Consider the following 72089-nt stretch of genomic DNA (forward strand, 5'->3'; position numbering starts at 1 on the left):
TCCACCCCGGCACGGACCCCCTCCCCAACCCCCAACCTCCACCCCAGCACGGACCCCCCCCCAACCTCCACCCCGGCACGGACCCCCTCCACAACCCCCAACCTCCACCCCGGCACGGACCCCCTCCCCAACCTCCACCCCGGCACGGACCCCCTCCCCAACCTCCACCCCGGCACGGACCCCCTCCCCAACCTCCACCCCGGCACGGACCCCCTCCCCAACCCCCAACCTCCACCCCAGCACGGACCCCCCCCCAACCTCCACCGCGGCACGGACCCCCTCCACAACCCCCAACCTCCACCCCGGCACGGACCCCCTCCCGGCACTCCCCCTGAGCCCAGCCTACTCTAACCACCCCCCCCCGCCGCACACACACACAAGCCGAGACACACCTCTCCTCAGGCAATCAGTCTGCGGCCACGCCATTTCCTGCCCAGAGCCAACCCCCCAGGCCGTCACTCACCTCCTCGCTGGTCGGCGTGAGCCTGGAGCACCGGGTCACGCCGATGAAAAGGAGGTTTGATTCACGTCGACGTGAACGGTCATCACGTCGACGGGACTTCGGCCCATCCGGAAGGGAGAATATCGGCAGGCCGAAAATCGGCTGCCTTGCGCAGACCCGTGACATTCTCCGCGGCAGCGGCGCCATTAACGCCCCGCCGACTTTTCTCCCTTCGGAAACTTCGGCGGGGGCGGGGGCGGGATTCACGGCGGCCAACGGCCATTCTCCGACCCGGCGGGGGGTCGGAGAATGACGCCCCATGTGTATATATTACGGCCGGATTTGTTTCGGCCGGAATTCTCTGGCCGTTCGCTTGCAGCGGGATTCTCCGGTCGGGCCCTCAGCAATCCGCCTCCTTTGGATTCATTGGGAATTCCCATTGACAGTGACGGGAGCAGAAAATCCCGCCACCAGCGAACAGTGCACTGCCCACCGCCAGTGAGAAACAGACTGCTGAAAGGCCGGAGAATCCCACCCTACATCGTTGTTTAAAGCATTACACAATAGTGGTGCACAGTGGTGTAGTGGCTTAGCACTGCGGCCCCACGGTGCCTAGGTGCCAGGTTTGATCCCGGCTCTGGATCACTGTCCGTGTGGAGTTTGCACATTCTCCGCATGTTTGTGTGGGTTTCGCCCCCACAACCCAAAAATGTGCAGGCTAGGTGGATTGGCCACGCTAAATTGCCCCTTAATTGGAAAAAATGATATGGGTACTCTAAATTTTTTTAAAAAAGAAAAGCAGCACGCAATCATGGGGTGAAATTCTCCACCAACGGCGCGATGTCCGCCGACTGGCGCCAAAAACGGCGCCAATCAGACGGGCATCGCGCCGGCCCAAAGGTGCGGAACGCTCCGCATCTTTGGCGGCCTAGCCCCAACATTGAGGGGCTAGGCCGACGCCGGAGGGATTTTCGCCCCGCCAGTTGGCGGGGCAACAAACGCCATTTCCGCCAGCTGGCAGGGCGGAGTCTCTTCCGCCTCCGAGTGGGGAGAGTCTCTTCCGCCTCCGCCATGGTGGAGGCCGTAGCGGAGGCGGAAGGGAAAGAGTGCCCCCATGGCACAGGCCTGCCCGCGGATCGGTGGGCCCCGATCGCGGGCCAGGCCTCCGTGGGGGCACCCCCCGGTGTCAGATCGCCCCGCCCCCCAGGACCCCGGAGCCCGCCCACGCCGCCTGGTCCCGCAGGTAAATACCAGCTTTGATTTACGCCGGCGGGACAGGCAATTTCTGGGCGGGACTTCGGCCCATTCGGGCCGGAGAATTGAGCGGGGGGTACCGCCAACCGGCGCGGCCCGATTCCCGCCCGCGCCCAATTTCCGGTACTGGAGACTTCGGCGGGGGCAGGGGCGGGATTCACGGCGGCCAACGGCCATTCTCCGACCCGGCGGGGGGTCGGAGAATGACGCCCATGGTGCTTAGTTTTAGCTTCATCATGGCAGAATAGCAGAGTTTACTCTGCGGCAAGGATTGCAGCGAAATTTCAAATATATCTCTCCTTTTTACTACACTTGACTGATACAATCAGCAGATGGATTTTTCTGTGAGTTTCGGGTGATGCTTCTCAGATCACTCTTATCAAATAATTGCCGCCTGCTTTTGAACCCTGGATATACGATTTATCTGGATGGATTAAGATGCGTCTCAGAAACTTCACACCACCAATTGTGAAGATGCACAAGAGAGGTTGGATTACTTTCGGAACAATGTATGCCATCCATCTACATTTTGCCCATTAAAGCTCACAATTAGGTCCGGTTCATCCTCCAAAGTTACAACCAATTAATATCTATTTTAGCACGATAATTACAACTGTCCCCTTGATAATCTGGTGATGAGATGATGATGCTGACCCCAAAACATTCAGCGAGTTTTGGGAATATTGTCAATTTTGCTAAATTATGATATGATGTGGCAAAAATTAAAACGGTAAATTCAGCTTCTCAAGTGGCACCCATCCACACTGTATCTTTTGTTGCAAGATATTGGAGGTGTGGGGTCTTAAGCGTGTGCGTTTTCATGTACAATTACTCACATATGGGCAGCACGGTAGCACAGTGTGTAGCACTGTTGCTCCACAGCTCCAGGGTCCCAGGTTCGAATCCCAGCGTGGGTCACTGTCTGTGTGGAGTCTGCACATATTCCCCGTGTCAGCATGGGTTTCCTCCACGTGTTCCGGTTTCCTCCCACAAGTCCCAAAAGACGTGCTGTTAGGTGAATTGGACATTATTAATTCTCCCCCTCTGTACCGGAACAGGCGCTGGAATGCGGCGACTAGGGGATTTTCACAGTAACTTAATTGCAGTGTTAATGTAAGCCTACTTGTGACAATTAAGATTGTAAGCAGAGAGAGAGATAGATCACAGCATAGTTAGGATTAGATAGAAGCAGCACATGTAGTTTAAATTAGTTATTACATAAATATAGATTACTTTATTACTAGTTATCATTCTGTGGAGTGTGCAAACTCAATATTAATCAATAGTTATTCAACAAACCAGTTTTGCTATAAGTTAGAGATTGGTGGTTTTTTTATAATCACACCATCAGACCATTCTGGATTACATAAGAACTAGGAGCAGGAGTAGGCCACCTGGCCCCTCGAGCCTGCTCCGCCATTCAATGAGATCATGGCTGATCATTTGTGGACTCAGCTCCACTTTCCGGCCCGAACACCATAACCCTTAATCCCTTTATTCTTCAAAAAACTATCTATCTTTATCTTAAAAACATTTAATGAAGGAGCCTCACCTGCTTCAGTGGGCAAGGAATTCCATAGATTCACAACCCTTTGGGTGAAGAAGTTCCTCCTAAACTCAGTCCCAAATCTACTTCCCCTTATATTGAGGCTATGCCCTCTAGTTCTGCTTTCCCCGACCAGTGGAAACAACCTGCCCACATCGATCCTATCCATTCCCTTCATAATTTTATATGTTTCTATAAGAACCCCCTTATCCTTCTAAATTCCAACGAGTACAGTCCCAGTCTACTCAACCTCTCCTCGTAATCCAACCCCTTCAGATCTGGGATTAACCTAGTGAATCTCCTCTGCACACCCTCCAGTGTCAGTAAGTCCTTTCTCAAGTAAGGAGTCCAAAACTGAACACAATACTCCAGGTGTGGCCTCACTAACACCGTGTACAATTGCAGCATAACCTCCCTCGTCTTAAACTCCATCCCTCTAGCAATGAAGGACAAAATTCCATTTGCCTTCTTAATCACCTGTAAACCAACTTTTTGCGACTCGTGCACTAGCACACCCAGGTGTCTCTGCACAGCAGCATGTTTTAATATTTTATCATTTAAATAATAATCCCTTTTGCTGTTATTCCTACCAAAACGGATAAACTCACATTTGTCAACGTTGTATTCCACCTACCAGACCCTAGCCCATTCACTTAACCTATCCAAATCAGAATTCCAGTATCCTCTGCACTTTTTGCTTTCCCACTCATCTTAGTGTCGTCTGCAAACTTGGACACATTGCCCTTGATCCCCGACTCCAAATCATCTATGTAAATTGTGAACAATTGTGGGCACAACACTGATCCCTGAGGGACACCACTAGCTACTGATTGCCAACCAGAGAAATACCCATTAATCCCCACTCTTTGCTTTCTATTAATTAACCAATCCTCGATCCATGCTACTACTTTCCCCTTAATGCCATGCATCTTTATATTATGCAGCAACCTTTTGTGTGGTACCTTGTCAAAGGCTTTCTGGAAATCCAGATATACCACATTCATTGGCTCCCTGTTATCTACTGCACTGGTAATGTCCTCAAAAAATTCCACTAAATTAGTTAGGCACGACCTGCCCTTTGTTGCGTCTGCCCAATGGGACAATTTCCCTCCAGATGCCTTGCTATTTCTTCCTTGATGATAGATTCCAGCATGTTCCCTACTACCGAAGTTAAGCTCACTGCCTATCCCCTTTTTTAAACAGTGGTGTCACGTTTGCTAATTTCCAAAGCACCGGGACCACCCCAGAGTCTAGTGAATTTTGGTAAATTATCACTAGTGCATTTGCAATTTCCCTACCCATCTCTTTTAGCACTCTGGGATGCATTCCATCAGGGCCAGGAGACTTGTCTACCTTTAGCCCCATTAGTTTGCCCATCACTACCTCCTTAGTGATAACAATCCTCTCAAGGTCCTCACCTGTCATAGCCTCATTTCTATCAGTCACTGGCATGTTATTTGTGTCTTCCACTGTGAAGACCGACCCAAAAAAACTGTTCAGTTCCTCAGCCATTTCCTCATCTCCCATTATTAAATCTCCCTTCTCATCCTCTAAAGGACCAATATTTACGTCAGCCACTCTTTTTTGTTTTATATATTTGTAAAAACTATCTGTTTTTTATATTCTGAGCAAGTTTACTCTCATTATCTATCTTACTCTTCTTTATAGCTTTTTTAGTAGCTTTCTGTTGCCCCCGAAAGATTTCCCAGTCCTCTAGTCTCCCACTAATCTTTGCCATTTTGTATGCTTTTCCTTCAATTTGATACTCTCCTTTATTTCCTTAGATATCCATGGTCTATTTTCCCTCTTTCTGCCATCCTTCCTTTTTGTTGGGGGAAACCTTTGCTGAGCACTGTGAAAAATCGCTTGGAAGGTTCTCCACTGTTCCTCAACTGTTTCACCATAAAGTCTTTGCTCCCAGTCTACCTTAGCTAGTTCGTCTCTCATCCCACTGTAATCTCTTTTGTTTAAGCACAAAACACTAGTATTTTATTTTACCTTCTCACCCTCCATCTGTATTTTAAATTCACCATATTGTGATCACTCCTTCCGAGAGGATCCCGAACTATGAGATCATGAATCAATCCTGTCTCATTACACACAACCAGATCTAGGACCGCTTGTTCCCTTGTAGATTCCATTACATACCGTTCTAGGAACCTATCGCGGATACATTCTATAAACTCCTCCTCAAGGCTGCCTTGACCAACCTGGTTAAACCAATCAACATGTAGATTAAAATCCCCCATGATAACTGCTGTACCATTTCTACATGCATCCGTTATTTTTTGTTTATTGCCTGCCCCACCATAATGTTACTATTTGGTGGCCTATAGACTACTCCTATCAGTGACTTTTTCACCTTACTATTCCTGATTTCCACCCAAATGGATTCAACCTTATCCTCCATAGCACCGATGTCATCCCTTACTATTGCCCGGATGTCATCCTTAAATAACAGAGCTACACCACCTCGCTTACCATCCACTCTGTCCTTCCGAATAGTTTGATACCCCCGGATGTTTAACTCCCAGTCGCAGAAAACCTGCAGAAGGGGAGCACCGTCGGTGCGACAGGATGATCCCTTCAGCGTGAATAGCCAGAAGATCTTGCCCTTTATTTCTCACTCGGCAGATGCTTCTAGACTTTCTGAGTTTTTCCAGCATTTTCCTCTTTTTATTTCAGATTTCCAGCATTTGTAGTATTTTGCTTTAATTATATTAAAAAAGCATCTAGGTTCCCTCGTCCTGCTATACAAGTACAAAGAGTCAACATGGTCTACAAAGATGTTCTACACCAGGCATTTTCAAAGTGGAGGTCGCGACCCACGGGTGGGTCACAGGAGGATGTTGGGAGGGTCGTGGAGCCAGTCATCGTGGCATTCCCGATCGCGGGAATTCACACGCAACAGCCGCAGCAGCTGGCTTTTAACAATGCCGGCTGCGAGCGGCTTTAAAAATGGCGGCCGCAACCAGCTAAAACAATGTGGGCGCACTGCGCATGCGTGCCTGCTCATCAGTGCGCATGCGGCCCGGGAGTGTTGGTACCTGAACCCTGGGTCAAAGTGAGATCCCGGCATGGCAGCAGCTGACTGCGTGGTGATCACCGATGACGAACAAGGCTATGACCTCGATCTGTTTTGCATCCCTAAACATTACTCCAATGATCTGGAGAGAGAATATATTCCTCATGGTTTAATCATGGACAGAACTGAACGTTTGGCAAGGGATATAATGAAAGCCATGGGAAATCATCACATCGTCGCCCTCTGTGTACTGAAGGGTGGCTGTAAGTTTTTTGCTGACCTTGTAGACTACGTTAAAGCATTGAATCGAAATGGTGACCAGTCAATCCCAATGACGGTGGACTTCATCCGCTTGACGAGTTACTGCAGTGATTAGTCAACAGGGGAGCTACTCAGAGTTTATGAACTGAGGTACAAAATCCACCCTTTCCTCTGCAAGAAACTGTCCTCTCTGGCTGATTCATTGCTGATCAAACTTGGATGCTAACTATGTCTTACCTTGCAGACATCTTTTCAATTCGAAATGAACTGAACCTTAAATTGCAAGGGAAGGATGATGATTGCTTTCGGCATTGTGAAGAACTCAAAAGTCCAAAAGTCATTGAAAGTTTGGCAATTGCGAGTGCAACGGCAAAATTACTACATGTTCCCCACACTGCTACGACACATCGAAGAAAACAGCATTAGTAAGGAAACTGTAAATGGACTGGCAAGCCTGACTCCAAATGAAGCACCTCGGCTTTGACAGCACATTAAATACCTGGCACCAGTCAATGAACTTGTCAGCATTCTGGAGTAGCATCTCCAAGGAGTATTGGAGCTGAGTACAATGACCTACATGTGCGAGGTTGGATTTTCTGTCCCCACAAAGATGAAGAAGGCACAAAGGAACCGGCTGAATCCTGCATCCGATATTTGCATAGCATTCTCCTCCTGTGAACCTGATTGGAGTGAGATCGTGAGGACCAAGCAGGCTCACCTCTCGCATTAAAGGTAAGAGAAAATGGTGGGTCGCGAATGTCGGTTAGTGTGGGTCACGAAGGTCGACAGACGTGGGTCACGAAGGTTGACCAGCGTGGGTCGCGAAGGTCGACCGGCGTGGGTCGCAAAGGTCAGTCAGCGTGGGTCGCGAAGGTTGGCCGGTTGGTCAAAATGGGTCCTTGGAATAAAAGTTTGGAAAACAGTGTTCTACACAGTGGATTTATCAAGATCAGCAGAAGCAGGACTGCAAGTTTGCAACCAACACAACATGGTCACCAACCATGAGCTGACCCAGCCAGAAGACCACAAGAGTCAAAACACGTACACACCAATTGGTTTGGTACAGGCCCTGCAGAGGTTGTATCCAAACTGATTTGACATCATTAGGAACTGATACACCATCAATAACACACGACGAGTGATGAACGTAACTGAGGCTTTAATACACTAAACAGCAAGCCTCCTGCCTCTGGACCCGAACTGGGTCGGAGGCAGAGACTTGCCACCTTTATACATAAGCCCAAGGGGAGGAGCCACAGGTGGAGCCAGCCTGGACAAGCCCAGGCATGCACAAGCACGCACAATACAATACATATCATGCAATAACGTGGTTTACCGCATTCGCCCTCTGTTTAAAAAAAGAGTCCGGTGGGGGTGAAGTGGTCTTAAAGGTCAAGTCTGTCGGGGGCCTTGACCTTCCGCTGTGATCGCCTCAGTCCCGGCTGTGGTGTGGGCGCCGGTGTTGAGACCTGCATGCCCGAGAGCGTGCTGTCGTCTTCTTCTTCGCCCAGATGTTGAGTCGGCGAAGGGGGGTGCGGTGTATGGGCGGAGGTGGTGGTGCTTGTCGCCGGTGGGCCTGCGGGTGTCAGCTCGTGAGGGAGGTGGGCAGGGGTGGGGGAAGACGGTGTAGGCTGGGGGGTGGTGGTGGTGATGGTTGCCGGGGAACCAGCCGGTGCTAAATCCCGAAGGGAGACCGTGCCCTGCCGCCTGTCCTGGTGTGCCATGTAGGCATATAGGGGGTTTGCATGGAGGAGAAGGACATTCTCGACGATGGGGCCGATTTTATGGCTCCTCGCATGCTTCTGGAGAAGGATGGGCCCCGAGACTGTCAACCAGGACAGAAGCGAAACCCCGAAGGTGGATTTCCTGGGGAAGGTGAACATACGTTCATGAGGAGTCTCATTGGTGGCTGTACACAGAAGCGATCGGATGGAGTGGAGCGCATCGGGGAGGACCTCCTGCAAGTGGGAGACTGGGAGACTTTTCAACCATAGAGCCAGAAGGACGGCCTTCCAGACCATAGCGTTCTCCCTCTCCACCTGTCCGTTTCCCCGGGCGTTATAGCTGGCCGTCCTGCTGAAGGCGATGCCTTTGCTGAGCAGGAACTGACGCAACTCGTTGCTCATAAAGGAGGAGCCCCGATCACTGTGGATATTGGCGGGGAACCCAAACAGGGTGAAAAGATTGTGCAGGGCCTTGATAACGGAGGCAGAGGTCATGTCAGAGCAGGGGATGGCGAAGGGGAATCTTGAGTACTCGTCAACGATGTTGAGGAAGTACATGTTATGGTCAGTGGAGGGGAGGGCCCTTTGAAGTCCATGCTGAGGCGCTCTGAGGGGCTGGAGGCTTTTACCAGATGTGCTCTGTCTGGCCGATAGAAGTGCGGTTTGCACTCTGCGCAGACCTGGCAGTCCCTGGTCACGGACCTGACCTCCTCGATGGAGTAAGTCAGGTTGCGAGCCTTGATGAAGTGGAAAAAACGGGTGACCCCCAGGTGACAGAGGTTATTGTGGAGGCCCCGGAGTCGGTCTACCAGTGCGCTGGCACATGCACCGCGGGCAAGGGCATCTGGGGGCTCATTGAGCTTCCCGTGTCGATACAAGATATCATAGCTGTCGGTGGAGAGCTCGATCCTCCACCTCAGAATCTTGTCATTCTTGATCTTGCCCCACTGTGTGTCATTGAACATGAAGGTCAGTGAGGAGAGTGAATCGCCTTCCGGCCAGGTAATGCCTCCAATGTCTCACAGCTTCTACGATGGCTTGGGCTTCCTTTTCAACGGAGGAGTGTTGAATTTCGGAGGCATGGAGGGTACGAGAGAAGAAAGCCACGGGCCTGCCCGCCTGGTTGAGTGTAGCGGCCAGAGCAAAGTCCGACACATCGCTCTCCACTTGGAATGGGATGGACTCGTCCACAGCGTGCATCGCGGCTTTAGCAATATCTGCCTTGATGCGATTGAAGGCCAGTCGGGCCTCAGCTGTCGGGAAAAATAGTGGATTTGATCAGTGGACGGGCCTTGTCCGCATAGTTGGGGACCCACTGGGCATAGTACGAGAAGAACCCCAGGCATCTCTTCAGGGCCTTGGGCCAGTGGGGGAGGGGGAGTTCCAGGAGGGAGCTCATGCGGTCGGGGTCGGGCCCTAGGACTCAGTGTTCCACTAAGTAGCCGAGGATGGCTAGGCGGGTTGTGTGGAAGACGCATTTCTCTGTATTATAGGTTAGGTTCAGGAGTTTAGCGGTGTGGACGAAGCGCCGGAGGTTCTCGTCATGGTCCTGCTCATCATGGCCGCAGATGGTGACGTTGTCTAGGTACGGGAACATGGCCCGCAGCCCATACTGGTCAACCATTCGGTCCATTTCCCTTTGGAAGACCGAGACCCCGTTGGTGACGCCGAAGGGGACCCTGAGGAAGTGGTAGAGGCGGCCATCTGCCTCGAAGGCAGTGTATTGGCGGTCCTCCGGGCGGATAGGGAGCTGGTGGTACGCGGACTTCAAGTCAAATGTAGAGAAGACTCGATACTGCGCAATCTGATTGACCATGTCAGATATGCGGGGGAGGGGGTATGTATCGAGCTGCGTGTCCCGGTTAATGGTCTGGCTGTAATCGATGACCATCCGGTGCTTCTCCCCAGTCTTGACGACCACCACTTGGGCTCTCCAGGGGCTGTTACTAGCCTCAATGATCCCCTCTCACAGGGGTGAGGTAATGCATTTTGGAAGGGCTAATGCAGGTAGGGAATATACAGTGAATGGTAGAACCCTCAAGAGTATTGAAAGTCAAAGAGATCTAGGAGTACAGGTCCACAGATCACTGAAAGGGGCTACACAGGTGGAGAAGGTAGTCAAGAAGGCATACGGCATGCTTGCCTTCATTGGCCGGGGCATTGAGTATAAGAATTGGCAAGTCATGTTGCAGCTGTATAGAACCTTAGTTAGGCCACACTTGGAGTATAGTGTTCAATTCTGGTCGCCACACTACCAGAAGGATGTGGAGGCTTTAGAGAGGGTGCAGAAGAGATTTACCAGAATGTTGCCTGGTATGGAGGGCATAAGCTATGAGGAGCGATTGAATAAACTCGGTTTGTTCTCACTGGAACGAAGGAGGTTGAGGGGCGACCTGATAGAGGTATACAAAATTATGAGGGGCATAGACAGAGTGGATAGTCAGAGGCTTTTCCCCAGGGTAGAGGGGTCAATTACTAGGGGGCATAGGTTTAAGGTGAGAGGGGCAAAGTTTAGAGTAGATGTACGAGGCAAGTTTTTTACGCAGAGGGTAGTGGGTGCCTGGAACTCACTACCGGAGGTGGTAGTGGAGGCAGGGACGATAGGGACATTTAAGGGGCATCTTGACAAATATATGAATAGGATGGGAATAGAAGGATACGGACCCAGGAAGTGTAGAAGATTGTAGTTTAGTCGGGCAGTATGGTCGGCACGGGCTTGGAGGGCCGAAGGGCCTGTTCCTGTGCTGTACATTTCTTTGTTCTTTGTTCTTTGAGTCGCTGGACCTCCGACCTGATGAAGGCCCTGTCCTGGACACTGTAACGTCTGCATCTGGTAGTGACGGGCTTACAGTCTGGGGTGAGGTTTGCGAAGAGGGAGGATGGGGCAACATTAAGGGTCGCGAGGCTACAGACGGTGAGGGGGGGCAGGGGTCCGTCGAACTTTAAGGTAAGGCTCTGGAGATGGCACTGGAAGTCGAGCCCCAGTAATAGGGCAGCGCAGAGATGGGGAAGGACGTAGAGCCTAAAGTTGGTGTACTCTACGCCTTGTACAGTAAGAGTCGCGACACAGTACCCCCGGATTTCTATTGTGTGGGATCCGGAAGCCAGGGAGATTTTCTGGGTCGTGGGTAGGATGGGGAGGGAGCAGCGCCTTACCGTATCTGGGTGTATGAAGCTGTCTGTGTTTCCGGAGTTGAAAGGCAGGCCGTCTCGTGCCCGTTGATCCGGACGGTCATCGTGGACTTCGCAAGGTGGTGCGGCCGGGACTGGTCGAATGTGACGGAGGCGAGTGTCAGAAGGCGGTCAGTAGGCCGGTTGGAGGTAGGGGCGGCCAGCGTACGGTCGGGTGAGCTGGGCTCCCGGGAGGTTGCGGAGTGGTCCCAAGGTGGTGGCCCCCATGATTCGCGGGTGGCGGGTGGCATCTGCAATGGCGTCCAAGATGGCGGCCCCATGGGTCGCGCGTGGCGGGTGTCAGCAGCCCTGGTGTCCAAGATGGCGGCTCCCGTGGGTCGCACGTGTCGGCCGAAATTAAAGATGGCAGCGCCCACGGGTCACACATGGCGGGTGGCGGGGCAGCTGGGGGTGGCCCTGACAGGCAGCAGGCAGCGCTGCTGGGCTTAGAAGATTTAGGGGGGGATCGGGCCTGGCAGGCTTTTGCGAAGTGGCCCTTCTTCCCACAGCCGTTACAGGTTGCATTGTGTGGGGTCATTACTCTGGCCGCAGAAGTAGCACCTCGGGCCTCCGGCGCAGGCTTGTGTCACACCCGGGCCGGTTGATGGCTTCGCACACAAGGCCCACGAGGGTGCCGCGTGGTCGGAGGTGTAGGCGCAGGCACCCATGTTCTGGGTGGCCAACACCAGCGAGTTGGAGAGTTGGATTGTCTCTGGGAGTCTGAGTGTCCCGCTTCTAGTAATCGCTGGTGGATATAGTTAGAGTTCATGCCCGCGACATAAGCGTCCCTGATCAGCAGCTCCGCGTGCTGGGTAGCCGATATCACCCGGCAGTCACAGTTCCAGCAGAGGATGCGCAAGGCACGCAGGAATTCTGCGAGTGATTCCCAGGACGTTACCGTCTTGTGGCGAGGAGGTGCCTACCATATACCTGGTTAACAGATTTCACGTATTGTCCTTTCAGCAGCGTTACTGCTTCCGCGTATGAGGGGGCGTCTTGGGCTCATCCGTGCATGGAGGACCTGCTTCTTCTGGAGGTCTGTGAGGTCTTCATTGAAGGATGTGAGGTACGCCTCGAAGCAGCTTAGCCAGTGTTCAAATGTTTCTGTAGCATCGACTGCCTGTGGGTCCAGCTCCAAGCAATCAGGCTTGTGTGATGAGTTAATCTTGAGGAGTTTAGTGTATCAAATTGATACACCATCAATACCACATGACGAGTGATGAACATAACTGAGGCTTTAATACACTAAACAGCAAGCCTCCTGCCTCTGGACCCGAACTGGGTCGGAGGCGGAGACTTGCCACCTTTATACATAAGCCCGAGGGGAGGAGCCACAGGCGGAGTAAGCATGGACAAGCCCAGGCATGCACAAGCATGCACAATACAATACATATCATGCAATAACGTGGTTTACCACAGGAACTTACACAGGAAACTTCCTTTAAAGAAATGGCAATGCTGTCAATCAATCCACTGTGAAATCTCAGCATGTACATTCGAGAAACATGGAATGGAACTGGATGGAATGGAAAACCAAGGCATCATTTGACGAGTGCAACATTACATGGATTGATGGAGTTCTATTATCTTTTTTTATAATTCTTATTGTCACAAGTAGGCTTCCATTAACACTGTAATGAAGTTACTGTGAAAATACCCTAGTCGCCCCATTCCGGCGTCTGTTCGGGTACACCGAGGGAGAATTCAGAATGTCCAAATTACCTAACAGCATGTCATCTGGGATTTGTGAGAGGAAACCGGAGCACCCGGACAAAACCCACACAGACACAGGGAAAACGTGCAGACTCAGCATAGACAGTGACCAAAGCCGGGAATCGAACCTAGGACCCTGGTGCTGTGAAGCAACAGTACTAACCACTTTGCCACCATGTCGCCCATGTTACCACCTCCATCAAGAAGGATGGTTCAATTTGACTTTGTTTAAACACAAGGAGGTTACACAAAGCTTTAAAGACATGGCCTCATAAGATTCTAACACTAGAAAAGGTACGTCTGGAGTGAAACACTTTTCCAAATTAGACACAAAAAGCTGATAATGGTCTGTTAACTTGTCAAGAAAGTTGCATTGTTTTGAACTCCTTTTGGCAGGTACTGTTTTCTCTGTTTAGCATTCGCGCTGTCGGTCAGCCAGGAAATATTTCAGCAGAATAAGGACCGGATAACGGAACAAACTCTGGGTTACGTTGCAGGTGACATTACTGTTGTAGGATGTACAGAAGAAAAGCATGACAGAAACTTTGGGAATCCATCAGATGCGAAGGTTTAGTTTTCAACAGCAACGAGTTCTTCATTAAGTCAGATCACTTAATTTTTTTTGAGTGCCATTTACTGAAGCTCAAGTATTTTCCCAGATTCTGGGAAGATTGAAGATATCCAGGCAATGCCGACACGACAGGGAAAGGGCAACCTCCAAAGGAGTCGAGGCCGATTCAGCTTCCTCATTGTACAAATATTGAACTTCTCAAAGGAGGCATCTCCACCATGGGAAGTGCTGAAGAAGGATGTATCGGGCAGGATTTACCAGCCTCATTACGCCTGACCTGGGGTGCAATTCTCCCATCGGGAGTCGAAGGGCGAAATTCTCCGTTATCGGCGGAAAGTCCGCCGATCGGCGCAAAAAACGGCGCAAATCCGACTTGCGTCACGTCGGAAAAATGGGTCGATAGTCTCCGGCCCGAAATGGGCTAGCTGCGACGTAACGGGATCCGCGTTTGCGCAGTGGTTCACGCCGTGCAGCGTCATACGCGCTGCACGGCGTGACGGCTCATAAGGCCGCGCTGCTCCCCCCCACCCGACCGGAACACCCGACCGCAACACCCGACTGGATGGCTGGCCGCCGCTCAGCTCCGAGGTTCGAGTCACGCGATGTGGAGGCGCTCCTGGACGCGGTGGAGCAGAGGAAGGATGCCCTGTATCCCAAGCACGGCCGCAGAGTTGCCCCACGCCACAGCCTGCGTCTGTGGAGGGAAGTGGCAGAGGCTGTCACCGCTGTGGCCCTGACACCACGGACAGGCACCCAGTGCCACAAGAAGGTGAACGACCTCGTCAGAGCAGGCAGGGTGAGCCTCCCCCATATCCCCCCTCCCCCATATCCCCCCTCCCCCATATCCCCCCTCCCCCATATCCCCCCTCCCCTATATCCCCCCTCCCCCATATCCCCCATCCCCATATCCCCCTCCCCCATATCCCCCCTCCCCCATATCCCCCCTCCCCATATCCCCCTTATCCCCCCTCCCCCATATCCCCCATATCCCCCCTCCCCCATATCCCCCTCCCCATATCCCCCTCCCCATATCCCCCCTCCCCCATATCCCCCCTCCCCCATATCCCCCCCTCCCCCATATCCCCCATCCCCATATCCCCCTCCCCCATATCCCCCCTCCCCCATATCCCCCCTCCCCATATCCCCCTCCCCATATCCCCCCTCCCCCATATCCCCCCTCCCCCATATCCCCCCTCCCCATATCCCCCCTCCCCATATCCCCCCTCCCCCATATCCCCCCTCCCCCATATTCCCCCCTCCCCATATCCCCCCTCCCCCATATCCCCCATATCCCCCCTCCCCCATATCCCCCCTCCCCATATCCCCAAGTGAATCCAGCCCTAACCTTAACCTCTGCAATGCACGCGCAACCGATGGCGTGCATTCATATACCTGCCTAGCAGTGTTGCCTTTTACCCCTGCCACCACCCCCCCCGCCCCCCACAGGAGAAGCGCGCACACAACAATAGGGAGCATGTGAGGACTGGAGGAGACCCCGCTGATGAGAGGCCACTGACCGAACACCAGGAAAGGGCCCTGGAACTGGCTGGCGGACCTGAGGACCGGGAGGTTGCTGATGCAGAGGTCGGGGGACCACCAGCAAGTGAGCCACCGACAGCCCGTCCCCATATCCCCCCTCCCCTATATCCTCCTCCCCCGTATCACCTGATTACTGCCTGATGTCTAACCATGCATGCTTCATTGTGTATCGCAGGACCAAACGTCCAGGCACCCATCCCCGCAGATGCAGACCCCCCGCAGGATGCCCCTCGGAGGCCACGGGAGACGGAGAGACCCGGACCCTCCAGCATGCGATGCCCGCAGGATGCCCCTCGGAGGCCACAGGAGACGGAGAGACCCGGACCCTCCAGCATGCGACGCCCGCAGGATGCCCCTCGCACACCACGGGAGACGGAGAGACCTGGAGCAACAGGGAGACGACACCCCCCGTCACGTGCGGGAGCGACCACCCAGCGATGAGGGGGGCAGCCACAGGCCCTCGTCACATCCGAGCCAGGACACCACTACCCAGGACACCACTACCCAGGACACCACTACCCAGGACACCACTACCCAGGACACCACTACCCGGGATACCACTACCCAGGAAGACGAAATACCGGACAGTGACTCAGAGTGGATGGGTGGAGACGAACCCCCACCCCAAAGTGCCATGGACTCAGAGTGGGACAAAGAGCACGACACAATGCTACTGCTGTCACCAACACCCTCCACCATCGCAGAAACACTCACCACGGTTGGGCACTTTAGTGATGAGGCGTCTGGTACACTCACTGGTGCGCACAACACAGCCGTCCCGGTACAGCAGGTGGAGGTAGGAGCAGCAGAGGGGCCGGGCGGTCGGAGGGTAGCCCAGCCCAAGCGAACATCTGCCGCCCAGATGGATCCCGGGTTCCTGGAGTTACCACACCCACACATAGATCCGATGCAACCACCGACCCAGAGACGAGCGAATAGGGTGACGGGTGGCTTGCGGCGGCTGCGGTCGCAGGTGGAGGAGTCCACCCCCGTCCAGGAGCTGGGAGTGGTGCCGGTCATGCGTGCCACCCAGGCCGACACTGCACGGGTGGCGTCCGCGGTGGAGGCAATGGGTGCGACGGTGTCAGACATGGGGAACGGTTTGCGAGGCCTGGGGCTTTCCGTGCAGGCGGCGTCTGTGGCCCAGGAAATGGCTGCCCTCTCACAGGAGGCCATGAGCCAGTGCCAGCGCCAGATGGCAGAGGCGCTCAACGCCATAGCCCAGTCTCAGCAGGCCATGGCCCAGTCTCAGCAGGCCATGGCCCAGTCTCTGCAGGCCATGGCCCAGTCTCAGCAGGCCATGGCCCAGTCTCTGCAGGCCATCGCTGAGGGCATCGGCGCCAGTGGCCATGTGCGAGCCGGCGTCGCACTGTCACAGACAGGGTTTGCCAACCCCCTGGGCTCCATGGCTGCAAACCTGCAGACCCCTGTCGATACCAGCACGGGCCTCCAGGACTGGCAGCGCCAGATGTCGGGGGGGCGTCGGATGGCCAGTCCGTTCGCATCCCCCACCCATGTAGAGGCCTGGGGGCCATCGGGCACCCCGAGGGAGGAGGAGGTGGTGTGGTCCGTCCCGGCTTCCTCTGAGGGGAGGTCCCGGTACACCGCGACATCTCGGACTCCCCCCCTTCCGTCCCAGGTGCATCGGGTGGGCAACGGGCAGGACAGGCTGGCAGCTCGCCATCCCAGTCACCCGGGCCGCAGCCTGGCCCATCTAGGCCAGGACGCCCCAGGAAACGGCCGCCAAAGGGATCCAGTGTCAGAGGGCAGGAATCACAGGAGTCCACCTCCAGTTCTGCTGTACCGTCTGGGGAACCACGTAAACGTAGTCAAAGGGCCCGTAAGGCCAAACAATTAGACACTGAGTAAGTTGGCACGGTTGCAGGGCACAGATGAGTTTTAGGGGCGAGGGCACGTGCATGAACTCCTTTGGTTATTAAAGTCAATGTTACACCTACAGAAGCTGCCTTTGTGCTCTGTCCAACGTGTGCGGGGGGTGTCATGTACGTTGAGCGCAAGTGTTTGTGTGAGGGGTGGTCTTACCTCAGCCCCAGGTGAGTCTGCCCCCTTCCCCCTGGGCCGCCATCAACATCTCCCGGGCAGAGGACGGGACCGTGCGCTGCAGTGTCACAGCCGCATGCAGGGATGGTCCGGGTGGATGGTGGTACTGTGGCCATGGGTCAGACATAGTCCAACGATGTAGAGCCAGGAGCTCACCGCAGGGCGGGTTGTCATCATCCTCCATGGCCTGCGATAGAAACGCGTCCACCCGCAACTGTGTGAGCCCGGCCCGTTGTGCCGCAGGTGGACCGGCAATGGGGGGGGGGTGGTGTGCATGCGGGTGGGGTGTGTGGGGTTGGGGAGGGGGGTGAGGGTGCTGGGTGGGTGGATGGGTGGGGGGTGTGGGTGGTCGGCTGTTGCCATGGTGTGCGGTCTGTGGCCATACTACCCGATTCCCACGCCCATCTAGTCAGTGAAGCGGGCGTCTATCAGTCTGTCCCGTGCCCGCTGGGCCAGCCGGTAACGGTGGACAGCCACCCGCCTGTGTCTACCCCGTCTGCCCTGACCATTACCCCCATCCCCCTCACCTGGGGAGGACTGCGCCTCTTCCTGCTGCTCCTCCACTCCGCCCTCCTCTGCCTGCGGCACATCGCCCCTCTGCTGGGCTATGTTGTGCAGGACGCAGCACACCACAATGATGCGGCCGACCCTATCTGACCGATACTGGAGGGCGCCCCCAGAGAGGTCCAGGCACCTGAAACGCATCTTCAGCACGCCAAAGCACCTCTCTATCACTCCCCTTGTCGCTACATGGGCATCATTGTAGCGGTTCTCCGCCTCATTGCGTGGCCTCCGTATAGGCGTCATCAGCCACGATCGCAATGGGTAGCCCCTGTCGCCCAGCAACCAGCCCCTCAGCCGGGGATGGCGTCCCTCGTACATGCCGGGGATGGATGACCCCGACAACACGAATGAGTCGTGTACACTGCCTGGGTGACGGGCGCAGACGTGCAGGATCATCATGCGGTGGTCGCAGACCACCTGTACGTTCATCGAATAGGTCCCCTTCCTATTAGTGAACACGGCCCTGTTATCTGCAGGTGGCCGCACAGCGACGTGCATCCCATCGATCGCGCCCTGGACCATGGGGAACCCGGCCACGGCAGAGAAGCCCACGGCCCGGGCATCTTGGCTGGCAAGGTCCACGGGGAAGCGGATGTAGCGGTGCGCCATGGCATATAGGGCATCTGTCACTGCCCGGATGCACCGATGCACCGATGTCTGCGATATGCCGGACAGGTCCCCACTCGGTGCCTGGAATGACCCCGTTGCATAAAAGTTCAGGGCCACCGTAACCTTTACGGACACGGGGAGAGGGTGTCCCCCGCCAGTGCCACACGGTGACAGGTGTGCCAGCAGGTGGCAGATGTGTGCCACGGTTTCCCGGCCCATCCGGAGTCTCCTCCTGCATTCCCGGTCCGTGATGTCCTGGTATGACTGCCTGGGCCGGTACACACGGGGCGCCCTCGGGTGCCTCCGTTGCCGTGGGGCCGCGACGTCCTCGTCCCCCTCCTCGTCCTGTCGGTCGGGTGTCCCTCCAGCCTGGGCGGCTGCCGCCTGCCCCTCTGCAGCAGCCTGCGCCGCTTCTCTGGCACGCTCCTCCTCCTCCTCATCCAGGGCAACATAGACATGAGTGGCTGCCGCCACGGTGGCCAACATCGCTGGATGATCTGAAAACATGATGGCCTGGTGGGGGGAGGGGAACGACGACATGTCATCATTGCCCATATCCCCTCCTCCCCCCAGCCAGGTGGCATGGACCGCATGGGTCCAACTGTTGGAGGCTGGCACCTGGCCAGGTGGACCAACTCACTTGCCCTCCCATCCCCCTCCCCGGCACGGACCCCCCCCAACCTTCACCCCGGCACGGACCACTCCACCCCAACCTCCACCCCGGCACGGACCCCCCCATCCCCCTCCCCAGCACGGACCCCCCCCCCCCCTCATCCCCCCCCCCTGGCACGGACCCCCCCCCCAACCTCCACCCCAGCACGGACCCCCCCCCCCTCATCCCCCCCCTGGCACGGACCACCCCACCCCAACCTCCACCCCGGCACGGACCCACCCATCCCCCTCCCCAGCACGGATCCCCCCCCATCCCCCTCCCCGGCACGGACCCCCCCCCCCAACCTCCACCCCGGCACGGACCCCCCCTCCCCAACCTCCACCCCGGCACGGACCCCCTCCCGGCACTCCCCCGGAGCCCAGCCTATTCTAACCACCCCCCCCCCCGCCACACACACACACACACACACAACCCGAGACACACCTCTCCTCACGCATTCAGACTGCGGCCACGCCATCGCCTGCCCAGAGCCAACCCCCCAGGCCGTCACTCACCTCCACGCTGGTCGGCGTGAACCTGGAGCACAGGGTCACGCCGATGAAAAGGAGGTTTAATTTACGTTGACGTGAACGGTCATCACGTCGACGGGACTTCGGCCCATCCGGAAGGGAGAATATCGGCAGGCCGAAAATCGGCTGCCTTGCGCAGACCCGTGACATTCTCCGACGGCAGCGGCGACATTAACGCCCCGCCGACTTTTCTCCCTTCGGAGACTTCGGCGGGGGCGGGGGCGGGATTCACGGCGTCAACGGCCATTCTCCGACCCTCTGGAGGGTCGGAGAATGACGCCCTAAGTGTCGACGCCGGAGTGAAAACCGGAGTGTTTCACTCCGGCGCCGGAGCCCGCTCCCAGCCCCCTATTCTCCTGCCCCCGGGGGGCTAGGAGCGGCGTCGCGTCATGTACGCGCGCCAGGCCTTGGTGCCACGTAAAAGCGGTGCCGCGTAAATGATGTCACCCGCGCATGCGCGGTTGCCGTCCTCCCCAAGGCTGCCCCGCAAGATGTCGGATGGATCTTGCGGGGCAGCGGAGGAAAAGAGGTCCTCCTTCAGAGAGGCCGGCCCGCCGATCGGTGGGCACCGATTGCGGGCCGGACCCCATTTGAGCCCCCCCCCCCGGTGCAGGAACCCCCATCCTCCCCCCACAGGCCGCCCCCCCAGTGTTCCTGCGCTGTTCCCGCCGGCAGCGACCAGGTGTGGACAGCGCTGGCGGGAACCCGTCATATTGGGCAGGCTGCTCGGCCCATCCGGTCTGGAGAATCGCCACTCGCCGTTTGCAACTCTCCCAGCGGCCAGCCGTGATTCTCGCCGCGCCGGTTTGGGGGGGATGGGAGAATCGCGTGCGGGTGTCGGGGCGGCGTGGCGGGATATGCGCGCGCCCTGATGATTCTCCCACCCAGCGTGGGGGGGGGGAGAATTCCGCCCCTGGTGTTGCAACAAGGTCGTTGAATCTCATGATAGGTCTCTTGCAAGATTCTCACTGTTTGAGACATCTCGCGAGATTTAACCGAACCTTGCGAGATGTCGCGATCTGGATCCGGGCTGAGGAACTAACGGTTAGGGAACTAACAGCCTCCCCAGCCAAGACTTGACCATGCGCCGTTTAGTGCTGGGCCACACAAACGTGGATCAGGCATAACGGCACCTGAGGGTCTTCCACCCTTGGTTGACTGTCTGTGTGGAGTTTGTACATTCTCCCCATGTCCACGAGGGTTTCGTCCAAGTGTTCCGGTTTCCTCCCACAGTCCAAAGATGTGCAGTTTAGGTGGGGTTATGGGGATAGGGCGGGGGAGTGGGTCTAGTTAGGGTGCTCTTTCAGAGCGTTGGTGCGAACTCGATGGGCCTACTGGCCGCCTCCTGCACTGTAGGGATTCTATGGAAAAACAAGGCCCGAGAAAAATACAGTAGGTCAGGATTCTATGTATTTCCCTACTAGCAATGTTTGTGATTTCTAAAATTAAACATGGACAAACAATGTGCAAAGGAATGATTTCAGTATGGATTAAGACATCAGCAGCTATCAGCCTCTCAAAATACAAGGCACACTGCATCACTGGCAAGTCATTTGGTGGATAACTTACAGAAGGATGTGTTATCAACTTTCAACACAGCGCATTCAACCTGCCTTTCACAAAAGCACAGATGTCACTGTGTGCCCACGTTCAAGACGGAACTCCTTGAAAAGCAAAACTACAGTACCGTGGGGTGAATGAATGGTTGAGGCCTGCAGGTTTTCCCATCAAAAGAATAAACAGAACTAATGCATAAAGTGTAAGAAAACAAAGAAAGTAGAATGTAATATTATTATAACTCCCGCAAGGACCACGGGAAAACCATTGTTGATCTCCCCATAGGAACGGTGGAATACGAGCTTCCCAGATCAGGGGAAGAGGCCGACTAGCTGAAGCTCGTTATTAACGAACATAAAAACCATCCCAAAGCTGGGCCTGATGTGGTGAGTTCTCCAAGCAAGGACTAGTCTGGGTATGAGTTGCTGCCCTGAGCAGATTTTTGTAAATAGTTTAATAAACATCTGTTCTTTTTCACTGACCTCCTCAAGTTACTAAACTGGCGACGAGGGACAAAAGAAACTTTGGACTCACTCATGCAACCACCTGGCTGCCAGAAATTTGCTTTCCCCAACGAAGGGACAAAACAGTTCAAGATGCTACTATTTGGGAAATTGGAAGCCTTTGATGCAGGCGAGAATGTGGAACACAGGAGTTATTTCTTCCAGGTCAATGGGGTTTTGGGGGAAGTCTGTCAGAAAGGCATAAAGAACTAAGCACTGCAGATAGCCTAGAGGAATAAAGAAAGTGCAAGGACAAAGTCAGAAAGAAAATAAGGAAATCGAAGAGAGGGCATGAAAAAAGATTAGCAAGTTAAAGAAAACCCAAAGGTATTTTATCAATATATTAATGCTAAAAGGTTAGTTAAGAAAAAAGTGGGACCTATCAGAGATGAAGAGGGGAACTTGTGTGTAGATGCAGATCTGTGGGAAGGGTTTTAAATGAATATCTTGTCTCTGTGTTTACAAAGGAAATGAATGATGCACAAACAGTCGTCCACTGGAGGGATAATCATAAAGAGAGAGGAAGTACTCAAAGGATTGAGATCCTTGAAAGTTGATAAGTCGCCAGGGCCACATTAATTGTTTCTGAGGCTACTGAAGGAGGTCAGGGAGGTGATAGCAGATACTCTGAGCATGATTTTTCAATCCTCACGAGACACAGGGGAGGTACCAGAGGACTGGAGAAATGCAAACGTGAGGCGAGATTCTCCGACCCCCCGCTGGGTCGGAGAATTGCCAGGGGCTGGCGTGAATCCCGCCCCCGCCGGTTGCCGAAGTCTCCGGCACCGGAGATTCAGCGGGGGCGGGAATCGCGCCGTGCCGGTTGGCTGGCCCCCCCGCATGATTCTCCGGCCCGGATGGGCCGAAGTCCCGCCGCTAAAATGCCTGTCCCACCGGCGTAGATTAAACCACCTACCTTACCTGCGGGACAAGGCGGCGCGGGTGGGCTCCGGGGTCCTGGAGGGGGCGCGGGGCGATCTGGCCCCGGGGGGTGCCCCCACGGTGGCCTGGTCCGCGATCGGGGCCCACCGATCCGCGGGCGGGCCTGTGCCGTGGAGGCACTCTTTCCCTTCCGCCTCCGCCACGGTCCCGACCATGGCGGAGGCAGAAGAGACTCCCTCCACTGCGCATGCGCGGGAATGCCGTCAGCGGCCGCTGATGCTCACGCGCATGGGCCGCCCGGAGATGTCATTTCCGCACCAGCTGGCGGGGCACCAAAGGCCTTTTCCGCTAGTTGGCGGGGCGGAAATTCGTCCGGCGCCGACCTAGCCCCTTAAGGTTGGGGCTTGGCCCCCAAAGATGCGGAGCATTCCGCACCGTTGGGGCGGCGCGATGCCCGCCTGATTTGCGCCGTTTTGGGCGCCAGTCGGCAGACATCGCGCCGTTTCTGGAGAATTTCGCCCGAGGTTCCATTGTTTAAAAAGGGATCGAAGGAAATGCCGAACAATTATAGGCCATTTAGTCTTATGGCAGTGGTGGGCAAATTAGTAGAATCAATCCTGAGAGATAGGGGGCTGGATTCTCTGATTTGGAGACTATGTCCCCATGCCGGCATGGGAAGAGTGGAAAACTGGCACAAAATGGCCACCAATTTCCCATTTAGCTGGGGGCTGGCAGGAAGGCAGCGTACAGCACCCGGCTCTACCTGCCGATGTAGCCTGGAGAATTGTCAGGTCCGTGGCCGTGCATGCGCACGACGGCAGCTTGCAGTGGCTGCACCTTGCTTCATGGCGGATGCCGTTCACGGACCCGGCCTGCAAAATAGTCCCCCCCCTTCGGCCGGCTCGTGCACCGTGGACTGTCCCACCACAGAGTCCTCAGCCCCGAATATGTCCATCCCTACCCGCGGATCGGTCCTCCCCCGACTGCGGCGGTGCAAGACTGAGTCCGCAGCCGCCATGCCGAGTTCCCGATGGGTGAGACCACATGCGACCGACGCCACCGAGAACTCGGCTGGTCGGGGCAGAGCATCGGGGGGGGGGGGGGCACAGGCAATGTCCTGAGGACGTGGATACATGGCGCGGCATACTCGCTGCTTTGGAAGGAGTGGAGTATCGTGAAAGCGGTGCCGCCCCCGGTTCTGTCGGGAATTTGGATTCTCCGGCCCATCGCCGAACGCAATTTCAGTGTTGGCGACCGGAGAATCCAGCCCAGGATTTTGTTTTTCCAAATTTAGAGTACCCAATTCATTTTTTCCAATTAAGGTGCAATTTAGCGTGGCCAATCCACTGAGCCTGCACATCCTTGGATTGTGGGGGTGAAATCCATGCAAACAGGGGAGGATGTGCAAACTCCACATGGACAGTGACCCAGAGCTGGGATCGAACCTGGGACCTCGGCGCCGTAAGGCAGCAGCGCTAACCACTGCGCCACCGTGCTGCCCCTGAGAGATAGGATTAACAACTGTCACATAGAAAGGCATGGGCTAGTCAGGGATAGTCAGGATGGATTTGTTAAAGGAAGGTCTTGCCTCACAAATTTGATTGAATTCTTTGAGGAAATGACAAGAAAGGTTGATGAAGGCAGTGCAGTGCATGTGGTGTACATGGATTTTAGCAAGGCGTTTGACAAAGTCCCACATGGTAGATTGGTCAAGAAAGTAAAGCCGCCCATGGGATATATTGGCAATGTGTCACAGGAAACCAAGGGTAATGGTCGATGGCTGCCCTTACAATTGGGAAGTTGTTTCAAGTGGTGTTCTACAGGGCTTGGTGTTGGGACTCTTACTGTTTGTGTTTATATTAACAATATGGAAATTAACATAGGGAGCATGATTGGCAAATTTACAGATGACACAAAGATTGGCCAAATGGCGAACAATGTAGTGGATAGCTATAATCTCCAAAACGATATAGATGGATTGTGGAATGGGCGATAAAGTGGCCGATGTAATTTAACACAGAGAAGTCTGGGGTCATGCATTTAGGGAGTGCACAATAAATGGGAATATACTAAGAGGGGAGATGAAATGTATAGCTACGGCGAGAGATTGGATAGGTTGGGGTTATTTTCCTTGAAACAAAGAAGGCTGAGCAGTGACTTAATTGAGGGGTACAAAATTATGAGGGGAAGAGATAGGGTTGACAGGATAACATTGTTTGCCCTGGCGGAGAATTCTAGAACCAGGGGACGGAGATTCAAATAAGTGGCAGAAGGTGTGGAGGGGACATGAGGAAAAACCTTTGAAGCAGAGGGTAGTGGGCGTCTGGAATTCGCTGCCCGAGTTGGTGGTGGAAGCAGAGACCCTAAACTCGTTTAAAATGTACCTGGATCTGCACCGCAAGCACTCTAAGCTACATGGCTAGGGACCTGGTGCAGGAAGGTGAGGTTAGAAAGGGCACTTGGGTTTCCAAGGGCTGGCATGGACAAGATGGGCCAAATGGCCTCCTTTTGTTCTGTAACTTTTCTATGATACGACTTAATGATATAATTCTGTGAAAGTCATCCTGCTGACCCCCTGCAGGGTCCAGACTTTGGGGATTATAAAAAGTCTAACTTACCCAGTTGCACCAGACTCAAAGTCATTTGATGAGCTGGTTGCTTTGGATACTGAACACGATGACCCCAAGCCTTCCGTAACTGTGCAGTGGTTCCATTTTAAAATGGCGGTGTGGTCTCCAGGTGAATCAGCCACTGGTTTCTTTACCCGCCTAAGCTGAGAATTGCGAGTTTGGGCCATCCCTCTCCGAAATCTTGAGCAATAAGATAGTGTGTGGCACAAACAACACGGCCACTTCGAGGAAGCTGTTGGCAGAGCCCACCTTAGATTTGAAACGGGCCATCGAGCTTTCGCTAACCCGAGAACATGCGGAGAAAGGAGTGCAGGAGCTGCAGGGGTCCATGGACTATGGCGTCCATTGTTTTGTCCGACCTTCATTTTGAACTCCCAGTGCATCACAGGACAGTGCCAGTCTGACCAGACCTCCTCAGAAAGGGCAGTCCCAGAGGCAATTCCGCAGCCAGGTCGGGTTGTTGGGAGCTACCGCTGACCAGTGGGATACTTCCCTCGAGGATAAATGGTAAAGCCGGCCACATTGCCAAATGTGTGGTCGGAGGACTCATGATGGTCAGAGCTGCCAATTTTGGCACAGAAAGCGTCATCCACAACAGCTGCCAAGATCACCGTGAACCAGGCCCTTACACGTGGTCCCCCTGGTTGAGGAAAACTGTTTAATACAACTGAACTGCGTCACCGCCCCGAAGGGAGCACTGATCAAGGTCATGTTACAGATCAATGGTTACCCCGTGATAATGTAAATGGACACTGAAACTGCCGTCTCCATCGTGGACCATCCAACATTTTGGCGACTCCATGGGGATCATGCCACTGACCTTGCGTGACACCAAAGTGAGGTTGGGGACCGATACCGGCGAGCCTTTGAATATCATGGGGACCACCATGACTCAGGCAACGCACAGGCATAAGTTGGTCCGTCTTCTCTTGGTTGTGGTGCAGGCACCAGGGCCCAATTTGTTGGGATGGGACTGGTTGTGAGTCCTCTGTTTCAACCGGCAACAGCTTATTTGGAATCTGTACGATGTGCTGGGCAAATAAATACCCCAAAATGTTCCAAGAGGGTCTGGGCAGGATAAAGGAGGCCAAGGCCCATATCTACGTGATGCTTAGCTCTGGTATTTCAGGCGAGGCCTGTCCCTTACACATCGCTTGCCAAATTTGACAGGGAGCTTCGGCGCCTGGAGGATCAGGGGCTCAAAGGCCCGGTTCAGTTTGCAGAATGGGCCACATCCATGATGCTGGTAATGAAACCCGACAAATCTGCCCGACTCTGCGGAGAATTTAAACTCACAGTGAACAGAGCTTCATATTTGGACCGATACCCTACGCCTAGTGTGGAGAATTTGTACGCAAAACTGGCTGGAGGATGTTCCTTCATAAAACTTGGCATGAGCCATGCTTATTAACAGGCAGAGCCATACCCAAAGTCCAGGCAATTTATGACCATTAACACTCATCAGGGGTTATTTGAATACACCCACCTTACGTTTGGGGTTTCATCGGCCCCGGCGGTTTTCCAGTGGGTAATGGAGAATATTTTGCAGGGCCTGCCGAAGTGGCCGTCTATCTGGATAACATGCACATGACAAGCATCACGGAGAAGGAGCATATGGGCAACCTGCAGGAAGTACTCCAACGGTTTTCGCAAGTGGGTGCCCGGGTAAAGAGAAGTAAGCGTGTGCTCCGTGCTAGAGCGGTGACCTATTCAGGTTACAGAGTGAACAGGGTTGGTCTACACCTGGTGGAAGATAAGATTCAAGCTATAAGAGGGTCCCTGACTCCAAAGAACACCACTGAGCTCTGGTTGTTCCTAGGCCTGGTTAACTACTATAGCAAGTTCATTGCAAACCTGGCCACTTTATTCCGCTCCACTATTATTGAGGAAGGTCCAAGAGTGGTTCTGGGGTACTTCACAGGACAAAGCATTTGCTGGAGTAAAAATGCGTCTGTTGTCCACACAGCTCCTCACACTCTATGAGCCAACTCAGCCACTAATCTTGAAAGGTGATGCCTCCCCCTATGGCATTGGGACAGTGCTGGCCGACAGATGGGCCAACAGCATGGAACACCCCATCGCATTTGCTTCAAAGACCGTGGCAGACGCACAGCAATGTTATGATCAAATCAAGAAGGAGGGCATGGCGGTAATATTTGGTGTCAAGAAATTCCATCAGTACGTTTATTAGTGGCATTTCTCCATTGTGACAGACCACAAGCCATTGGTTGGCCTTTTTAGGGAGGAAGAGGGAATTCCACCCATTGCAATGACTAGAAATCAGCTTCTGCTCGCCGCGTATGAATATTTGTTTCGACATCGCCCAGCTAGGCAGATTGACCATGCCATTGCTACACAGATTGCCCATTTGCCAGTGCCCCAGAGAGCCTCAACTCCACCAGTGGCGGATGAAATGCGGGCCTGGGGGCCTCGAAGATGAAGATGTTGGCCCATAGTTATGTCTGGAGACAAGGCATCGATGGCAACATTGAGAGGGTCATGAACTCAGCTGCCCAGTGTGTCAGAAGCTCCCGCCGGCACCCCCATGGGAATGGCCAGGGCACCCTTGGGTGCATCCACGCAAGGAATTTGCAAGACCGTTCATTGGATCCATGATCCTCATCATCGTGGATGCCCACTCAAAGTGGCTGGAGGTGTACAGGATGGCCTCAACAATGTCCAGGGCTCCAGCAAAAAAGCTCCAGGGCTCATTTAGCACCCATGGGATCCCTGAGGTCCTGGTAACAGATAATGGAACGCCATTCACTAGCGAAGAGTTTGGCGTGTTTATGAAATGAATCGGCATTCGGCATATTTGAACTACCCCCTCCAATGACCTTGCAGAAAGGGGCATGAAAAAAACAATTCACAGCTTCCAAGGACATGCGGCTGCCATTGTTCCTTTTTAATTACCATATGCCACCATGTGTGGCGACGGCAATCACCCCTGTGGAATTGTTGATGGGACTACGACTGAGAACCCGGTTGAGTCTCACATTTCCGTGCAGGAAGATGGAGGTGCAGCAGGAGACACAGAAAAGGCACCATAACCTGAGGATGCCAGAGCGGCAATTTCACTCAGGGGACACAGTCCATGTCTGGAATTTTGGTGATGGGACACTTTGTCTCCCAGGCAGCCTGCCGTAGAGAATGGGTCCAGTCTCCTACAAAGTCCAAGTTCAGGGGAGAGGTCAACAAAAGCACTTGGAACACCTGAAGAAGTGAGAGCCTGAGCTTCTTGATGCCCAACCAGCAGTAATGATGTCTCCTCCATGCCAGGAACCGCCCCTCAGCCTGGGGACCCAGCTGTCTGGATCACAACACCCAGTCTGGCAAAAGGACGTCGAATCCGGATCAGAGATGGGCATGGAAATGTTGGTACCTACGGACGATGTCGTGTTAGGGACCAAGATTCCAGCAATAACTCTTCGGAGATCGGCCAAGGAATGGCGGTCAACAAACCAATGCACCCTGCCCAACCCACTGCCACTGCAGGCGGAAGTACAGACGCAGGCAAATTGGCGCAGAAGGCCCCCACCATTGGCAGCTGAAATACTTTTGGAGGAGAAGTGATATGGGGCGGAATTCTCCGACCCCCGCCGGGTCGGAGAATCGCCGGAGGGCGGTATGAATCCCATCCCCACCAGCTGCCGAATTCTCCTGAGCCGGAGATTTGGCGGGGGCGGGAATCACGTCGCGCCGATCGGCGGCGGCCCCCCTGGCGATTCTCCGGTCCGCGATGGGCCGAGTGGCAGCCCATTTTTTTTTTGCCAGTCCCACCGGCGTAAATTAGAGTAGGTCCTTACCGGCGGGACCTGGCTGCGCGGGCGGCCTCCGGGGTTCTCGGGGGGGGGGCGCGGGAGGATCTGGCCCCGGGAGTTGCCCCCACGGTGGCCTGGCCCGCGATCGAGGCCCACCGATCTGTGGGCGGCCTGTGCCGTGGGGGCACTCTATTCATCCGCACCGGCAGCTGTAGTGGTCCACCATGGCCGGTGCGGAGACAAAGCCCTCTGCGCATGCGCTGGGATGACGCCAGTACATGCTGGTGCTCCCGCGTATGCTCCAACCTGCGCCGGCTGGCGGAGGCCCTTCGGCGGCAGTTGGCGTGGCGCCAAGCCCCTTCCCCACCGGCCGGAGCGGCGCAGCCTAGCCCCTGAAGGTGCGGAGGATTCCGCACCTTTGGGGCGGCCCGACGCCGGAGTGGTTCACGCTACTCCTTCCCGCCGGAGTTGCCCGTCCCACCAATTACGGAAGAATCCCGCCCATGATCCCCCATGAAGAGCACGGGGAAACCATTGTTGATCTCACCCTAGAACATGTGGAGTACGAGCTTCCCAGATAGGGACGGAGGCCACCAAGCAAGAGCTCGTTACAAATGAACATAAAAGCCGGCTCAAAGCAGTGTCTGTTGTGGTTTGTTCTCCCAGTAATGGCTGTACTGGGAGTGAGTTGCTGCCCCAAGCAGAATATTGTATATCTTTAAATAAACCTCTGTTCTCTTACCACTCGCTTCCTCAATTTAGTAAAGATATGAATAACACAAAAAATTGAATCAAGATATTATTGGATACCATTCGCTCAGTTAACTCTACTTTGAATATCAACATCTTCCAGATGAGGGACCTTAAGCTGCAAAGAAGGAATTGTTGCAACATTAAACTCCAATCTTTTTTTGCGCAGATCGTAGACCAACTGGTAGCTGCACCTTTCAAAGAACAGAAGCCCCAATTTTAACCTCTCCTGCCCTGCGGATAGGATGCAGGATGGGGGATTTGATGTCAGCCTAACCCTAACCTGCTGCTTTTCCACCCACGCTATTTTAATTACCAGATTTTTGGGAACACTGAGGCTGTCCACCAATAAATAATGAAATGGAATTTTAACTGCGAGATGTTGAAATTGAGCACGGTCTCCATGCTGCCACCAAAACTTGGCTTTAAGTGGCATCAGGTCAGAAGAAACCCAATAAGCCATGCAGTTTCAAGTTTTTGAAAGGTTATTGTAACCAGGAGGAGCAGAATAACTCCTTCTGGCTGAATAAAGGGTGTTTTGTACCTCCTCTGCCTGAGCTCATCACCCTCTCCATGTTAAGGGATATCAGCCTGACATCACAAGAAAGGGAATGTGTCATGTGGTCCAATCTTGATTTCACTTTTGCTTTGAGCAGAACACATCCTCACAGCTCTGATGCCTTCAAGCTATCTAGCAATGTATAATTGTTCTCACATGCCTCATCGTAATAAATTAACCCACAATGTGCTGACTCAATCGTTAGGAGTGATTGGTGCTTGTACAGTAAGTAAGGCCAAGGTATTATTGTATCATTATAATAACACATCACCCAACTCTTCATCATCAGTTTCAGCTGAGTCCCCTCCACTGGGTAGCTAATGGTGTCCAGCTGTGCTAACAGTGATGACGTCATCCCTGACAATTCTGGGTAGGAGGCAGATCTAAGCCTTTAAAGTGCAGCCCATGAACAAAAATGAACTTCGATGCACAGCTACAAAGTTGTGGGTAGCTCTCATCCTCAGCAGAAACCAAGGCGACAGTGCGTCAAGACGACCAAACACACTTGCTTATTGTTTGCTGATCCTGAGGGTGTTAACTTATGTGATACGAGCCATTTGCATTTTTGAGGATTGAACCCAGCCTTTGACACAATAATGTACATTATTTCCTCATTACAGTTTCTAGTAGTACAGATCGTTGTGCAGATGGTGGCTTATTATCTATTTCAAATTCGTTCATAAAATAATAACATCAGTGGGGACTGTGTTATCCACTTCTGAGTGTACAATTCAGTAACACACATCATGAAATTATACAACATACACTAATGTACAACATGGAATTTAGTGCTAGTTAAAAATATAGAAATTTGTAGATTCTATGGTCAGAAGTGTAACTTAAACTGGCAAGATTTGGGTTTATTGTCACGTGTACTGAGGTGCAGTGAAAAATATTGTTCTGTGCACAGTCCAGGCAGATCATTCCACACATGGAAAACATAGGACATGAGATAAATACACAATGTAAATACATAGACACAGACATCGTATGAAGCATACGGAGTGTAGTCCTACTCAGTATAGAAGATGCTGAGTCCAGAGATATTGAGTCTGTAATTAAGAAAGCAAATGCAATGTTGTCATTCATCTCAAGAGGCTTGGAATATAAAAGCAGGGATGTACTTCTGAAGCTTTATAAAGCATTAGTTAGGCCCCATTTAGAATACTGTGAGCAATTTTGGGCCCCACACCTCAGGAAGGGCATACTGGCACTGGAGCGGGTCCAGCGGAGATTCACACGGATGATCCCAGGAATGGTAGGCCTAACATACGATGAACGTCTGAGGATCCTGGGATTATATTCATTGGAGTTTAGGAGGTTGAGGGGAGATTTAACAGAAACTTACAAGATAATGAATGGTTTAGATAGGGTGGACGTAGGGAAGTTGTTTCCATTAGCAGGGGAGACTAGGACCCGGGGGCACAGCCTTAGAATAAAATGGAGTCACTTTAGAACAGAGATGAGGAGAAATTTCTTCAGCCAGAGAGTGGTGGGTCTGTGGAATTCATTGCCACAGAGGGTGGTGGAGGCCGGGACGTTGAGTGTCTTTAAGACAGAAGTTGATAAATACTTGATTTCTCGAGGAATTAAGGGCTATGGAGAGAGAGCAGGTAAATGGAGTTGAAATCAGCCATGATTGAATGGTGGAGTGGACTCGATGGGCCGAATGGCCTTACTTCCGCTCCCATGTCTTATGGTCTTAAGATGCATGGAGAGATCAGTTGGCCATAAGAGAGTCATTCAGGAGTCTTAGAACAGAAGGGAAGAATCTGTTTTTGAATCTGTTAGTGCGTGTTCTCAGACTTTTGTATCTCCTGCCTGATGGAAGAGGTTGGAAGAGAGAATAGCCCAGGTGGGAGGGGCATTTGATTCTGCTGCACTCTTTCTCAAGGCTGCAGGAGGTGTAGACAGAGTAAATGTATGGGTAGCGGGTTCATGTGATGGACTTGGCTGTATTCACGACTCTCTATAGTTCCTTATGGTGTTGGGCTGAGCAGTTGCCATACCAAGCTGTGATGCAGCCAGATAGGATGCTTTCTATGGTGCATCTGTAAAAATCTGTAAGAGTCAATGTGGACATGCCGAATTTCCTGAGGAAGTATAGGTGATAAAACATTGTACAGAAACCGCCTCTATTTGTGTATGGAACCTATATTATGTTCCATTGAAAGTATTTTCCAGGGAAAGTCAGGCTATGAACACTCATGTATACATATTTAACTAAAAGATTTTGTGATCTCAGATTCAGCAATTTAGCCTTTTCAATGGACAGTATAATTAGATATTCGCAATTCGATATGCATAATCACTCTCACCTATGGGAATAAGTGACAGGAGTGAAAATGCCATGATTGGTATCTCTATTCTTACTCAATTTCTTTAACGAGAATTTTTTTTCGAAAATCTATTAAAAAGTCATTAGAAGTGTAGTAGTTTATTCAATCAAACTTGGAAAATAAACACCATTTTGCATTTAGAAAATCTCTGCTTGATTTCCCTCAGAATGTCTCATCATTGCCAGCTGTGGGGAGACAGGACTGAATTGTTACATATCACAAGGGAAATGGAAATCAATATTTAGTGGATAACCTATGATGCATGACTTCACAATTTTTTCATTCAGAATTCTAAATTAACACCATTGCTGCTTCAGTACAAGCAGAGATTTCGCAGAATAGCAATTGCTGGCAATATTGACATGAATTAAAACTCACCCTGCTTTCTGTCAGCATTCCAAAAAGATGCAACTTTAGAAAGTGGTTCAAAAAGGTATTCTTCAAGTATTCAATTAAGTGGTTCAGAAAGGTTTTCTTTAAGTATTCAACAATGTGGTTCAACAAGGTATTCTTTCAGTATTCAATAACGACTCTCATATGACTGATTATGATTGCAGGAAATACAGACTGTGTAAAGGCTGTAAAGGCTGGAACACATATTTGTGTTAAATGCACCTCATAAAGCAGCTTTAATGCTTTTGTATAGTGTTATGGGCGAGGCATTTTCAGAACCCCAAAATGTATCATGGAGTTCAACCAATCTCTCCCTTTAATGGATTTGTTGCTTTTCCTAGCACACGGCTTTTCCCCTAGGCGTGGGATTACAATTATGGACACGTGGGTTTTTAAACACAAAACACTGTTTATTCCATGAACTCAACTTAACATCTTCAATAAACATTGGATCTCTTAACACCCCTTACTTCAAAGATAACTCAGAAAATATTGCAACAGTAAATAATTCCTTAAAATGTTCCTTCAAACTTCCAAGAGACTTAACACCTTGAAACAAAATCACATCAGGTTAAAGGCTTCACTATTTTAAGTTTAAATCACCCAAATGATCCAGCGATGGTCTTTTATTGCAGAGATCCAGCTCACTGCAAAACACACACACACCCAGCTCTTTTCCTCCAAACTTGCAACACTCTGGAAACACACAGACTCTCCCTAGCTCTTTTCAAACTGGCTTTCTCCTTTTAATCAGCTCACAGCAAAACAGCCAGGCACTTTGAAGCTTGTTGCTCTTATTAGCCTTAGTTTTATTAGCTCTAATTCTGTCACCTTTGCTCACGAGTCGCCAGGTATCTTTCTGATACCGCCACGTGGTTCAAGCTCAAGTAATGATTAATAATGCAGCACACCGCTTAGTAAAAGTTAAATCAACGATCATTTATTATATACAACAATAACTACTTATACAATAATCCTACTTCTAGACTACTACCTACCACTAAAGGCCAATACTTAACTTTGGAAATGGCCCACCAGGTCAGGGAAACGAATGGTCTATCGAATTGGTTCTGGCCTGCGGGATTCAAAAGGCTGGTACGAGTCGATAGTCAGGAGTGCCTATCGGGTAGCGATCGCTGGAGTAACACTTACAGTTGTCTTTGTCGAAGGGTCTCGAAGGTTGCGAGCAGGAAAAGAAGGGTCGATCTGAACTTGGCCCCTATTTTTATAGTCCCTAGGGGCTTCCCGCCTCTCGGGGCGGACCTCGTACCTGGTTCCAAGTGATTGGACTTGGTCCCAATCACTTGGTTCGATATTCTCCAATAATGGGGCGATTCCTTGATTGGGGGGTGGTCGTCTCCCTTCCTTTGTCACAGCCACTGCTGGCGCCGAAAGGTCTGGATCGGCTTTATGTTGCTAATGTATAGCAATTGTTCCTGGGGATGGCTGCTTACTATGCAGATGGCTGGGTTGTTGTGATGTTAATGGCTGCAGGTATTGGTCTGGGCCGACTTCCCCAGGGCCAAATACACTGCTTTGCCTGTAGCTGTCCGTTTGAGTCCTGTTGGCTGATTTTCCCATCAGCCTCTTTCGTTCACCATTTTAGATCGGGGTTTGACCATTCTAATCGGGAACCAGCCATTTTAGGTGGCTACACCCTTGTGATCCTAACGCGAAGCGTGAAGGATCACATAAATTTTGTTCTTTCCATTCCCTGACCGGGGGGTGGGGGGGGGGGGGGGGGGGGGGGGGGCACCTCCTACATGGCCTCTGCTCTGACCCTAGGTATGCACAAAAAATTTTACCTAACAATTCTAAGGGTGCTATGTCAGGCAGGGACATGCATTTACAAAATAACAAACGTGGAACCTCTATTTTAACCTTATTACACTACACTCACTAAACATTGCATTATCCTATCTTCCTAAAACATACAACAAAAATCACATTATTCCATAATCTTTCCTGGTTTTGCAGTCAAGCTCAGGATCGTACAGTGTTTTTCATGAAAAATTTGTACATTTCTTTTATTCACAGTAATAACGCAAGTGAATGCTCTTTATTGTTTTTATTATAGATCGCGGGGGTCGGGGGTCTGGTCGTAACCGAATATAGGGGATCTAATCCGATATACCGGGGTTCTCCTTCACCATTTACATAGGCGCATAGTCTGCACTACACAGCAGAGCATCGCCAACGCTAACAGTGCTTCGATCACGGAGGACAGGGAGTACCAGGTTATGAATCTGGCACACCAGGAAGATGCAGTGTCGCTGGTGACTGGGCTCTGGGTACTGCGGGGCAGTGAAACATTAACGGCAGGGAGGTTTGAATTAATGGGGTCCGCGTTCCCGCGCAACCAAATGTTCACAAAAAACATGTTGAGCACGATGAAGGGAGTTCCCATGGCTGTCCTGGCTGTCCTCTTTCCTTTTCCTTCTTGTGTTCTTTGTTTTCTCCGGTCCTGGAGCCACTGGAGTTCTGTAAAAACAAGCATAATATCTGTAACTACCTTGGTTTAATATCCGGTGTGTTAGTGTGTCTGTCCTTTGGGGCCAATTATTCCCTTATAATTGGTCACTATGTGTGACTCCCTTATTTTTTTTTCCAAAAACAAATGTTAGAACACTGCACACTTCCCAATGACGCACCAGTGCTGATTTACCATCCAAATGTTCCTGGATGTAAATAGCATATGGCAGCAACCTAAAGGTCGCCTAAACAAATAAAAACTTTTTGAAATGAAAAATGTCAAATGAGGTGCGTATGGGCCGCGACGGGTAAAATTTAGATGGAGTCCCCGGGTAGGACGGCTACCAATGCCGTATCTCCCCTGCCCGAGCGTGTTTGACCAACGGGGGGGTCCCCAGGCAGGTCAGGTCTCACGCCATTTCTCCACTGCCTGAGCAACCGACAAGAACGGGCAAAATGTAGTCATTGTGGTGGTGGCTGCTATAGTGATTCTATCCTTGAATCAGAAGAGCAGTTACGATCGGGCGTCTGATACCCGAACCGGTATCTGCTGAAGTGTCTGCAGACAAGCTAGTTCCGTTGAACAAGCGTGTGGTCTGTTGACCAGGTATCTGTAGATAAGTTGGTACCGCTGAACAAGCGGCTGGAAAAACATTCTCCTGTCGGACGAACAACACAAAACAAACGTACGAACAACATAAAACATCCTGCAGGTTCCATCAGGAAGGACAACACTTCTCCCAAGCGTTTCCTTTAAACATCATGTGGACACCTCAGTTCTCTGTTGCGAACAGGGTCGCAAAGGGGTTGGCGGTTTGGGAGTCAGACTCGAGGTCGTCCCCTTCTCCCGGGTGCCAAACTCTGGAGTGAATTAGGGCTGAAAGGGCTGCTTGGTGTGAGTTGGGGTTGCTCTCGTCATTGCGGACGAGTCTGTAGGAGTTGTTGTGGTGTCAATGAGTTGTGTCGAGTTGTGTGGGGACAAAGTCGGGGTCGTCCGTGTGGTTCGGTGGTCGGTGGTGGGATTTATTTAGAAAAGTGATCAGAAAGGGATCACTTGGATCGTAGTCGGAGTCGCTGGGTGTGGGTCCGATTGCATGGGGATAGTAGGGAGGTGTGCTGTGGCTATCGTCAGAGTCACAGTCGCTGTCTCTGCTGCTGCAGTCTGTGGGCGTTCTGGGGCGGAGTGTATATTTTGGGGGTGGGTCGAGGTCGAGTCCGTGCCTGGGCTGGACGTGGTGGGGGTTGGTCGGGTTACGTTGGCTGTGGGCGGGGTGTGGTCTGTTGCGTCAAGCATGACGTGGTGGGCGTTTGACTGTGTTCCATAAGCTTTTAACTGGTTTATATGAAACCACGCAGTCTTACCATTTGCGTATTTTATTTTATATACCGATGGGCTTACTTTATCCGCAATGGAGTACGGACCCGAGTATTTTGGAGACAGGAATGTGCTGGGGTTATATACAGACAACATCACTTGCTGTCCTACATTATACTCCGTTGCATGCACTGCCTTATCGAAACAGGCCTTGCTCTGTTTCTTTTTGGTGTCCAATTTAACTGCGGCTGCTAACTGAGCCGTTTTTACATTAGCAACTAATTGCTCAACGGCTTTCTCGTGGGTGAGGGCCATTACTTCAGGGATGGTCAGGTCTAAACCTAACAAGTATTCTGTCCCTTTCATGAGAGTGTGTGGGGTGTAACCTGTGGAGGTGGAAACAGTGTTATGCAAAAACATCAGCGCAAAAGGGAGGACTGAATCCCAAGTGGTGTTGTTCTGCTGGACCATTTTTCAGAGGGTGGTTTTTAGGGTCCGATTCATGCGCTCCACTATACCACTCGACTGTGGGTGGTACGCAATGTGGAATTTTTGGGTGATGCCAAATATCGTGAGGACGTTCTGCATGACCCGTCCCGTAAAGTGAGAACCTTGGTCCGATTTAATACTGTGGGGGAGTCCCCATCTTGTAAAGATGTGGTGGGTTAGGATCTTGGCTGTGGTTTTCGTGGTTTTGGTGCGGGCTGGAAATGCTTCTACCCACTTTGTAAAAGTGTCTATGACCACCAGAACATATTTATGGCCATCCCTGCAAGGGGGCAATGGACCTATAAAATCAATCTGGAGGTTAGTCCAGGGGCTGTTAATGGGTCGGGTGTGGCTGAGTTGGGCCTTTTTGGCATATCTATCGGGGTTGTTCTGCGCACAGATAAGGCAATTCTCAATGTAATGGCTTACATCTTCCTTGAGATTTGGCCACCAACAAAGCTGTTTGAGGTGGGCTGTAGTGGGATCGATTCCCTGGTGTCCATGATCATCATGGAATAAACAAATTAATTAGTTCCTATCCTGCTCGGGAACTACATAAAGGGTGTCCTTTAACACCACACCGTCATGTGTGGTTAGTGTATTTCAGAACCTCTCGTAGAAGTCTGGAAGCTTCCCAATCACAATCACAGTGAGAGCGCTATCCTGCTTCTGGGCCTTTCCTAGATCCTCGATCCTAGTCTGCGTGACCTGAACTGCACTCACTGGCTCGCTTTCGGGGGGTTTCCAAAAGTACCCATGCCTGGATCCTGCCTTAGCCAGTGCGTCGGCTTTTACATTTCCAGGGGGGGAGGAACGATGGTGGCTGCGGACTTTTATGATACTAAAAGTCTTGTTCTGGGCTTTTTGTAAAAATGGCGGAGTAATGGGGCTGAGGGGAGGGGTTTCCCATCCGCGGAAACAAATCCTTTTGTTTCCTGCAGGGGTAGAAATTCTGTAAGGCTGTTACAGACATAGAGGCTGTCTGAGTATATGTCTGCTGGGCTGGGGAAGGAATCTGGGTGGTCTCCTATGTACGCGATGGCTGCAAGCTCTGCTGCCTGCGTGCCTAAGTGCCCGGGGAGTTTTAACGCTATCTCCTCGAGGGTGCGTCCCTGTGCGTCCTCAACATAAATCCCGCAACCTGTTATGCGTTGCCCATCTAAGACTGTGGAAGATCCATCCACATAAATCTTAATGGGTTCACACGTGTCCGTGTGGGGGGGGGCCCTGAGATGAATTTCCTATCTTTCTGGGGGGTGTTTTTGCTATAAAGGGGCCTGTATTATGGTGTGGAGAGATGATTTCACATTCATGGGGGGTTCCGGGGTACTGCAAATTGTCCGCTAAGTATGTGTGAGTCTTTGTCCGTTTTACTGTGATATCCCGTCCTTGCAAGAGAAGGGTCCACCTAGCTGTGCGTATTTGGCTGACGGTACCGTCCTTGAGTCGTCCGTCCAGTAAAAGTTGGGTGGGGGTGTGTTCGGTCAAAATGGTGATGGGGTTCAGTCCGGTAATGTAGGAAAAGTACTGGACTGCCCAGAAAACTGCGAGCAGGTGCCTCTCAGGCTGAAAATCCCTGCTCCACAGCATCTAAAAGTCAGGAAGCATAAGCTACGGGCCTTAACTGGTCGTGCCGTTCCTGGAGGAGCACGGCAGAAAGGGTGCGGTCTGTGGTCGCTACCTCTATTGCGTAAGGGGAAAGCGGGTCTGGAACTTGTAGTGCGGGGGCGGCTATGAGTGCCTGTTTTAATGATTCCACAGCATCCGTATGCTGCGGAAGCCATTCCCAGGGGGCTCCTTTCTTTAGGAGGTCTGAGAGGGGCGCTGCCTTGCTGGTGAAACCGTCAATGTGGTTTCGACAGTAGCCAACCAGTCCTAAAAACGACCGGAGGGCTGAAACGTTCTGGGGAAGGGGCAATTTCGCAATCGAGTCAATCCTTTTATGCTCGATCTTGCGTTTGCCGTGTGTGATAATTGTACCCAAATATACCACTTTTTCTTCCAATATCTGGGCCTTTTTGGGGTTGACTTTACAGCCAATGGAATGTAACAATTCCAGGAGTTCGGACAGAAGCTCAATGTGCTCTTCCTTGGTGTCTGTCTGCAGTAGTAGATCATCTACATACTGTACCAGACATTCGGGGCGAGAAAATTTTGCTAGTCCATTTGCCAGCTGCCGGTGGAAAATGGAGGGGGAGTTGTGGAAGCCCTGTGGCAGGCATGTCCACGTGTACTGCTGCGCTTTAAAGGTGAAGGCAAATTTGTACTGGCACGCCTTTGCCAATGGAATGGACCAGAATCCATTACTGATGTCCAAAACCGTGAAATAGCGGGAATTGAGTCACTGCTTGAGCATGGTCTCGGGACTTGTTGCTACGGTGGGGGCTGCTGTGGGGGTGACTTTATTGAGTTCCCAATAATCAATGGTCAAGCGCCATGATCCGTCGGGCTTTCTCACTGGCCAAATCGGGGCATTATCAGTAGAGGCTACTGATCTTACTACGCCCTGCTCTAATAAGCTCTCTATAACTTTTAGGATTTCTCCCTCTGCTTCTAGGGGGAATCCGTACTGTTTTTGGGGTCTAGGGTCCGGTCCTGTTACTTGTACGGAGCCAGTCATCCGTCCACAGTCGTGCTAGTGTGTCGCAAATGCTGCCCTGTTCTTTTGCAGGACTGCCCTAACCTGCTTGTCCGTGCTAAGCGTGGTGGGGTTGAACCAGAACTCTCCGACTGCGCTAATTTTGTTCATATAGTCCCCTATGGTGAGCATTGCGGAGGCTCTAGCAGATTTTGCCATCTTCCAGACACACTGGTTGACTGGATCGAAGGATAGGTGGTGGGAATTCATAAAATCAAACCCCAGGATGTGTTCTGCTGTGTGGGGCAGGTCTACTAAAACTACGGGGTGTTTTGTGGTTATGTTTCCTATCTGAATGGGTACAGGGGCCGTGATGTGTCCCTGCTGTGAGTGGCCTGTAAAGCCGCCGAGGGTGATAGTGGCTGTAGTGGGCCACGTGTCTTTTTGAAATAGGGTGGCGGAATTTATTGTGGTGCGGGACCCTCCTGTGTCCCAAAGAAATTCGATCGGCTGTCCCTGAATTTCCGCTGCAACTACGGGTCGTCCTGACCTATCCCAAAGGGTGTCGCAGACCCAACTGGGGGAGCCCGTACACGGTCAGTCTGTTTCGGTCAAGTCCGTCTGATCCGAACGTGCGCTAACGCTATGGATGGGCTCTGCCTTTTTCTTACTCAGAGTGCCTGTTTGTTGGGCTTTCTGTGGCTTTTTGGGGCCATTGTACTCTTTTGCAAAATGTCCCAACTGTCTGCAGTTGTAACATTCTTGTGATTTGGGTGAGGGGCTGTTCTTTCCCTCATTTACCCAGGCGGGGTTGTGATGGGTTAGTTTTACTGCCTGCATGTCTGCGGCGGCTTGCTTTTCCTCGGTGGTTTTAGCGGCGGGTTTATTGTGAACAGACTGCTCCCAAACGCGGGACAATCTTCTAACCACCCACTTCTCGTTATGGGCCTCCTCCGAGGGATCATAACTATTGCAGGCATTCTGTCCTGTCTCTGTGGCATGGGAGATAAGGGTGCGGGTCCATTTGGCCATATTGTCTGGGGACAAACAGGCACGGTCTACGTCTCCAAAAACGGCTTCGAAGTGAATCCACAGGCGTCCTGCAAACGCTGTGGGGTGCTCAGACTTCTTCTGCCTACACTTATTTAGGCCATCTACGGGGTAACCCCGGTTATACCCGATCGCATCCAGGATCACGGTATGCATTTCTGCAAGGGTGCCTCCTCCTACGTTCTGTGGGTCGGGAAGGGCTGCTGCTACCGACGGATCTAAACTTAGAACCATGAGCTTTACATGCTCTCTCTCATCCAGGCCGTACATGGTCGCCTGATGTTTGACGGTGGCAAGGAAATGGTGTGGGTACTGAAGTGGGGAGGAACGGTGTGATTTTTGCACACGCATCCCGTAATTGGGTCACTTTGAGGGGGGCGGAATATAGGAATTTTGCCTCGTCTGATGTGGCTGTGTGGTGGGTTGTTACAGGGTTCATGGGAGCCTGAACTATCTGCTGTGTGGGGGGTGGGGGTGCTTTTCTCCTTTGGGGCTTTCCCTGCGCACATGTTCCCTGAACATATCTTGCGCTGTTTCTTGTAATTCTTCCCAATCAGGGCCGTCTTCCTGGTCTAATTTTTCCCCAAAGGTTTCCTGAAATCCTTTCTGGACAGAAAGCAGTGACTGCAGGTCTGCAATTTGCTTCCGGCACTTTACATGGTCTATGTGCTCTGTCTTTGTTCTGTGGTTGCAGCGTGGAGCGCTCTCAAGGCTGCCTTGAGATCACTACATTGTTTCTGTAGTGTCTCTACCTGCTTCTCTGTTTCTTTCCTTACCAGGACTGCACGCTGCGTGTCCTGATAAGCCTTTTCATACTGGGACTGGAAACTACTCAAATGCGCCAGACAAGACTGGTGACCCCGTTTGGCGCCAGCCATCTCTTCATCCTTTGCTGCTAATTTCCTCCTTAATTCCAGATTCTCTTTCTCCACCTCGCATACATCGACTTTACTCATACAATGTATGCCCTCTACTTCTTTGCGGAACGTCTTGACGACCTCCTCTGTGCCTCGCAATTGTGCCAGACAGGACACAATTGCCATCGGCTTGTGAGCTTTTGCTAAGTTCTTTTTATGGATCTCACTCATGTTCTCCCACCAAGTATGTCCTATACTTCTGGGACCTGAGTCTTCATTATCGCAGAAATCATTCCACATGGGCCATCATTTGCCCTTGAGGTATTTCTGGATTTCCTCTTCCCAAATGGGACACTGTCCCACTCTACTGCTGCTGGTCGCTGCGACTGCAAATTCCTCGGGGTTCATGAAGCGTTGCATTGCCTGCATGGCCATCTTTCCTATCCGCTTGCTTCGTTTAAATTTGGAACAGGGGGCTAAGGTGGTGTGTTAGATGCGGGTACGGCTTGCGCTAATTTCCGAAAATACAGACTTCCGACAGTTTTGACGCAACAAAAATCTATCAGTTTTACCTTATAGCACTGTTAGTTACGCATGCATACACACACTTCCGAATTATGAATTATTAATCAGAACTGCTTGAATACTTGTGGTTTTTGTTTCCAATTGGATTCTAATTCAAATTTCTTGGGTTCTCCCGGAGTGGTTTTCCACTTCTAGATCGGGTCCCGGCGGAGTCGCCAAAATGTTGCTCTTATTAGCCTTAGTTTTATTAGCTCTAATTCTGACACCTTTGCTCACGAGTCGCCAGGTATCTTTCTGATACCGCCACGTGGTTCAAGCTCAAGTAATGATTAATAATGCAGCACACCGCTTAGTAAAAGTTAAATCAACGATCATTTATTATATACAGCAATAACTACTTATACAATAACCCTACTTCTAGACTACTACCTACCACTAAAGGCCAATACTTAACTTTGGAAATGGCCCACCAGGTCAGGGAAACGAATGGTCTATCGAATTGGTTCTGGCCTGCGGGATTCAAAAGGCTGGTACGAGTCGATAGTCAGGAGCGCCTATCGGGTAGTGATCGCTGGAGTAACACTTACAGTTGCCTTTGTCGAAGGGTCTCGAAGGTTGTGAGCAGGAGAAGAAGGGTCGATCTGAACTTGGCCCCTATTTTTATAGTCCCTAGGGGCTTCCCGCCTCTCGGGTCGGACCTCGTACCTGGTTCCGAGTGATTGGGCTTGGTCCCAATCACTTGGTTCGATATGCTCCAATAATGGGTCGATTCCATGATCGGGGGGTGGTCGTCTACCTTCCTTTGTCACAGCCACAGCTGGCACTGAAAGGTCTGGATCGGCTTTATGTTGCTAATGTGTAGCAATTGTTCCCGGGGATGGCTGCTTACTATGCAGATGGCTGGGTTGTTGTGATGTTAATGGCTGCAGGTATCGGTCTGGGCCGACTTCCCCAGGGCCGAATACACCGTTTTGCCTGTAGCTGTCCGTTTGAGTCCTGTTGGCTGATTTTCCCATTAGCCTCTTTCGTTCACCATTTTAGATCGGGGTTTGACCATTCTAATCGGGAACCAGCCATTTTAGGTGGCTACAAGCTGCTCTCAGCAAAACCAGCCAGGCATTTTCAAAACCTGCAAAATGGCTGACCTGCGCTGAGCTCCACCCACTCTATGACATCTTGTTTTCTTAAAGGTACATTGCTTAAACATCCAGTTCTTAAAGGCACTCTCGCATGACACATCCCCCCAAGAAAAAAAAATAAACTATCAACTTCAAGATGGTTTAATTTTTCACTTTTGCACCATCCACTAAGAAATTTACACAGTAAATATACCTTTTCGTTTTTTTTAAAAAAACAACACATGCAAACAGGTATAATAATATAGTCCATTTTTCTTTGTTCTTCTTCCTCCAACCGAAATCCTTCTCGATTGACAGTCTCTTTGAACAAAGTCTCTGAACGATCCATCCATTCCTCTACTCCTCAGCATTTCTCTTTAGAATCAGATACTTTAGTTCAATCTGACCACAGAGTCCCTTGCAATTCTCCAATACAGGAGCATTGGTGATCACAGCTTTCAGACAGTCAAATGCCTGTTGGAAGTCCGCTGTCCATTGAATTTTTTTAGGTTTCTTTAGCAAGTCCATCAGTGGAGTAATTACGCCACAAAACTTTTGCACAAAGGTTCGATCAAATTCATTCATGTTAAGAGGTCACATTGCAGCACGGTAGCATTGTGGATAGCACAATTGCTTCACAGCTCCAGGGTCCCAGGTTCGATTCCGGCTTGGGTCACTGTCTGTGCGGAGTCTGCACGTTCTCCCCGTGTGTGCGTGGGTTTCCTCCGGGTGCTCCGGTTTCCTCCCACAGTCCAAAGATGTGCAGGTTAGGTGGATTGGCCATGATAAAAATTGCCCTTAGTGTCCAAAATTGCCCTTAGTGTTGGTTGGGGTTGCTGGGTTATGGGGATAGGGTGGAGGTGTTGACCTTGGGTGGGGTGCTCTTTCCAAGAGCCGGTGAGGACTCGATGGGCCGAATGGTCTCCTTCTGCACTGTAAATTCTATGAAATTGCCTCCCTCCATCTTGAGGGTATCAGAAACTCCTCAAGGAAAGTGATTTGGGCTTCTCCAAATTCACTTTCGGCTAGGTTCATCACCAAACCCGCCTCCTGAAGTTGATCGAAGAACTCCAAACGATGTTTTAAATGTTCTTTCCATGTCAGGAAGTTGGAAATAAAAGCGGATTGTCCCACTTTCTCAATGCAATCCTCCAAACGTGGGATAGGATAAGAGTCCGTCTTTGTAACTGCATTGACCTTTCGATAGTCCACACACAACCGTTGGGTACCGTCTGGTTTAGGTACCATCACTATGGGTGAGCTCCATTGGCTGCAACTCACTTCAATTATGCCATTCTTCAGCATACTCTCAATCTCTCTGTTAACCTGTGCCAATTTTAAAGGATTAAGTCAATATGGATGTTGGTAGATAGGAACAGCATTTCCCACATCTACATCATGTATAGCCATTTTAGTACTTCCGAATTTATCTCTACAAACTTGCCCATGTGATATCAATAACTCTTTCAGGTCAGTTCATTTTTCCTCTGGAAGGTAACTTAACAATTCATCCCAATTTTTAAGAACATCCTCATTTTCCAATTTAATTTGAGGTATGTCAAATTCACAGTCATCTGGATTTGGTTCGTCACTTTGAGTTAGAATCATTAAAACCTCCTTTATCTCTCCTTCCCTTTCAAAGTACCTTTTAAGCATATTCACATGACACACTCGGTGAGTCTTCCTTCTATCTGGTGTTTTTCCCACATAATTCACCTCACTTAATTTCCTTTCAATCTGATACGGTCCACAAAACCTAGCTTTTAAAGGCTCCCCTACCATTGGTAATAACACTAAAACTTTATCCCCACTGGCAAAACTACGAACTTCGGATTTCTTGTCTACTACATGTTTCATCACATTTTGTGCAACTTTTAAATGTTGTCTAGCCAATTCATCTGCTCTTTTTAATCGTTCCCTAAAATTTGACACATAATCCAATAGTGTAATTTCTGATTTCTCACCCACCAATTTTTCCTTAATCAATTTAAGTGGTCCTCTTACCTCATGACCAAAAATTAGTTCAAAAGGACTAAATTTTGTCGACTCATTAGGTGCATCCCGAATTACAAACAATACAAATGGGATTCCTTTATCCCAATCCTCTGGATAATCTTGACATTACGCCCTCAACATTGTCTTTAATGTCTGATGCCATCTTTCTAACGCTCCCTGAGATTCTGGATGGTACGCAGTTGATTTAAATTGTTTTATTCCTAAGCTATCCATAACTTCTTTGAATAACTTTGAGGTAAAATTTGATCCTTGATCCGATTGAATTTCTGTGGGTAGTCCATATCGAGTAAAGAATTTAAGTAACTCCTCCACAATCCTTTTAGCTGTAATATTACATACTGGAATGGCCTCTGGAAACCTAGTAGACACATCCATTACAGGCAAAAGATATTGATTCCCACTTTTTTTTTAGGAAGCGGTTCTACACAATCGATTAGAACCCTTGTAAAAGGTTCCTCAAATGCTGGAATGGGTATTAAGGGCGCTGGTTTTATCACTGCTTGAGGTTTCCCTATCACTTCACATGTGTGACATGATTGACAAAATTTAACTACATCTTTATTTAGTCCAGGCCAATAAAAATGTTTCTGGATTTTAGCTTGAGTTTTCCTTATTCCCAAATGACCTCCCACTGGTACCTCATGTGCAACTCGCACCACCTCCTTTCTATACCCCACCGGCAATACTACTTGCCCACTTTTCATCCGCCTGCATATGTAAAGGTCTCCATTTTCTCATCAACACATCATTTTTACGGTAATAACACTCTGGTATACTCTCAGATTCCTCTTCCGTATCTTCTTTCTGATATATCCGTTTTATTTCTACATCTTTCTGTTGTAACTCCACCAATTTTCCTGAACTAAAAATATCCGCTTCATCCTCAACTTGTTCTTGTTCTTTTTCAACCATCTGATCAAAAATCGTTTCTGATAATTGCACTTCAACTTCATGTTCACTCTTTGATTTCTCCTCTTGTCTTAACCTGTGACATTGCAACCTTGTTACTACACAATCCGGAAAAATCCCAGGATATTCGTCCTTCAACACTTCAGTTGACTGATTTTCCACTGGCTTATCAACCACAGTCAGCATCACTTCCACCTGCGCTCCAGCTATATCATTACCCAAGATAAACTGTATTCCTGGTCAAGATAGTTTATCTATTACTCCTACTACCACTTAACGACTCTTCACCGGACTTTCCAACCTTACCTTATATAATGGAACGCTACTCCTCTCACTCTGAATTCCACATATCACCACCTTTTCTGGCAACATTCTTCTCAAACTACATAATTCCTCATCTCTTCCCATTAAAGATTGACCAACCCCGGTATCTCTTAAAATTGTGACTTCTTTACCTGCTCCTCCTAATACACATGAGTGAACGTACCCACACAAGTAAATTATTTAAAGACATCTGGCACCTTCTTAACAATTACTTCTTGAACAGGCTGTACAGTCGCTTGCACCTCCTTTGCTTCCCTTGGGCTTTCCTTTACCACTCTAACAAACCCCACTGTCTTATCACATCAGCCTTCCCAGTGCTTTTCTTCAACCACCAACACTGTGACTTTACATGGCATAGTTTATTACAGTGAAAACATCTGAAACTTTTCCACCCTCCTGGATTTCTTATTTAATCTGAGGTACACTCTCTTTATTGTCTCCCATCAGAACACCTTTATCTTTACCACTTGAGTATTTTTCATGTCCCCAGTTTCTATCCCTCACCGGCTGAAACTGATGTCGGAAACCAATCTTTGATTTATGAACTAATTCATAATCATCTGCCATTTCCGCTGCTAATCTCGCAGTTTTAACCCTCTGTTCTTCCACATGAGTTCTCACTACATCAGGTATTGAGCTTCATACGTTTGGTCTATTTTAAAAGCCCTTATCCACCTATTAAAATTACTTTGTTTGAGCTTTTAAAACTCCATATATGTTTGACCAAATTCTTTCCTTAAATTTCTAAACCCTTGTCTGTAAGCTTCAGGCACTAGCTCATATGCACTTAAGATGGATTTCTTCACCTCCTCATACGTTTCAGATACCTCCGGTAGTGATGCAAACACTTCACTAGCTCTACCTACCAGCTTTGTTTGAATCAGTAACACCCACATGTCCTGTGGCCACATCATTTGTTTAGCTACCTTCTCAAATGAAATGAAAAAGGCTTCCACTTCCTTCTCGTCAAACCTTGGCAATGCTTGGACATATTTAAATAGATTCCCACCAAGCCTTCGACAATGACGCTCTTTCTCACTATCCTCATCACTATCATCCAACTGGACGTTTCCTTTTACGTCTGCCAATTTTACCTGTTTGTCATGTTTCATGGCCATTTTCTGAAGTTAAAACTCGCTCTCTTTATCTTTTTTCCTGATCTGTATCTCCCTTTATTTTTCTTTTTGTTCTGCTAGGGCTATTCTTTCTTTTCTCCTTTCTTTTCTCACCTTTTCTTTTTCCTCTCTCTCTCTTTCTCTTTCTTTTTCCTCTCTCTCTCTTTCTCTTTCTTTTTCCTCTCTCTACTCTCATATTCAAGCCGCTTTAATTCTTTCTCATGTTCCATTTGTTTAATTTGCAACTGAATTTTTGCCATTTCCAATGAGTCAAACTCTATCTCAGGCAACTTTAAATGCTTAACCACTGCCATAATTACCTCATCTTGTCACATTTTTTCAGGTAATGTTAACAGCAATGTGCTTGCGAAATCTAACAGTCTGCTTTTCGTTTCTGTCTGTAAAGTACTACATGTGACATTCTCCACCCCAAAAACTTCTGAGCCTTTGAAAGAGCCATTGTTCACAACACTCTCCCCACTTAAACGGAAATACAACACCGGGTAAGCAACAATCCTTCACTGTCTTTAAGTTCACAAAAGCCAATCCGATAGATAGACTTTTATCCCGGACGAGCCCCCAATTGTTATGGGCGAGGCATTTTCAGAACCCCAAAATGTATCATGGAGTTCAACCAATCTCTCCCTTTAATGGATCTGTTGCTTTTCCTAGCACATGGCTTTTCCCCTAGGTGTGGGATTACAATTATGGACACGTGGGTTTTTAAACACAAAACACTGTTTATTCCATGAACTCAACTTAACATCTTCAATAAACATTGGATCTCTTAACACCCCTTACTTCAAAGATAACTCAGAAAATATTGCAACAGTAAATAATTCCTTAAAACGTTCCTTCAAACTTCCAAGAGACTTAACACCTTGAAACAAAATCACATCAGGTTAAAGGCTTCACTATTTTAAGTTTAAATCACCCAAATGATCCAGAGATGGTATTTTATTGCAGAGATCCAGCTCACTGCAAAACACACAGACACCCAGCTCTTTTCCTCCAAACTTGCAACACTCTGGAAACACACAGACTCTCCCAAGCTCTTTTCAAACTGGATTTCTCCTTTTAATCAGCTCACAGCAAAACAGCCAGACACTTTGAAGCTGCTCTCAGCAAAGCCAGCTAGGCACTTTTCAAAACTGCTCCCAGCAAAACCAGCCAGGCACTTTTTAAACTGAAACTAAAAACCTGCAAAATGGCTGACCTGAGCTGAGCTCCACCCAGTCTATGACATCCCTGTTTTCGTAAAGGTACATTGCTTAAACATCAAGTTCTTAAAGGCACTCTCACATGACAATAGGTAGAAGCAAATCTTATAGTGTGAGGTTTGCTTTATTTGCATGCTACTTAAACAGCCTTTTCCTTTTCTCTCCATGACTAATCCTCTTCTATCTTCGCTCATTCTACATTTTCCCTCCTGACCAACTCACAGTTCTTCTCCTGTTGGAACACAACCCATTCACTGAAATCCCATAATTGTAGGCACACATTGGCAGAGGTGGAACTGTCCAGTTTTGCTTAGGCGTACCACTGAAGTTCAATCATCTAAAATTGTGCAGCACATTCGGACAAAGTGAATACGTTTTCTGCTGCTTATCCAGCTGAATCACCATACCACTTTGGGCATTGGCTTTCTGGGTTATCCAGAGCCAAGTGCAAGAGTTTCAGGCCCCCGGTGTCCGGTCCACCTCTCCAAGTGGCATTAATGACTGAACCTGTCTCTAGTGGAGACAGTGGCATAGTGGTATTGTCACTGGACTAGTACTCCAGAGACCCAGGGTAATACCCTGGGAAGATGGTGGAATTTGAATTCAATAGAAATCTGGAATTAAAAGTTTAGTGATGACCATGAAACCATTGTTGATAGTTGTAAAAACCCATCTGGTTCACTAATGTCATTCAGGGAAGGAAATCGGTCATCCTTACCAGGTCTGGCCTACATGTGACTCCAGGCCCACAGCAATGTGGTTGACTATTAAATGTCCTCAGGGATGGGCAATAAATGATGGCCCAACCAACAACACCCACATCCCATGAAAAAATAAAGAAAAAAATGTCAATTATCAACAATATCTTTGCAGATTAGCCTAATAGAGGTATTAATTGCTGACACAAAAGTGAAGTAATGTGAATGTTGGAAATTTGAAATGAAAAGAGAAAATGCTGAAAATACTCAGCAGATCTGGCAGCATCTGTGGAGAGAGAAACAGAATTAATGGCTGGGATTTTCCACCCCCGTTTCCGATGGGCGGTAAAGCCGGTGGGGAGTTCCCAGATGTCTTTTACACCGGGGGGATTTCCCTGCTCGATTGTCCCCATTCCCGCCAATGATATAATGGGGTGCCCACCATAAAAGGGTGTATTTTTCTTCCCATCTCCCCCCCCCCCCCCCCCCCCCCCCCCACCCGCCGGCAACCGGTGTGATGTCACATTGCAGAGGTTTACAACAGGTCTGGACCAATGGGGACCTGGAGAAGGGTTTCTTGTCGGGGGTGCACAGGTAAGTACAGCCCAGGCAGTGCTACCTGGGGGAGATGCTTCCATTGGAGGGGTGAGGAGGGGGCATTTACAGCTACCCCACATCTGTGGGGGGGGGGGGGGATGGCTGGTGGTGGTCCTTGGGGGTTCCAGTTTCCGTGGGAACATACTTTTTTTTAATATTTTGTAGATTTCATCCAAGTGTCAAATAATATGGTGGTTCAAGCCGTCCGGGGAGCCAAGCATTTCCTGCCTGAGCTGACACTTGGTCAAAAAATGAGAAATTTCTTCCCCGTGTTCTTGTTTTTCCAGTTCAAAGGAAAGGTCACCAATATGAAATAGTAACTTTGTTTCTCTGCACTGGTCCGATCCTGAGTGTTTCTAGCATTGAAGGGCAGGCTTCCCGAAATGGCCCAAACCCTCGTTTAGTTTTTGAAGATTCTGCCCAGGGAGCCTGCCTACCACACACGGGAGAATTACTGAGTCATCCGCAGTCCAATCCTGTCACTGCTGTTTCGAGTAAGCATTGCCTAATGCAATCCCTGGGCTCTATTATTTATCTTGATATTAGGCAAGTCCAGAACTCTGGATCACTAGGAGGTTCATTTGCTGCAGTGAATGGCAGTTTTGTATCGCCGAAATGTCCTTTGCAGAAAAATGATGGACAGGAATCTGCGATTGTTGCTAGATACAACTCGAGGACCTCTTGGATATTTGACAAGCATTTGTATCCATGTCCTTCTATTTTACATGTTTAAACATGGGATTTCCAACACTAGAACTAATCAGAGCAGAAATCCCCCTCCCCTCCTCTCACTCCTCATCCCCCCACTGCCCCCCCCACTCCTCTCCCCCCCCCCACCCCCATGCCACTCGTGAGTTGTTCATGCCAGACATAATGAACCAACCCTCCCACTGACCACATTTCCATTCTCCCGCAGGATCTCCATCCAATGGCGCCGGCCCATCCTGGATGGCCCGCTCCCCTGCCTTCCAGGAGCACACAACGGTGGAGAACCCTGGAGATGCCATCACTGAGACGTCACAGCTGTCATACCTACCACCCACCAGCGCGGTGACATACATCTCTGTGGGTGACATTGGAGGGCAGGCTTCTGGGGCACAATCGCGAGAGCACCACACAACTGACGCACATCAGGCCAAGGCAGGAACATCCAGGGGGGGCAGCAGTCGGAAGTCTGCTGGATCCCAGAACCCAGCTTGCTCCCTGTCCGACCCTGAGCCTCTGGACCAGGTTATCCCAGAGCTGATGCAGTCACTAGGTTGCGGCCGTGAGATTCAGAGCGGGATGTCAGTGACACTCCGGCAGGTCCATAGCCAATTGGCGAAGTTCTAAAGGCTACAGGTGCAGTAGATGGCACTGGGGAACTTTGCACTGAGACCAACACTGTTCGCGTGGCGACCACAGTGGAAAGTTTAGAGCATGACATCAGCACCATAAGGGGAGGTGTCCAAGGTGTGGCTCAGTCAGTGACGGCCATGGCTGAGCACCTCAACAGCATGCCCGGTCACTGGGGGACATGTTCCTGGCACAGGTGAACCTTGCCAAGGTGCGGCGGAGCATGCGCCAGTCTCAGGTGGGCACTGCTGAGGTGTTCTGGAACATGTTACAATCCCAGGTGGGCATTGTTGAGGTGTGGCGGAGCATGTCCAGTCTCAGATGGCCATTGCCAAGGCACGTCAGAGCATGTCCCAGTCGTTTAGGACCATGTCCCAGACAGATGTGGACATTGCCGAGGCACTCCAAAGTGTGGCCCGGTCACAGAGTGGCATCGCTGAGGTCATCAACACCATGATACAGACAATGGGGAGCCACCAGGGCTGGCAGAGCCAGATGATGCAGGGGCCACTGAAGCTCACTCCAGAGCGAGCGCTGGCAGCTGATCCCTAGCCTTCCAACAGGGAGATGACGGCAGCCACTTGCTCTCCCGAGTTTCCCTAGAGACAACGGCACATCTCTGGGTCAGCGGGCAGAACAGGGTGGCACAGGGAGGCATATGGGACCAGCAAGGCAGCGAGGGCCCTCAGGCCCCAGGTCCCCCAGGCCCCAGGTCCCCCATTGGATGGTCACCAGGAGCATCAAAGGCCACAGATCTCAGAAATCATCAGGCTGTGTCCACCTTCGATGTGCATCCTGGGAACACATCTACATCTAGATGCAGAGGTAGAGCACAGAGGGCTAAGCAGTTTGAGGATCACTGAGAGGACACTGAGGGGATGGGGGCGGCACCATCGGTAGCTCGGGACAGTTAGGGTCACGATTGTTCGCCAGTAAAACACGCTACACACGAGACATGTGAAGCTTCTGCCATGTTATTCCGTACTGCGGGCTGGCCTGCACCTCCCACCCCTTGTTAGCCTCCCCCTCCCCCAACACAGCACCCCCCCCCCCCCCCAGGCGCAGTGGTCCTAGATCTGGCTCTCCCATTCCCCTTCTCCCCCCCGCTCACAAGGCATACCACATTCAGGTGATGGGTATGAGAGACCTGTCAGCAGTTAGCCAGAAGTCAGACTATGGCCTACATTGAGGAACGCCAGAGCTCAGTTCACAGTGGGTGAGCATGGGCAGCACGGTAGTATTGTGGATAGCACAATTGCTTCACAGCTCCAGGGTCCCAGGTTCGATTCCGGCTTGGGTCACTGTCTGTGCGGAGTCTGCACATCCTCCCCGTGTGTGCGTGGGTTTCCTCCGGGTGCTCCGGTTTCCTCCCACAGTCCAAAGATCTGCGGGTTAGGTGGATTGGCTGTGATAAATTGCCCTTAGTGTCCAAAATTGCCCTTAGTATTGGGTGGGGTTACTGGGTTATGGGGATAGGGTGGAGGTGTTGACCTTGGGTAGGGTGCTCTTCCAAGAGCCGGTGCAGACTCGATGGCCCGAATGGCCTCCATCTGCACTGTAAATTCTATGATGATCATCACTGTCCTGTCTTGTATATTGATCCGCTGACAGTGCCGACACAGGCCCGTCACCCTAATGTGATGATATACAGACATTGGAGAGAGGGACAGGATGACTGGGGGAGCGGGAGGAATGGGTTGGTGTTGGAATTGTTGGGGGGGGGGTGGTGGGGGAGGTGGGTCGGGTGGGTGGGGAGGACGGATCGGGGGGGTGTGGATGGGAAGGGGTGAGATGACAGACGAAGCCGCGTCCTTTGAAAAGTGGGTGAGGATGAGGGCCTCCTTGCTCCTCCGGGCAAACCGGATCCTCACCGCTACCATCCATCCTCCAGCTGCTCCCACGGGTTCTCCCCAGGCTTGACCTTGAGTCCCTCCTGGTCTGGCTCCTCCTCGTCCTCCTCAGATGAGGCCTCATGTTCCTCCTTCTTCACCTCCAGCAGGTCGCCCCACTGCTTTGCCAGGTTGTGGCACAACAGACCACCACCACGTGGGCAACCCTCTGGGGGAGATGTTCTGCAATGCACCACCAGAGTGGTCGAGGCATCAGAACCGCATTTTCAACAGTCCGATGTACTGCTCAATGACAGCCCAAGTGGCCACATGGGACTTGTTATGTCGGTCTCCGCTTCAGTCTCCAGCCTCTGTGCTGGCATCATTAGTCAGGGCACCAGGAGGTACCTCTTATACCCCAAGAGCCAAACAGACATCCTGAGGTGCCCTTTGAAGATACTAGAGATCTCCGATTGCCCCAGGATGTAGCTGTCATGCACACTCCCGGATCTTGAGGTGGTGGTTGCACACAAGTTGAACGTTCAGGGAGTGGAACCGCTTCCTGTTAATGAAGGGCGCTCCCGGACTGCCTGGTGCACACAAGGCATCATGCATGCCATCTATTACCACCTGTATCTTGGGCATCCCAGCGATGCCTGGGCATCTTGATAGGCTTGATCGAGGTCAAAGTTTATGTTGTCAGCTGCCCGGGCAAAAAGAGCATCTATGACTTTATGGATGCACTTTTGGGCTGTAGTCTGGGAAATGCCACAGAAGTCCCTGGCTGAGCTCTGGAATGAAATGAGGTGGAAAAGTTCAGGGCTGCAGTGAACTTGACAGCCACCGGGAATGGGTATCCTCCATGTGTTGCCAAGACCACAAAGACATGGCACTGGTGCTGTACAATCCCCTTGTTGAGACGGATTACCCTGCAACATAGCTGTCCAACATCTCCTCAAACGATCAGCGACGCCTGTACACTGGCTTCCCCCTTTGGGTCCCTCCCCGGTCTGATGAGCGGCAGGGTCGTCAGGGTGTGGGGCGGGCCCCTGCACATGGGCTGCCGTCTCGAGTCGCCATCGATGCTGCTGCCATTGCCTTCCCTGCTGTCTGGCCTCCTGGCCTGGCACCAGCACCGCGAGGGTAGCCACTGCGGGGTCCACAATCTCATCATTGATGTGATATCTGTGAGGAATTGGAGATGGAGAAAGACAATCAGTTAGGCTTACATCCCACGACCTTCGGGTCTCCCAAGCCTCCTCCATCTTTACATTCCCTGCCATCTCTCAGGGTGCCATCCAATGAGCTAGTTGTGCAGGAGGGACCCGTCCTGCACACATCCTGCACACGCACCCTTGGCCACAGCAGGGGTCCCTGGGCACTCACTCCCACCCCAGGGGCGGCCCCCTCCGATGGCATCCACTCCCACCCCCCACCCCGAGCACTGGGGCAGCAGCTCCAGTTCCAATAACCCCAGGCTGATTGCCCAGTTTTGAAGATGGCTACCCACCTCCTCTGATCTCCACGGCAGCCATTGCGCTCGCTTCATGTTTTTAAATAGGTGTGCTAAAGGGCGCCCATGTGACCGCTTGCTGGAGAGCCGGTTAGATTACTGGAGGCCGTTAGATAAGGGGTCCGTCACATTAACAATGTGGAGAGTGGCCTTAATTGGTCATTATAAGTTTCTCGGCATGCCTGAGTGGGATCCTGATCCTGCCACCCGGAGCGGGCCGGTTAGACCGGAAACCAATCAGCGTCCGACCGGGATACTGATTTTGCGACCTAATCGGTTTGCACGGATCCGCACCAGGCGCAACCCGGATTGCATCCTACTAAAATTCACAGGATTGCAAGCCTGATTTAATTTCCCATTTAAAATCATTGTTGAAATTAGGTTACATAACACATTCCACTGCGGGGATGGAAAATAAAACATTTACAAATGAAGCACAATGATAACAGAGCATGTCTTGATGATTAATGAACAATTCTCCTGCTGTACATGACTTCTCTCGTGGAGTGGAAACCGTTTCCTGGCTGGAAGAACAAACAGGAATCTATAACAGCTACTCATTCTGACACAAGTGACGTTCGTGCTGTCTCTGAGGCAAACAGACTTGGGTTCAGAATTCGTACAAGAGGTGACATCTGACAAGCCCATTAAATTAATAATGTGTGATCCCAAATTCATGGGGAATTCAGCCCTCCATGCTCATGGATGCGTGAGATGCGATTGTTTTCGATTTAGTCAAAGACAAAAAAAAAAGTTGAATATTTTAGCAATTGGTTTGTATGCAAAATTAATGCGAGGCTTCAAGACAGGGAAAATGTTAGCAATTCGTGAATTAGAGAATCGCCGTGTCAAGAACACTGATATCAGGAAGATGAATGCCTCTGTCCAAGGGACACGATCTTTCTTCCTGATTACTGTCACCAAGGCCTGAATGTGCAAACATTTTGCACAGATTGCATTTATACGTGCATGTCACTTCACTGACACTGCAATTAAACTTTTCAGTGTGCCAGGTAAGACAGATAGGTTCTTGTATCGACTCGGTTCTGTAGGGAATCATCGAACTCCATCAAACACATGATGATGACAGTATGGCAACAAACCATTCTTTTGAAGGATTGTGACCAATGTTGCATTCCCTTATTCATCTTCTAAGGACTATCTAGCTCTGTTATTTAGTGCACAGCAAAGAAATAACTTTAATTACACACAAAATGCTTTCTGTGCAAAATTAACTGCAGCAAAATAAGGTTGTCTATTGCGCAGTTTACCGAAAGGCAAACAAGTCATGCATTGATAGTGAACTCTGACAACCCCGCTCAGTTTATGCCTTAGTTTTAATCTTTGAATTGGGAGCAGAAATTTAGATAATTCTCCCAAATTTAATGAATATAGTGAATTTGGCAACCCGGTGTTGTTGTTTCCAGATGTGAGTTAAGTTAAACATTTGCGTTGAATCATTACTGTTGTGGACCCAAGACATTAAAATCCAAAAATACTGATAAGGTGCAAATAGGGCAGAATATTCCCTTTCAGAAACGAAGTGCTGTGGTGGGCGAGTTTTGAGGCATGTTTCGCTCTGGGCCGTGTGGTGGGAAATCACGTCTCATTTCACACTCAGAAGCTCATTAATTATGTCTTGGTGGGTAGCCCTCCAAATCACATGGCGGGGTGGGCACTGATTTGTCCACCCCACTGTCACCTAATGGGGTCGAAGGTCCGACCTATGCTTAAATGTCACCCTAACACAAACATTACTCTCAGCAGGCCAAATCTGTGCAGGCAATATCTTGAAATGGCTGTACCAAAGCAAAACACTGTTCCCAGTTTCAGCAATGACTCTCTTGGTGCCATTATTCATGGTGTCCTCTACCAAAGAGATGGCTGGCACAAACCGATTGCGATCTTCCCACACATTGTGCAACAAATGAACTCCAATGTGAAAATACATTGAGCTGGAGTCCCCAGGTGCCTGACCTGGGGCTCAGTTGAGCGCTGTTAACAAGGGGGAGCTGCATGTCACAGTCCGTCAGCATTCACTCCCAGTCAAGCCAGGAGGATGGCAGTGCAGAGGCCTGCTCCTCATTTCCTGGAGGGCCACCTGAACAGGCTTCTCGACATGGTGGAGGAGAGACGAGGAAACCTGTGCCCCCGAGTGGGTAAGAAACCCCAAAGCAACGTGACGAACCCCGCCTAGGATGCGGTGTCTGCTGCAATCAGTGCCAGCTGCCTGAGAGGGAGGATCGAAATCCAACGTCGGAAAAAAATGAATGACCTCCTATGAGGTGCAAGGGTGCATTCCAACCTCGCTCCTCCTGGCATCTGTCACCCTGGAATGTCACCATCAAATCACTCCCTGCCACCTCACAGCCTCCCAACACCTGACTTCTTTGTGTCCCCGCAGGAGAAGATAGTTCACAATAAAAGGGAGAGGGAGAAGTGGGTGGGGGATGCGTGGGTTACGACTCCTCACCCCCTATGAAGAAAGAGCAATGGAGATCAGAGAGGGAGGCCTGGAGCGACCTGTGACTGACTGAAAGGTTGGCCTGTGCTAGAGGAGTGAAGATCCACTGCATCATATAATCTGTCTCAAATGAATTGTTGGGGCGCCCCTGGACCATGGACCTCAGGCCGGACCTCCTCTTGAATCTGCGCTAGGTGGTGCTCGGTCCTTCTCCTCCTCAACCAGTTCACTGCCATTAATAATAATAATAATAATAAATAATCTTTATTGTCACAAGTAGGCTTACATTAACACTGCAATGAAGTTACTGTGAAAAGCCCCTAGTCGCCACATTCCAGCGCCTGTTCGGGTACACAGAAGGAGAATTCAGAATGTTCAAATTACCGAACAGCACATCTTTTTAACAGACTCCATTATTCAATCCTCCTTCTCTCGGTGGACTCATAGATGCAACAGATTAATGAACACCGAGCAAATATTGTAAGTCTCGGACTTCCGGTGACAGCGATGTGCTGAGCAGTCGCACGTCAGGTGGCTCTCCTGCGTGGATCCGGAAAATTGACACTTTTGATGAAAACTTGCCAGAAAATGCGGCAACTCATTCCCCAACCTTAGTAAGACGGAGAAAGGAAGAATGAGAGGGGGAAAATAAGAAAATAAATGCCTGGAAAAAGACAGTCTAGCGGCTCAACAGAGACCAAGAATGCAAGGGGCCAGGAATGGCAGCATTCAGACGAGCCAACCAGAGCAAGAGGCAGCGGAGCGCAGGTTTCGCCGGAGCAAGAAGGGCAGGGCAGCCATGAGCAAACCCCTCCCGCACTGGGAGGGGGAGCTGGAAGGCTTCATGGAGGCACTAAGGGACCACCAGCTGGAGATAAAAGCGAAGATAAAAGCAGACATGCAGGCCGCAGTGAAGGACGCGGTGGCCGAAACTCTGGCGCAAATACAACTTGCCCTGAGCAGAGCGGAAAAGAGACTGGACGCTGAAGAGGCAACCATCAAAGTCATGGAGAAAACTGCATTCGATCAGATTGTGGTGCTGGAGAAAGAGGTGGCGAGGTTGGTCATGATGCAGGGCAGTCTGAGGAGTAAAGTGGAGGACCAGGAGAACCGCTCAAGGAGGCAAAACCGGCGACTTATGGGCCTACTGGAGGGAATCGAGGGCAGGGACCCCACGAACTACGTGGCTCAGATGCTGGGTAACCTAGTGGGAAGGGAGACTGTCCCCAACCCACCAGAAATAGACAAGGCACACCGGTCACTGCACGCGAAACCCAAAGCCAGGGAACAACCGAGGACAGTAATAGCCAAACTGCACTGGTACTAGCACCGAGAAAGAATCCTGTCTGGGCCAGGCAGTCCAAGAACTGCAGCTGGGAAGAACATAGAATCAGAATATACCAAGACACTGGGGCTGACCTGGCCAGGCGACAGGCGGAATTTAACAGAGCGAAATCAGTACAAGAACGGCGAATGCTTTGATATATTGTACTCAGCAAAGCTCTGGGTCATGCGCCAAGGCAAGGAACACGTTTTCCTCGTCTCTCCTCCACCATGTCGAGAAGCCTGTTCAGGTGGCCCTCCAGGAAATGAGGAGCAAGCCTCTGCACTGCCATCCTCCTGGCTTGACTGGGAGTGAATGCAGGGAACCGAGGCAGGCAGGTTTGTCGTGGAATGCGGATTGGAGCAGCGACAGCAGGGGAAGCGATAAAGGGCCCATGGCAAGGAACGACAGCACGGCGATGAGCTGATGCAGGGGGGAGGGGGCAGGGAAGGAAGCGCCTCTCCCCCACCCAAACACACCCTGAGCGACGAGCAGCAAGCCACCACCCGAGAGACCGTTTTGCGCAGGAGAGTGTGACCTCGTTCAAGAGAATGAGAGGAGCGGAAAAGGGAAAGAGGAGTGTAAGCGAGAGGAGTGCAGGGTAAGATGGGGACAGAACGGACAGGAACTACAGAGAGCGGGCGAGAGAAAAATGAGACAGAACCCCCGGGAGGGGGTCACCACCCTAGCAGGAAAGCTAGCGCCAGGAGCATGCAGCAGAGAAAAGCCACGGCACACTCCCGGCAGGGGGGACAGCGCCAGGTAGTGGAGGGGGGACAAACAGCGGGGACAGGAGAGCAAAGGGGAAAGGGGGTATAGGGAGGAATGGGGGGGAGAAGGAGGCAACTGGGAAGGGTGGGGGACATAGGGAGAGGGGTAAAAATAAGACCAGAGCAAAAGCAGCAATATGGCTACAAAGGGTCGCAACCAGGGGCCTGGGGCAAGGAAGCACTGCAAGCAACCACGTAGTAAGGTCTCTAGGCGAAGGGAGATCCCAGAGTGCAGGGGCCTACCCACATGGAGGACGCACAGTTGGTGGCCATATTTGGCGCCCCCTGGACAAAAGGAAACCCCGGAGTACAGGGACCCGACCACATGGGGAGAGCAGTGACAGCGGTCATCTTGGATGGCCCCCTAACAAAGGGAAACCGAGGCCTTTTACCGGAGGCTGTACAGCTCAGAGCCCCCACCAGGATATTCGACGATGAAACAGTTCCTTGATGGACTGGACATGCCAGTTGTGGAGGAGGACAGAAATCGCGGCCTGGAAGCACCGCTCGCACTGGGTGAGATCATGGTCAGTATTATCTCCATGCAGGCGGGGAAGGCGCTGGGACCAGACGGGTTTCCAGCAGACTTCTACAAAACATTTGCAACAACACTGTCCCCACACCTGCAAGAGATGTTCAGACTCACTGGCAAGGGGCACACTACCATCTACGCTAGCACAGGTCTCAATCTCACAAATACCTAAGAAAGACAAATACCCAATGGAGTACAGTTCGTACAGACCCATCTTACTACTAAACATAGACCCCAAAATACTGGCCAAGATCCTCGCCAAAAGACTGGAGAAACGGGTTCCAGAGGTGGTGGCAGAAGACCAGAAAGGCTTTGTCGAAGGTAGACAGCTAACATCGAACATCAGGAGCCTGCTGAATGTGATCATGACCCCATCCATGGAGAGAACACCTGAGATGATCGTCTCCCTGGTCCCAGAAAAGGCCTTTGACAGAGTCGAGTGGAAGTACCTCATAGAGGTACTGGAGCGGTTCAGGTTTGGAACAGGGTTCACCTCCTGGGTGAAGCTCCTGTACAACGCTCCCATGGCGAGCATATGGACAAACAACACCAACTCCCGATATTTCCAGCTGCACAGGGGCACCAGGCAGGATGCCCGTTGTCCCCGCTGCTGCTGGCCCTAGCGATCGAAGCATTAGCGATCAAAATCAGAACAGCAAAGAACTGGAGGGGGATCCAAAGGGGAGGCAGAGAGCACAGAGTCTCGCTCTATGATCTGCTCCTCTACATCTCGGACCCACAAAACAGCATGGAAGGAATCATCGCGCTCCTGAAAGAGTTTGGTGCCTTCTCGGGCTAAAAACATAACAAGAGCAAAAGTGAGATCTTCCCGGTGAACCCGCAAGGGGGAGGGGCAGCACTGGTTTAAATAAGCCCACATAAATTCCGCTACCTGGGATCCAAATCGCTCAAGACTGGACGGGGGTTCACAAGTGGAACCTGACCAGCCTGACAGAGGAAGTTAAAAAGGACCTGCAGAGATTCAACACACTCCCACTCTCCCTCGCGGCGAGAGTGCAGACGATCACAATGAATGGGGTACCCAGGTACCTCTTCCTACTTAGATCCAGCCCGATCTATATCCTCAAGGCCTTTTTCAACTCTCTGGACAAGTTAATCATGGCGTTTGGTGGAATGAGAGGGGGGGAAGAATGCTAAGACCCCAAAGAAGGTCCTGCAGAAAACAAAGTCCAGGGGAGGGCTATCCCTCCCAAACCTACAATTCTACCACTGGACAGAGACAGCAGAAAGAGTAATGGGATGGATCAAGGAGCCGGAAGCCAAATGGGTGCAGGCGGAGGAGGTCTCCTGCAGGGGAGCCTCGCTCCGGGCCCTCGCCACGGCGGCGCTCCCATCCTCACCCAAAAAACACTCCAGCAGCTCAGTGGTGGTAGCCACCCTCCTGACCTGGAACTAGCTACGGCAACTATTCGGCTGACCAAAATGTCTGACAAAGCCCCCATCTGCAATAATCATAGGTTCGCGCCAGCACTCACTGAGGCCACCTTTAAAAGATGGAGACAGGACAGCGGGACACTGACAGTCAGGGACCTATACACCGACGGCAGGGTCACAACACTGGACAAACTGATGGAGAGATTCCAGCCAGCTAACGGCAACAAATTCAAATACCTGCAGCTTAAAAACTTCCTGCGGAAGGAGACAAGGATGTACCCGCTACCACTGCAACGGACGCTACTAGAAGAACTACTGGATGCAGACATTCTAGGTAGAGGAAACTGCAGCGACATGTATGAACAACTGGTAGAGAGGACAGACACTACTGGATGCGACGAGGAGGCCATAGGAGAAGACTTGAGGCTCAAAATATGGTGGGAACTCTGGAGCGAAACACTACATAGGGTCAACTCCATCTCCACGTGCGCAAGACTCAAACTAACGCAACTAAAAGTGGTACACAGAACCCACTTAACAAGAACCCGAATGAGTAGGTTCTTCCCGGAGGTGGAGGACAGATGTGAATGGTGCCAAAGAGGCCCAGCCAACCACGCCCACATGTTCCGGTCTTGCCCCAGCCTTCTTCGAGGCAATATCCAAAGTGGTGGGGATGAAGGCGGAGCCATGCCCAAAAGTGGCGGTCTTCGGGTTATCAGATCAGCCAGATCTCTTCATGGGGAAGAGGGCGGATGCCCGTGCCTTTGCCTCCCTGATCGCCCACCGCAGAATCCTGCTGGCTGGTGGTCAGCAGCACCACCTAAAGCTACAGGCTGGGTGTCCGACTTATTGGAATTTCTCCAAATGGAGAAAATTAAATTCGGAAGATGGCTTCCGCAAAACATGGGAGCCGTTCACCAGCTGTCCCGGGACATGTTTGTGGCCAACAAACAAACAAACAAGTCGACAAGAGCCAGGGACTAGTTGCCAAGACATGATAGAAGAGAGGGAAGGGAGGGAGGACTGGGGGTGGGGGGCGAGGGCGGGCGTGGAGCAAGAGGGAGTAGCCAAACACAACAGAAAAGAAAAGGAGTATCAGAGAAGAAGGGGGCAGGAGGGGAGGGGGGGAGGGGAGGGGGGGAGGGGAGAAGTGGGGAGGGGAGAAAGGGGGGAGGATTGCGGTGGGACACGGAGGGAGGAAGGACGAGGGAAGGAGAACAACAGAGGGGAGCCAGAAGGGAGGAAAGAGGAGGGAACACAAACTGGGGGAGAGCACAGGAAACGACAACGACCACAACCAGCACAGCAAGGCGAAAGAGAGAAAGAAAGAACAGAAAGACGTAATGATAGACGGCCAAAGCTGAGGCAAATGGACAAAAACAAAAAAAAGAAAACCGACCAAAGGATGCAAGTGACATCAGGGGCACCACCCAGATGCCCCATCCGCCCGCTTTTATTTGGCTTGTTTTGTATATTTAAAAAAAGAGAAGAAGCGGGGGAGAAATCCCCCCCCCCCCCCCCGACCTTATACCCCTCTCTACCCATCCTATCCATATGTTTGTCAAGATGCCTTTTGAACACCGTTAATGTATCTCTTTCCACAACATCCCCTGGCAACGCACTCACCACCCTCTGCGTACAAAACCTACATCGCACATCTCCTCTAATCCTTGCACCATGGACCTTAAACCTATGCCCCCTGGTGACTGACCCCTCCACCCTGGGAAAGAGTGCCTGCCCATCCACCCTATCCATGCCCCTCATAATCTTGTAGACCTCTATCAGGTCACCCGTCAACCTCCGTCGTTTTAATGGAAACAGTCCGAGTCTGTTCAGCCTCTCCAGACCAAACAACATCCTGGTAAACCTCCTCTGCACCCTCTCCAAAGCCTCCTATCCTTCTGGTAGTGTGGCGACCAGAATTGTGCGCAATATTCCAAGTGCGGCCTTACCAACTGTAGCATGACTTGCCAGTTTTTATACTCGATGCCCCGTCCAATGAAGACAACCGTTCTGTATGTTTCTTGCCGTGACTATGAGGTGCACAAAGCCCGTGGACTGCCTTTAATCTCTCATCTTGATTTCTTGGCTCCAGACCAGGGGCTATGACTTTCTTTCAGTGAGATCTCCCGCTCCTTCAGGACTGATCACAATACAGCCTCCGTCCCCACTCCACCCCCATGATTCTCCGCGCAACCTATCCTTCATGTGCGACCCTGCCCCATTTCCTACCTGTGCAACCAATCCTTCACAGTAACACAACCCCCACCCCCAGAGACTGCATACATCCACTCCCATTCATAAAGTTCAATTCCCATCCACCAACTTCTGTGTCTGCATTCATGTGTTCCATGTTGGTCTCCAGCTTCCCCACTCTTGGTCTCCTCCTTGCCTGCCATTGACGCCACCCCTTTTCCAACCCCACCATTGCCCATTGTTCCCCATGTCTCAGCCATCCTGCCCCACACCCCCCACTCCTTCCCCATTTACAATGCTGCTGTCTGTTTCACAGTGTTCCTTCAAGCCTGTTCTGCCATTTAATAACATCATGCTCGTCTTCTACCTCAAATTCACCTGCCTGCACTACCCCCAAGATAACAATAAACCTTTATACCTTAAATTGATGTTAAACATAATTGCAAATCAATGAATCCCTTTTCTACCATATCCATTTTTTTCACATTCTTGTCTCATAGACGTAATTAATATCCATTCTGCAGAAATAATTCAAGTCTTATTAAAAGCTAACCAAAAAATTAATTTCCAGCCTTGGTCTAGGTGACGTTGCTCGGAGATGAAATCGCAAAACAAGCACTCGAGTATCAATGGTCTGTTTTTCTTTTCTACTGTGGTTATAAAAGGGCAGAGTTTAAAATAAGCTGTTGAATTGCAATCACTCCAAGGTCAAATTCATGCCCTTATAAGCCTCTTTCCTCCTCCCCTAAAACAACTCAATGAAATATCTTATTCATTTGATCTACAGCTTGCAGGTTGTCTCTGCTATTAAGTTCAAATTTCAGCTGCTACCGCAGTAACTTATTTGCTGACCTTGTTTGCTTCTCCCTCAATCTTCCATAGACAATAATCATTGCAATCTGCACTTGTCCGAATGTCAAATCCCAACCTGCCTCCATGGCATTTCAGCTGGATGTGTAAATAGTGCTCTTTATTCTTTTAGTAAGTCCTTTTAAAAACACGGGTGCGAGCATTTTTGAAAACATTCAGTCGAAGCAAATCTGGACATTTTCAAAGTGCAAATAGTTTCAGTAATAGAACAGATGAAAACATGAGGTTTATGAAATAAAGTGCAATGCCTGTTTTGACTCCAAGCTACTTTTAGGAAGAATTCTTTGAGAAGGTCTGTTGTATATATTGGCCGGAAATCTCCAGCCATTGCGATTCACCGTTCCCGTCGGCAGCGTACCCCCACCGACGGCTTTCGCAGCGGCATGGGTTGACTTCAATGAGAAATCCCATTGACAGGCGGTGGAGGTAGGGAATCCCGCCACAACGGAACGATGTGCCGCCGGGAAACACATGGCTGGGAAATGGAGAATCCAGCCCATTGCCTCCTTGCACAGAAATTTGCAATTTTATCCCCAACAAATCTACCAATATAAAAAACTTAAAATAACATTGTTTATCACATAATTGTGAAATATAATTCATGGCATTAGGCTCAACAGTTGCTCATAGAACCCCACTATTCTCAACCTTTATTTATCGAGCACCTTTACAACATTCCTTGGCACTTCAAAGGACCAATACAAAATGAAATATGAGACCGAGCTACAAGGAGATATTAACTTAGATGACAAAAGGGCAGCACGGTGGCGCAGTGGTTAGCACTGCTGCCTCACAGCACCGAGGTCCCAGGTTCGATCCTGGCTCTGGGTTACTGTCCGTGTGGAGTTTGCACATTCTCCCCGTGTTTGCGTGGGTTTCACCCCCACAATCCAAAGATGTGCAGGCTAGGTGGATTGAACACGCTAAATTGCCCCTTAATTGGAAAAAATGAATTCGGTACTCTAAATTTATTTTTACAAAGATCAAATGACAAGAACATGGGTCAATGAGGTAAGCTTTAAAGAGTGCCTAAGTAGAATATAGTGAAGTCGAGGGGTGGAGGGTGTAGGAGTGGAGCTCCAGATCTTGGGACCTAAGCAACTGAATGCACAGGCACCAATGGTGGTGCGAATAAAATCAGGGTGCTTAAGAGATGAGAATGAGATGAGCACACATGCTGGTTGTGAGGGTGGGAGGAGACAACAGAGATCGGGAGGGGAGAGACCCGTTGGAGGATTGAAAAGAAGGAGAAGAATATTTAAATCAAAACATTGCTCGACTGGGTACCAATGTAGGTCATCAAGCATTGATCATGACATGCGAACAGGATTTATTTTAAAAATATTTTCATGGGTGTGGGTATCGCTGACTAGACCAGTATTTATTGCCTGTACCTAATTACCCTTGAGAGGGTGGTGGTAAGCCACCTTCTTAAACTGCTACAGTCCATGTGGTGTTGGTACACCCACAGTGCAGTTAGCAAGGGAGTTCCAGGATTTTGATTCCGCGATAGTGGTGGAACGGATAGAAATTTCCAAGTCAGGATGGTGTGTGGATTGGAGGGAACTTGCAGGTGGTGGTATTCCATTACAGCTACTGCCCTTGTCCTTTTAACTAGTAGAGGTTGCAGGTTTGTAAGTTAGTGTTGAATAAGCCTTGGTAGTTGCTGCAGTGCATCTTGTGGATAGTACACACTGCTGCCACTTTGCGTTGGTGGTGAAGGGAGTGAATGTTTGTGGGTGGGGTGCCAATCAAGCAGGCTGATTTGTCCTAGATAGTGTTGAGCTTCTTGAGTGTTGTTGGAGCTGCCCTCATCCAGGCAAATGGAGAGGATTCCATCAGACTCCTGAACTCTGCCTTGGACAGGCTTTGGGAAGACAAAGGGTGAGTTACTCTGTGCAGAATTCCCAGTCTCTCACTTGATCTTGTAGCCACAGCATTTATATGGCTGGTCGAGTTCAGTTTCTGGTCAATGGTAGCTCCCACGGTGTTGATAATAGGGGATTCAGTGTGGCAATACTGTTGAATATCAAGGGGAGATGGTTGGATTCTCTCTTAGGAACATAAGAACTCGGAGCAGGATTAGGCAATTCAGTCCCTCGGGCTCACTCCGCCAATCAATACGATCATGGCTGATCTCCTCTCGGCCTCAACTCCACTTTCCTGCCCGTTCTCCAGAACCCTTCACCCATTACTGATTAAAAATCTGTCCATCTCCTCTTTAAATTTACTCAATGTCCCGGCATCCACTGCAATCTGGGGTGGTGAATTCCACAGATTCACGATTCTTTGACAGAAGTAATTTACCCTCATTTGAATTTCAAATCCCTTATCCTAAATCTATGACCTCTCATTCTAGATTGCCCCACAAGAGGAAGCATCGCTCTACATCTACTTTGCCAATGCCTTTTATCATCTTGATTACCTCAATTAGATCTCCTCTCATTCTTCTAAACTCAAGAGAGTATAGGCCTAAACTGCTCAATCTCTACTCATAAGACAAGCCCCTCATTTCTGGAATTAATTTAGTGAATCACCTCTGAACGGCCTCAAATGCAATTACATCCCTCCGCAAATAAGGGTATAAAACTGCACGTAGTACTTCAGGTACAGTCTCACCAATGCCTTATATAGTTGCAGCAACACTTCCCTGCATTTGTACTCTATCCCTTTAGCTATAAAGGCCAAAAGTCCATTTGCCTTCCTGTACCTGCATACTAGTTTTCTGAGATTCATACACAAGGACAGCCAGGTCCCTCTGCACTGAAGCATTCTAAAGATTCTCTCCATTTAGATAATAAATTGTCTTTCCATTTTTCCGACCAAAATGGATAACTTCAACTTCATGCACTTTAAATTCTATCTGTCTGAATTTTGCCTGGGAATGTTAAACATGAGCAGCAGAGTTCTGGAAGACCTCAGGTTCATGGAGGGCAGAGGCAGCCATCCATAAGGGCATTGCAATAGTAAATATTGGAGGTAAGAAAAGCATTGATGAGGGTTTCAGCACTAGGTGAGCTGAGACATGGTAGAGGGTCGTTGATGCTTTGGACAAGGAATTAGGTCGGCTTAGTGATAGCACGAACATATAATATATGAACAGAACTAAAGAGATGAGGTGAGAGCGACTGCCCTTGATACAAGGCAGCATTTAACCAAGTGTGGCAACAAGGAACTCTGGCAAAGCTGAACTCAACGGCAATCGGTGGAAAACTCTCCATTGGTTGGAGTCATATCTAGTACAAAGGAAGATGGTTGTTCTTGTTGAAGGTCAATCATCTCAGTCTCAGGACATCATTGCAGGTGTTTCTTAGCACAGTGTCTATGTTATTCTCTAAGTCTGAATAAAGATTGTAGACTTCCAGTTAACACAAATACTTTATTCAGTCGGTTCGTTCTGTCTCTAGAGCTTAACTAGATATAATAGTCAAGAGGTATGACCAGTGAAGCTAAGGTAAACTGCCTATGCTGAGCTGTCTCTGTCTGCTGCTGCTCACTAGCCCTGTGCTTCTGAAAGAGGCAGATCCTACCTTGGGCTGAACCCTTTATACCCGTCTCTGATGCCCTCTAGTGATGCTGTGGCTGTTACATCTGTCTGCAGTCCCTGGTGTATGTACAGATGTATGTACAGATGTACAGAACACTACATCCCCCCTCCCTTTTATTGAACATGTTTTCTAAACTGGCCTCAAGAAAACTGTACATAACAAGTGGTGAGAATATGCAAATCTGCACTCTGTGAAAATGATAAAAGTAATACAGAAACAATTAACTGTGTTGTGAGTCCATCGTGAGAAATGTCCATATTCGTCTTGTGCATGTGTTGAAGTGTTGTTACAAATCTAGTGGTCGGGTGCCTTACAGCTTCTGCTGGAGCGTCTTAATGGTGGTAGTAGGGATGATGGTTTGATGTCATCAACAGTACTGTCTGACATTGTGCGGCGAGGAACATCCTGTGGACAAATGGACTCGGTCAAGTCCAGTGTGGGAAATACTGGCGTTGTAGGTCGAATCTCTAATAGATCCCGGCGGTTACAGCGGAAAAGTACTCCCGCAGACGATTTGATAATGTAGGACTGCGGTGCCTCCTGCCTGATCACCGTGGCTGACTCAGACCATCCGCCTTCTGGGTCCCTGATTCTGATGATGCCACCTATTGTCAGTGGCTTGAGTGGGATTGCATGTTGATCGTAGTTTAGTTTTTGTTTGGAGCATAGTGCCCGCATGTCGTAGAGAACCGGTGCATTGCCGGGGTCTCGGAATTGCTTTGCCAGTAGGGTTGTCCGAATGTCTCTGGCGAAGAGCATTTGCGCTGGCGCCAGTCCTGAGCTCAATGGGGTTGCTCGGTACAAGCTAGGTTGTAGCTAGGTTGATGTCGGAACGTGACTCGGCTGCTTTGCTGATGAGTCGTTTAATGATGTGGACACCTTTTTCCCCTGTTCCATTTGATTGCGGGTAGCGAATCTGTCGCACTGTTGTCTGACTGTGACTTTTTCCTGTGTTTGTGGCATTGATTCTGTATGTCGTCGTTCGTGAAAGCTGGTTTGCTTGTTTGTTCTGGAGCAGGTGTGAATTTGTGAGATTCTTTATCAAGCCATGGCATGTTTGTAGTCTTGTCATTGTTTCGCAGTGTGCTGTGGCATTGTCCTTCACGTGCAGAGTTGTACCATTTTGTACAGGTCGTTGTTTCATTGTTGTCGTTTCTGTCTTTGTTGTTTTCATTGTCGTTCTTGTTGTGTTTGTCGTTTCTGTCTTGGTTGTTTTCTTTGGCATTCTTGTTGTTGTTGTTCTTGTTGCTCTTTTCGTCGCGCTTATTGATTCTGTTTTCGTTTTTATTCTTGCTCTTTTTCTTGTCCTGCTTGTTGTTTCTGGGGTGCTTCTTGTGGTTTTTGTTGTTCTTGTTGCGCTCAAGGAGTGTGCCATGTGGATTTTTTGAGTCATTGTCACAGTTATTGGTGTCAGTGTCCTTTGTGGTATCTGTTACATTGAACGTTTCTTCTTGAGAATTGTGAGAATGATCTTGAGAATTGTGAGAATGTGCCAGCGGGATGGGAACCGATGCAGGAAGTTGGAAGGTAGTAAAACAGGGACAGAAACAAAAGGCAGTAAGGGGGAAAGTGTAAGGCAGAGAAGCCAAAGTCAAAAATCAAAAAGGGCAACAGTACAAGGTACAGTGACTGAGCGGAGCTCAGTGAATAGGACCAGGAATACTAAAAGGAATAAAACGGGAAGTGAAAACGTTAATGGTAAGCAACGCGGCAGGTTGTTACATGAAGATATGGGTTCAACGACAAGGAACATTAGGAGAAAGGTTAAGAGGAAATATAACTTAGGAGAGGTTACTGATCGAGGTGTTAAGATTCAGAACAGAGGTAAAAAAAGCCAACATAAGTGTACTTTACCTGAATGCTCGTAGTATTCGGAATAAGGTAAATGAGTTGATGGCGCAAATCATCGTGAATGACTATGATTTAGTGGCCATTATTGAAACATGGTTAAAGGATGGTCACAATTGGGAGTTAAATATCCGAGGGTATCAAACTATTCGGAAGGACAGAGTGGATGGTAAGGGAGGTGGTGTAGCTCTGTTATTAAAGGATGACATCCGGGCAACAGTAAGGGATGACATCGGTGCTATGGAGGATAAGGTTGAATCCATTTGGGTGGAAATCAGGAATAGTAAGGTGAAAAAGTCACTGATAGGAGTAGTCTATAGGCCACCAAATAGTAACATTATGGTGGGGCAGGCAATAAACAAAGAAATAACTGATGCATGTAGAAATGGTACAGCAGTTATCATGGGGGATTTTAATCAACATGTCGATTGGTTTAACCAGGTCGGTCAAGGCAGCCTTGAGGAGGAGTTTATAGAATGTATCCGCGATAGTTTCCTCGAACAGTATATAATGGAACCTACGAGGGAACAAGCGGTCCTAGATCTGGTCCTGTGTAATGAGACAGGATTGATTCAGGATCTCATAGTTAGGGATCCTCTCGGAAGGAGCGATCTCAATATGGTGGATTTTAAAATACAGATGGAGGGTGAGAAGGTAAAATCAAGCACTAGTGTTTTGTACTTAAACAAAGGAGATTGCAATGGGATGAGAGAAGAACTAGCTAAGCTAGACTGGGAGCAAAGACTTTATGGTGAAACAGTTGAGGACCAGTGGAGAACCTTCCAAGTGATTTTTCACAGTGCTCAGCAAAGGTTTATAACAGCAAAAAGGAAGGACGGTAAAAAGAGGGAAAATCGACCATGGATATCTAAGGAAATAAGGGAGAGTATCAAATTGAAGGAAAAAACATACAAAGTAGCAAAGGTCAATGGGAGACTAGAGGATTGGGAAATCTTTAGGGGGCACCAGAAAGCTACTAAAAAAGCTATAAAGAAGAGTAAGATAGATTATGAGAGTAAACTTGCTCAGAATATAAAAACAGATAGTAAAAGTTTCTACAAATATATAAAACAAAAAAGAGTGGCTGAGGTAAATATTGGTCCTTTAGAGGATGAGAAGGGAGATTTAATAATGGGAGATGAGGAAATGGCTGAGGAACTGAACAGGTTTTTTGGGTCGGTCTTCACAGTGGAAGACACAAATAACATGCCAGTGACTAATGGAAATGAGGCTATGGTAGGTGAGGACATTGAGAGGATTGTTATCACCTAGGAGGTAGTGATGTGCAAGCTAATGGGGCTGAAGGTAGACAAGTCTCCTGGCCCTGATGGAATGCATCCCAGAGTGCTAAAAGAGATGGCTAGGGAAATTGCAAGTGCACTCGTGATAATTTACCAAAATGCACTAGACTCTGGGGTGGTCCCAGCGGATTGGAAATTAGCAAACGTGACACCATTGTTTAAAAAAGGAGGTGGGCAGAAAACGGGTAATTATAGGCCAGTGAGCTTAACTTCGGTAGTAGGGAAGATGCTGGAATCTATCATCAAGGAAGAAATAGCGAGGCAGCTGGGTGGAAATTGTCCCATTGGGCAGACGCAGCATGGGTTCATAAAGGGAAGGTCATGCCTCACTAATTTAGTGGAATCTTTTGAGGACATTAACAGTGCGGTAGATAATGGGGAGCCACTGGATGTGGTATATCTGGATTTCCAGAAAGCCTTTGACAAGGTGCCACACAAAAGGTTACTGCATAAGATAAAGATGCATGGCATTAAGGGGAAAGTAGTAGCATGGATAGAGGATTGGTTAATTAATAGAAAGCAAAGAGTGGGGATTAATGGGTGTTTCTCTGGTTGGCAATCAGAAGCTAGTGGTGTCCCTCAGGGATCAGTGTTGGGCCCACAACTGTTCACAATTTACACAGATGATTTGGAGTTGGGGACCAATGTGTCCAAGTTTGCAGACGACACTCAGATAAGTGGTAAAGCAAAAAGTGCAGAGGATACTGTAAGTCTGCAGAGGGATTTGGATAGGCTAAGTGAATGGGCTAGGGTCTGGCAGATGGAATACAATGTTGACAAATGTGAGATTATCCATTCTGGTAGGAATAGCAGCAAAAGGGATTATTAGTTAAATGATAAAATAT

This window comes from Scyliorhinus torazame, chromosome 2, assembly GCF_047496885.1.
Source record: "Scyliorhinus torazame isolate Kashiwa2021f chromosome 2, sScyTor2.1, whole genome shotgun sequence".
NCBI lineage: Eukaryota > Metazoa > Chordata > Chondrichthyes > Carcharhiniformes > Scyliorhinidae > Scyliorhinus > Scyliorhinus torazame.